The following is a 67609-nucleotide window of genomic DNA, read 5'->3' on the forward strand; positions in this document are numbered from 1 at the left end:
AATCACCCTGAATGGGTTTATTTTGCAATAATGACTGGTTTACTGTACATTATCCTGTTTATTACATGGCTACTTGCTATCATTTGACACAAAATATTGATTTAAAAATGATTTTTTTTTTTTGCTTCTGTTAAAAAAAAAAATGTCCATTTGATTCTATGGTTGGAACTGCGTCCATCGTAATGTAAACTTCTTAGGATTAGCCTAATTAGTGTTATAATTCACATTGAACATTAAAATTAATATTAGAAAAATCTTCCACGGTGTTTTCTGATGGAGTAATTTTTATTTATTTATTTATTTATTTATTTATTTTTGCCACAGGGTGTCACAAATGAGCTAACATTGTTAATTTGATTATTAAAGCAACAAAATGTACAAGTCTCCTTTCTGTGGATATGATTGGACATGGTTTTCTGGAGTCTATGATCAGAACTGTGTCTACAGCGATAGTCGTCTGTAAAATGCCATAATTGGCCAATCAGAATCGTGGAGTCAACAAACCATGTAATAATCGATTTTAGTATAAATATGGAAATGATTATAGGAAAGGCCGGCACGGTGGTGTAGTGGTTAGCGCTGTCGCCTCACAGCAAGAAGGTCCGGGTTCGAGCCCCGTGGCCGGCGAGGGCCTTTCTGTGCGGAGTTTGCATGTTCTCCCCGTGTCCGCGTGGGTTTCCTCCGGGTGCTCCAGTTTCCCCCACAGTCCAAAGACATGCAGGTTAGGTTAACTGGTGACTCTAAATTGACCGTAGGTGTGAATGTGAGTGTGAATGGTTGTCTGTGTCTATGTGTCAGCCCTGTGATGACCTGGCGACTTGTCCAGGGTGTACCCCGCCTTTCACCCGTAGTCAGCTGGGATAGGCTCCAGCTTGCCTGCAACCCTGTAGAACAGGATAAAGCGGCTAGAGATAATGAGAATGAGATTATAGGAAATTGTGCACGCTGACTGGTCGAGAAATTCGGACTATTTCTCGATAATCACCTCGAGTGACTCGGCAAAATGGCGGCCAATAGCTTTGTCACCGTAAGTAAGGAAGAATTACAAATTATGAAAGAAAATGCTGTTCCTAAAAGCACTAAAGATGCTATGAAGTTTGGTTTAAAACTATTCAAAGGTAAGGTGGAATTGTGATTTATTTTATCCATTTCAAAACAAAGTATTTTATATGACTCGGCATAGGTCAGTGACATAAGTCTGCACCGTGCCATTATTACATTTGCATGCTACTTTTGAAGTTTGAAATTAAGAATTTTTTAATATGATTTCTTAATATTTTTAAAATAATCACTTGTGTATTTATACTAAAACAATGATCTGCCTCAGGCTCAGTGAATATCGGTGAATAATAGCCTCAACTTCGTCTCGGTTATTATTCACCGATATTCACCTCGCCTTCGCCGAATAATTGTTAATTAATATTTAGTTCTGAAATTCAATTTCTTACAAACGATTGCTATGATCAGTAACAGAGTGGTGTATAAACTTCAATGTCCAGTGGTAATGTGTTACTTAACAGATGTCTGCACTTACTGTACAACTCTAAAGAAGAAGAAAAGAACCTTTATTTGTCACATGCACACTTCAAGCACAGTGAAATTCATCCTCTGCATTTAACCCATCTGAAGCAGTGAACACGCGTGCACACACCCAGAGCAGTGGGCAGCCTAGAGCGCCCGGGGAGCAGTCAGGGGTTCAGTACCTTGCTCAAGGGCACCTCAGCCCAAGTCAACCTAACTGCATGTCTTTGGATTGTGGGGGAAACTGGAGCACCCAGAGGAAACCCATGCAGACACGGGGAGAACATGCAAACTCCACACAGAAAGGCCCTCGCCAGCCACTGGGTTCGAACCCGGAACCTTCTTGCTGTGAGGCGACCGTGCTAACCACTACACCACCATGCCACCCATACAATAATAATAAAATAATAACGCCAAGTTCAATTTCTGTAGCGCCTTTCACAATCCCAAGGTTGCTTAAAGGTTGTAAAGCAATGCTAAAAATCACACTGCTCCTGTGTTATTTATTTGTGCATTTAAATCACCAACAACTCTTTGGAAAACTCCAATCTGGGAGCAGAAACCAACATCTCCGATCTCCCCAGGAGCTTCTCCTACTCCTGTGAACTCTCCTGAGTAGCCACAGTCGTGCAATCGCAGGACACGATTTTAAAGCTTAATTTCATGAACTATATCAAAAACAATAACTAACCCAGATTTCATGACTCAGTTTTAGTGACTTGAGAATCCTCTGACGTGTTGTATGTAGGACCTACTTTTAGTGTTAAAATGAGTTACTCTGAATATTAACACGTTTAATATTAAATCTGTCAGTTAGGAACAACTTTTAGCATTAAATGTCTTTGAATATGACGTTTCATTTGTGCCACATGCAGTATTAATGTAGTTTATGTGTATGTGTTTAATGGCAGAGGTGCGCGCGCGTGCGTGTGTGCACTTTAATCACATGAAGCAGATTACACAGCATGTAGATCTGCCACTCTGTTGTCGCACACAGACAGTCGAGTAATCAGATCCCAGCATAGCGTTTAATAGAGCCAAATAAAACAAAGCTGTAATCCGCAAACCCACAATCTAAGATAAAGATGTAGAACCACATAACAATCATAGAACAAAGGCTAAAAATCTGAATATCCAGTCCAAAAGGAACAATCTAAAAAAAAGGCTGTAACTTACAAACAAACAAACAAACAAACAAACAAACCAAAAAACAAGTAGGACCACAAGTTACAGTGTATAATGTATGTAAGAGCGCACAAGAAGCAAACGAATCTTGTATGCAGAAACAAGAATGTGTTGTCCGAGTGGGCAGAAGGCTAAAGAAGCCATGTGTGTCTAGTTGTTTCTGGAGGAGGGGTGATAGAGATTCGTTTTTGTCAGGGTTTAGTTAAAGGCCCAGATTGTACAGACACTTGCTCATTTCATATCTAACACATTGCAGGCAATAATTACATTCACTGTGATTTTTTGTTTTGTTTTCTCTAGTCTACTGTTCCAAGCCAAGCACGTATAGTTAGGAGTGCACTTACCCCCACACACAATCTGCTGCCATCAACATATGTATCACACAGTCCTAACCCAAAACACAGCACATATTATCACAACTTAAAATAAAAACCCTGGCCAATTTTTGGCTTGACTCAGGCAGCAGTGTCCAAGATAACAGGTTAAGAATATAGTAAATCTTTTCCAATATACGTCCTCTCTCGAATCACTTGCAAATCCTTGGTTATATTCGACAAAATATATATTAAATGCATATAAGAAATGAGCTCCATTTGAGGTTCTGATATATCGTGTCACATTAGTAAGGATCATTGCTCTGACCCTGAATCTGATAAGTTGATGAGCATGGAGATTGGGCAGTGGTATTTTTGTGTATTTGATGTACATTTCAGGAGTAAACACTAAATAATAAATATGCTATATGAGATTATTGTGATATTTAACAAATATTAAAGACAAAGTGAATATTGGTGAATCATAACGGAGACAAAGTCAAGGTTATTATTCACCGATATTCATGGAGCCTGAGGCGGATAATTGTTTTAGTATAAATACACAGGTGATTATTTAAAAAAATATATATTAAAAAATAATTTATTTCAAACTTCAAAAGCAGCATGCAAATGTAATGTGCGCAGACTTCTGTCGCTTATCTATGCCGAGTCACATAAAATACTTTTTTTTGAAATAGATAAGATGAATCACAACTCCACCTTACCTTTGAATAGTTTTAGACCAAACTTCGTAGCATCCTTAGTGCTTTTAGGAACAGCATTTTCTTTCATAATTTGTAATTCTTCCCCACTTACAGTGATGAAGTGATTGGACGCCATTTTGCCGAGTTGCTCGGATGATGATCGAAAAATAGTCCAAATTTCTCGACCAATCAGTGCGTGCGATTTCCTATAATCACCTGCATATTTATATTAAATATACACTATTAGGCAAATAGCTCATTCTAAATCAGAAGAGCTTGAGTAAAACATCACAAACTACAAGACACAAATGTTATGCTTCTTACTGTGTATTTTATATTTCCAGTTTTTATGCTCCCTTGTTTCTTGTTCAGTTTTGTCCCTGTTTGATCAAGTCCAGTATTTTGTCATTCTTTAACTTTAAGAGAATGAAAGTTTTAATAATCTGATTTTGATAAATATGATGACTTTAAAATCTTTTATTAGCAAAACACAAGTACAGGCATGGATTTTATTTAGCCAGGCAACAGTTGGATGTAAAAGCAGAAAGGACTTTATTAAAAGCACACATGCAAACAAATCCAAATCATTAGGCAAAGGCAGAATCCAAAAAAACAGGTAATGGTCAGGCAAGGCACAAACAGGATGTCTGAGGCAATATCAAAACACAAAGTCGAAAAACACAAACAAAGTCAATAATAGGTACCTTATGGGTACATGTGGCTACTGCTTATAAATAAAATTGTTTTCTGATACTTTGTCTATACAGTAAACATAGCATATATTACTGTATGAGGCAGTAGTCACAAAAATGAAGCATAATCCAAAAATGAACAATTTAAAAATCTCATCTCATTATCTCTAGCCGCTTTATCCTTCTACAGGGTTGCAGGCAAGCTGGAGCCTATCCCAGCTGACTACGGGCGAAAGGTGGGGTACACCCTGGACAAGTCGCCAGGTCATCACAGGGCTGACATATAGATACAGACAACCATTCACACTCACATTCACACCTACGGTCAATTTAGAGTCACCAGTTAACCTAACCTGCATGTCTTTGGACTGCGGGGGAAACCGGAGCACCCGGAGGAAACCCACGCAGACACGGGGAGAACATGCAAACTCCGCACAGAAAGGCCCTCGCTGGCCACGGGGCTCGAACCCGGACCTTCTTGCTGTGAGGCGACAGCGCTAACCACTACACCACCGTGTCGCCAACTAAAAAAATATTAGGATTTTTTTTTCACAAAACCTGACAGTTACGTGACTCGAGGAGTTACATATCTGCCGTGTCGCGAGCCGTAGCGGTCTCATGTACGACTGATGCATGAGTTGATGGCTGTCTTCTTACTAAAAATTGACCTACTGCACTACTGATATGACATGCAAACTCCGCACAGAAAGGCCCTCGCCGGCCATGGGGCTCGAACCCGGACCTTCTTGCTGTGAGGCAACAGCGCTAACCACTACACCACCGTGCCACCCAATTTAAAAATCACAGAAGTAAAATATACCAAGTGCCTCTACTTCATATTATTCTACTCTTACCTCTTACAGTTTTTGAAACTGAAACCTCCAAACTGAGGCTGACATGCACACGCTGTCGCCATGACCCAAACGCTTATTTCCCGGAAAAGGCTCAGCGCTAGAGCTCAGTGGTCTCAATACTCTTTTCGACAACTTCCACCGTCGCCACAGGCTTGCTCATTGGGGATAGATTAGGGACAAAATTAGCTCATGTTTTAAGTCGTTCAAATTCTGTAAAGTTGCTTTGCGACAATGTTTATTGTTAAAAGCGATATACAAATAAACTTGACTTGACTTCCTGTAACAACTTGGAAATGCGTCACATCTACATCACACATGGGACCACTAGCCGAAGAAGGCGAGGAAAGGGGGACGACCTGGAGTATATTTTAAAACAGGAACGCACTTTCCCTCGGTAATAAGCATAAACATGTCTGAAAGCGATTTCTTTAGTCTAGTCCATTTATTTCAAACGGTGAACCGAATTGTATACACTCACCAGCCATTTTAATAGGAACACCTGCATGCGCATGTGCAGTGCGCTATTGCTACTCTCATTCTTACATTCTTAGAACATGATGACATAGTGGCTACAGCCTCTATATGAGGCAGTAGCCACAACAACCAGAAACAGCAGTGGCTCAGTAAAGTCAGACACACAGAACTGAGTGTTTACTTCACAACAGGCTGCGAAAACGAAAGTCCTGATTTACGTGCAGGTGAAATCGAGAACAGGTGTGTGAAATCAGAAGTCAGGTGACTGAGAGCGGTGAGGTACGTGATAGGTGCGTGTAGTCTGTGGCAGCCATGTTTGAAAGCCGCTGTGAACTGTGGGAAGTGGCGTCTTGAGTGCTGGAAGGTACAGACGTGACAGAGTCACAGATCACTGGTGTAGAGCATTGATTTGGTACATGCTGTACTTCTCACTTTATCAAACCCCTGAGACAGTAATTTGTCATTAAAGTTTCTACTTGCTTAAATTTACTTTGTAAATGAGCTTGTAAGATGTATGGCCAAATCACTCTGTGTGTGTGTGTGTGCTTGCTTGCTTCCAGTATCTGGCTCTTTTAAATGGGATGCTTTCATACTTGGAAGGTTTAATGCCTACAGGTTGTCCTGGGCCCAATGCTTTCTAAATGAGAACACTTTGTACTATTTGGTTTTCTCTAGAACAGGATAAAGCAGCTAGAGATAATGGGATGAGATACTGCCAGCTGTCAATAAAATATCTCTTCCAGTCTTTGTGGTGCCACAGAAAACAACAGAACAGAACAACAGTGCTGAACAACAGGGAGGAAAACAACAACAACTGATGAGGACGAACAGGATTCAACCAGGATAAAATGGTGTCTGTATTTGTCTGACAATCATTCCTTGCCTGACAAGGTCTAGAAACTATCCTGGGACACTGGGATACTGGGCGTTAGGTGGGAAAACACCCTGGGATGCCACTCTGGACACCAATCCATTGCATGGCATCATGCACGCACGCACGCACACACACACACACACACACACACACACACACACACACACACACACACACACACACACACACACATATTCACACACTCATTCACACCTAGGGGCTATTTAGAGTAGACATTCCACCTACTGGCATGTGTTCGTGAGGTGGGAGAAAACCAGAGAACTGAAAAGCTACAAAGATACATGTATAGAGTATGTATAGAAACTCTAAATATGAAGTAAACCAAGCTCATGATTGAATTAAGGATCGGGGAGCTGTGAAGTGGCAACACTACCTGCTGCACACAGCGCTGCCTGCCTGTCAATCATATTGGTGTCACTCTGCCTTTTACACTAGCATTCAGGTGTTTTAGTCTACGAGCTGAGCTGTGTGTGTTTTGGAGGCAAAAATAAATTCTTATTGTGAGTCTTGAGAGCCTGAGGCTTCTCTAAATACTAATCTGGTCGAGAGAGAGACCCCTATCATGCTAGGTGATCTCACTGACCTCACTATTGTTCCAACTGTCCAATTAGCTTCTCTCTTATCATACTAGAACTTCAAGCCTTGACAAGATGTCTATTTTTTTTAAATCACTGTACTTAGACATCAAAATAGTGGTGAGATGGATGGACATTTCTGAATCATCCTCTTCCTGTGGTTACTCAGACCATCCATGTGATGATTATTGAAAAAAAAAAGGGCAGGTTGAGTGTTAGAGTGTTAGACACACACCTGGCTCTTACAGAAATAGAAGCTCGGGGCAGGCTTCAGAACATGTAATGGTTCATATCAAGATTTCAAATGCCCGGAAATTACTTTACCATCCTCCACCAGCACACATTCCTTCTCATCAGAGCAGCAATCTATCTCTTCCTCCCTCTGTGTGCATGCTGCTAACCCATGCCTGGGCAAGTGTACCAGTGTGTGTGTGTGTAGGTGTTCTTTTGGATTACCCCTGAAGAAGCAAGAGGAGAGGAAGAGAATCAGAGAGAGTAAAGGAGCCTGGCCAAGAATTTTTGTACATATACAGTATGACACACACCCAAGTGACTGAAAATAGTTCAATAAGCATGGTGTGGCTGACTCATTTTGTGTGCAGTGAATTCTCTTCACACCTCCATACTTCATCAGGTTGATAGCCATGTTTTGACACTAGTGTATGCCGCATGGTGATTCTGCTCTGCCCAGGGCTATGGTCAATAAACAGGGGTCAATGACATCACTGGTGCAATTCATCATCAGCTGAACACCACACATATTCAGGAGTACACAGTCAGCACACAGAGCTCTGATGTATTAGAGCATTGGTTCATGACATTGCCCGGGTGCAACTCACAACAACATGTTCACTCAGAAACTGACTCGACAATGCGTCTTTCCATTTTATATTAGTCATAATCTTATTCACTAGTTAGGTAAGTACCACAGCTGTTTATCTTTACATGACTAAACCTATCTTACATTAATTTATAACTTACAGTTCTAGCATTGTGGGTGGCGCAGTGGTGCATGTTGGCATTTCACAGCTCCAAGGTTCCTGGTTCAATCTGGAGCTCGGTTACTATCTATGCATTTGTGTATTTTCTCCCCATGCCTCTGGGTTTCCTCCAGGTTCTCTAGTTAAGATAAATTGCTCCTAGGCGTGCGTGTGTGTGTGTGTGTGTGTGTGTGTGTATGGCATCCTGCATTGGACTGGCATCAGATGCAGGGTGTTCATTGTTAGTGACTCTGACCAGGATAAAGCAGTTACTGAAAGTGAGACAGTTTCGTATAATTATTCTGGGTAATTTGGTGTCGTCCCCCCCAAGTTATGGCAGTGGCAAGTCTATTGTAACCCCAAACTAGTATAAATGTTAATGGTATTTGGAATTTTGGGCCTAAAATTGTCCAAATATAACCAGTGATGATTCAGAGTTCATTGCCGTCTTTCATTCCATAGTAATTGGGGGCCATAGTGGGCCATTACTCCTTTGCTGTCATGGTCTATTTAACCCAAACAGTACATATTAAAAAAAAACCAACAGTGAAGGTAGCACACATCCTGGAGGTAAATGCTGTTTATAGACTTGTGCTGTGTTTAGATAGATAGATAGATCCCTCCTCTCTCTATCATTTAGTGCTCTATTTGGGAGTCAGACATTGTATTTTGCTGTCCAATTCTCACTGGACAAATTATATTCCCTCGATAGTTCACTGTTTTATTACTTGTAGTGCACAATATATACATAGTACTGCTGATGAACACTACTTCCACAGTAAGTAAGCACCATAATGAACAGGGTTTTTTTTTCCAGTTTGTTATTTAACTTTTCTAGATGAATAAGAAAGATGCTAGTTTTGTATATTTAATGCAAGTAAATAGATTTTCTGCCTATAAAAGGGACTTATTTCCCTCTCTGACTGAGCCGTCTTATTTGATTAACTGGGCATTGTCAAATAAATAATTGTTTATGGCAAGCTTCAATAGCTGGCTAATATTGACTGTAAAATGGCTAACTAACATGGCTAGCTAAATAACATAACCAGTGTTTCTTTACTGATGTTAGCTTGTGTGTGTGTGTGTGTGTGTGTATTGCCTAGCATTGCACATAAACTAAGGATGATACATTTTTTGTGGTTTTCATGCTTGTAGAGAAAACTGGCTGATTATATAGCTAGCTAATTTGGCCAGACCTTTTATTCATAAAACTATGCCCTACATATCATTATGCAATAAAACATTACAGTGTGTGTAAGCTAATCTCAGTTATTTTTGTAACTTAAAAAAACGAAGTAGAACTACATTTATTATACATGAAAAGTCTTAACACAGCACTTGGGTATTGTTACAGGAAAACAAGTCACATATTTTAAGCATAGACACCATTTTATTTCGCAGTTCTGGCTGGGTGCAAGGTCATATAATTATCCCTTTATCTTTAGTGTCATGTATTTTTGGTAACCGTATGCTATCCAATCACATTACATCATGGAATGAACAGATATATCCAACAAAGTTGGCCAATTTCTCATGAGCTTAATAGCATTTTGTAATTTAATCAAAAGAAAAGGAAGTCAGTGAAAGCTTTTTTTTTTTCAAAAATACTTTTATTTATTTTTTGTTGATGTCAAATGCTGTCCCTAAATGTACATTTCCAAAGAAATTTCCTATGTTTTATTTTATTTTATATTATTTTATTTTGTAAAGGACCTTGAAATATATTTGCATAACCTAGATAATTCTTTGAACCCTCTGACAATTAGTACAAAACGTATAACTTGATGTAACACAGTCTTTATAGTTCTCTTATTTGTTCTTAAGTGTCCAATCCGACACTGTCAGAAATAGGGGTACATTAGGAGTCCATTTCTGTCCCCCAAGGTACAATGTACACTAATGTACCCCCAAGGGCTCATTATTAGACCTCAAGGTAACTATGTGTACCTTTTTAGGGCCAAAAAGGTACATATATATGTTCCCAAGCAGTATCTAAAGCATGCAAATAAGTACCTTAGAGGGAACTGCTCCAGTGACAAGCCATTGTACCCTGAAAGGTACAATAATGTACTTTATTTTCTGAGATTGTATTGTATGTGAAACATTGTTGTATAAAGCACTGGACATAAACCAGTTTGTGAGTGGTCAGGGTATTCTCATTTTTAACTAGTCCTGTCTTTACTGAATATTTAATCAAGACCAAACCACCTTGCGTGTAACCTTCTTACAATAGCCACACAGGTTGAAGGGTCTACAGATTTCCCCATCTCTTAGGAAAGTTATGTGCCACTGGTACGAATGAACTGAGACCAAAACATGTAGTTAGCAACTTAAGTTAGCAACCTAACAACACAGATACATGTTAATCTCTTTCTGTCTCTCTGTCCCAGGCTGAGGAAGAAGAGTGATGGAGTCTCTGTTTGGAGGGGAGCTGGGATTGCTGGGAGGAAGTGAGGGACTGAAAGAGGATGGCTGCTGGGCAGGATCGCCCTTACCTGAGGATATGTACTCTGCTTCCCACTTCGCCCTCATCAGCGCTTACCAGGACATCAAGACCCGACTGGCTGGTCTGGAGAGGGAGAACACCGACATCAAAAGGAAGCTGAAGCTTTACGAAATAAAGGTAATGTAGCCTCGGAGGAAAACCTGCCACAAGAGATGGGGCAGCTGTGATCAGTGAGCACTTTGATTGGCTGAATAAATGAACAGGCTTATTGTTACTGAGAGGTTGAGCTCTGGAAATATTAATAATCACACTTGGGACCAAGCTGAGCTTCAGAAGAGCATTGCTTAGACCGAGACGTGGTGTATAAAAGAGCTTTATTTATAACCCCGCTGGACTGTGAGCTTGGCAGCATATAAACAACTGACCTCCTCTAATAAGTGAGGGTGGACACATACAATAATAAATATGGGGTGAAAATATATTACAAAAAAAGATGTTTATGGAATACAATGAAAACAACTGCAATATATTCGGTTTTTTAAAATATATTTTTTAAAATGGGACACACCATACATACATGCAAACACAGAATTATCTTACTTTCTGTTGCAGAGCCTTCCACTAACATAATTATTAAAGCAGCTAATTAATGCTATGCCTACACCTAACTAACTGTAACCTTAACTTCAGTAGCCAAAAGGAATCCTTTTTGTTTTTCTTTAATGAAAGTTGTATTTTTTTGTGAAAAAGACAGTTTTCTTTGTGGGAACCAGCCAGATGTTCCTACAAAGTCAAAACTCTTAGATGTTCCTTTGCTTGTGGGGACATTTAGTCCCCAGCAAGATATAAAACCATGTCTATGCTCTCTCACACACTATAATTCATATGCAGTTAAAATATTTCACCAAAAACAGGATTATGGAATACACTGAAAAAACAGGGGTACATTCTCATCTCATCTCATTATCTGTAGCCGCTTTATCCTGTTCTACAGGGTCGCAGGCAAGCTGGAGCCTATCCCAGCTGACTACAGGCGAAAGGCGGGGTACACCCTGGACAAGTCACCAGGTCATCACAGGGCTGACACATAGACACAGACAACCATCCACACTCACATTCACACCTACGGTCAATTTAGAGTCACCAGTTAACCTAACCTGCATGTCTTTGGACTGTGGGGGAAACCGGAGCACCCGGAGGAAACCCACGCGGACAACATGCAAACTCCGCACAGAAAGGCCCTCGCCGGCCACGGGGCTCGAACCGAGACCTTCTTGCTGTGAGGTGACAGTGCTAACCACTACACCACCGTGCCGCCCTGGGTACATTACTTATATTAATTTTATTAACATCAACTGCAATGTTTGGTGTGACCTCATGTTGTAGTACTTGAGACCAGTTTCAAGCCCACTTTTTGAAGGTCTCGGTCTTGTCTCGGAATTGACCGCATTTTTACTCGGTCTTATCTTTATTTCAAACATAGTGGTATTGAGATTTTATTTCAAGAGCGGTCAGGACCACAACTGCATGGATATCACTAAATTTCCTATGCATTATCTGATTTATTTGTTAACATCGTTACTGTGATTGGATGTAAAACTTCCCGCTTCAAATGCGACCAATAATGTAACTCATTGCTAATTTGAAATTTTCGTTACTGTTAACAGCCGTGGCGGCACAGTGGTGTAGTGGCTAGCACTGTCACCTCACAGCAAGAAGGTCCTGGGTTTGAGCCCAGCAGCTGGCGAGGGCCTTTCTGTGTGGAGTTTGCTTGGGTTTTCTCCGGGTGCTCCGGTTTTCCCCACAGTCCAAAGACATGCAGGTTAGGTTAACTGGTGGCTCTAAATTGACTGTAGGTGTGAATGTGAGTGTGAATGGTTGTTTGTCTCTGTGTCAGCCCTGAGATAACCTGGCGACTTGTCCAGGGTGTACCCTGCCTCTCACCCATAGTCAGCTGGGATAAGCTCCAGCTTGCCTGCGACCCTGTAGAACAGGATAAGCAGCGACAGATATTGGATGGATGGATGGATGGATGGACGGACGGATGGATGGATGTTAACAGCCGTCACCCCTCCCCACCCCCTTCACACACACTGATCTGGTCTTGGTCTTGACTTGGTCTCAACCCCTCAAAGCCTTGGTCTTGTCTTGTCTCAGCACACTCTGGTCTTGTTCATGACTTGGTCTTGGTTTAGGTGATTTTGACTACAACACTAGTGTGACCATTTATTGATTAACCTCTAATTACATGAACTCAGCATTATGTTTGTGCATCATTTCAGATCATCCTCGACCCTGTTCACCCAAACGAATGTAGCCTCTTCCTTGCTGTCTGTAATTGCATCATTAATCTTCTTGGTGCTATTATAGCACGAGCCTGAGCGATATTGCTGCACTCAGCACTGCTGGATGACCATGATCCACTCTAACCTCTTCCCTGGAGCATTTAATCTGCTCTTCCTATCAGTCTGCTCTGGGCAGACTGTCGGGGTCTGCACAAGGTGCTAACAACTTCCCAGGTGCACATTCAAGACCATACGGACAAGTGCTAAAGGAACACTGTTGTTTTTGCTGTGCGGGTCAAATGAGAAAGCGCTCCATTTATAGTTCTTTGAGTCACTCCTTCATCAGCAGGTGTAAGTAGGTGTGAGAGAAGGACTTGGTGGCGAACAGCAGCTGTTTTCAGGGACATGGTATTCAGACCTCATAGTGCTCAGTTCAGAGAGAAACACTCAGAATCGAATTCACACAGTTCTTTCTTGAAAGCTCCTAATGCATTCTGTGTGATGGTGAAATGTACGGTACAAGGTGCACCGTACAAGGTGTTGTGTTTGAGATGAGGTAGAGGGTGATGTAAAAACTTAGTCATCTTCTTGCCAAGGCTCCTCTTTCAGTGATGACACACAAAGCTAATTCGTATGCGTAAAAAGAATGATTTTTTTTCTTATTTGTTGGTCTATAAATGTGGGACAACCGAGAAGCTTTTTGTCTTTCTGATTGACAGCCTGAGGTTGAAATACACAGGAATGAGGCATTTCTCAAATGCATGAATGTATTGTAGCACAGATGACATTTAGATATTTGTGGTATTTAACTCACCATTACCTATGTCATTAACTATCCAGCAAAATATCACCTGCCATTCAAAAATATGAGCTGAATATACAGTTGAAATCATTATCTGACACGGGTAATGCATTTTCCCTAATATTGTCTTGCAAATTACACAGTAAATAACACTAGAACTAGTAATAACAGTGATGTGTGACAGGCCAATTCATACACATGACACTCTCTCTCTCTAATTGCTCTGTTTGGTGTGTCCTCATATTTTGTGTCTTGTACTGATTATGTACTCTCTCTCTCTCTCTCTCTCTCTCTCTCTCTCTCTCTCAATCTTAATATGACAAATCTCTCTCACTGTTTTCAGTTTATAAAATTGGGCTTTATATAATTTCTTTTTTTTTCTTGTTAAACAAGACAGCTATGTTTGTGTTTGGCTTTTCTATCTTGTTTTTGTCTTTTTCATTTGCAAACATTTCTCTGTAGAGGAAAAATGTAATGACCAATAAGAAAAAAAAATCTAGAAAGCACATCACTATGTTTGCATCACATTTTTAAACTACATTGTTGTTGCTAAGCTAGAAGCACTTTTATAGCCGATTTTGACAATAAAAGTCACATATTTCTGGAATGTAAAACTGTCTGTAGCTTATTAGTACTAATTTATACCGTATTATTATTATTATTATTATTATTATTATTGGGTGGCACGGTGGTGTAGTGGTTAGCACTGTTGCCTCACAGCAAGAGGGTCCTGGGTTCGAGCCCCGTGGCCGGCGAGGGCCTTTCTGTGAGGAGTTTGCATGTTCTTCCCATGTCCGTGTGGGTTTCCTCCGGGTGCTCCGGTTTCCCCCACAGTCCAAAGACATGCAGGTTAGGTTAACTGGTGACTCTAAATTGAGCGTAGGTGTGAATGTGAGTGTGAATGGTTGTCTGTGTCTATGTGTCAGCCCTGTGATGACCTGGCGACTTGTCCAGGGTGTACCCCGCCTTTCACCTGTAGTCAGCTGGGATAGGCTCCAGCTTGCCTGCGACCCTGTAGAACAGGATAAGTCTCATCTCATCTCATTATCTCTAGCCGCTTTATCCTGTTCTACAGGGTCGCAGGCAAGCTGGAGCCTACGGTATCCCAGCTGACTACGGGCGAAAGGCGGGGTACACCCTGGACAAGTCGCCAGGTCATCACAGGGCTGACACATAGACACAGACAACCATTCACACTCACATTCACACCTACAGTCAATTTAGAGCCACCAGTTAACCTAACCTGCATGTCTTTGGACTGTGGGGGAAACCGGAGCACCCGGAGGAAACCCACACGGACACGGGGAGAACATGCAAACTCCACACAGAAAGGCCCTCGCTGGCCACGGGGCTTGAACCCGGACCTTCTTGCTGTGAGGCGACAGCGCTAACCACTACACCACCGTGCCGCCCGGTAAGAATGTATCTCTTTTTATTTTTCAAGAATTATTATTATAGCATTTTTCACAAATTGCAACTGTCATTTCACCAGTTTGTTTACATTCTTTATCTTTAAGCATTAAATTTTGTTGAATTTTTTTAGACTGGTTCAGAAGTTTGAAAATTACATCAAAGAAATGTCTAAGGAAGAATTAAATAAATGTCTAAAACTATTCTACACCTTGGCATGACAGCAAGATGGCGCTTTCTACAAAAAAACAACATGAAAGTCAATTCATGCAGGCATCGATAGGTTTTTAAGAAGTCCGCCTAAGTGGAAATGATTTTGTCGGACGTTTCGTTTCCAGTTTTTATTTATCAAATTTGCAAAAAATAAAAGTAAACATGCTCTGTTTCTCAAAATCCAGTGAATGTGGATATAATAACACAGTTATTCCACTCAGTCTCTTCATACATGGCTTATAGCCAACTCGGCGCTATGCACCTTGTTGGCTATCAGCTCATGTACGACTCGATTTCATGGAATAATTGTTAAATATGTAGTAGTAGCATATTAATATATTTAACTTTATCATTTGAATTGCCTTATATTTTCTCAGCACTGCCTAGTTGCCCAGAGCATGTAACCACTAACACAATCTGGGCCATTTCACACAGAGTTACCTAGCAGTGTGAGATATTTTACAGTATCACTTCACAACTTTCATCAGCGATGGTGTGTCTTCAGGTACCACCAAGGTAGTCTTTAAATTCATATGGGAACCAGCCTCGATAGTGTGTAAATTCATATGGAAAGGGACTGTACAAAGTCCAAAGCGGACTCGTTTCAGCACTAGACACATTGCAAGCCTACAGACCCCCAGGCACAGAGGCATTGTGTTTAGTAATAAGATACAATCGATTTCTGTCATCTGATCAGCCGTTGTATATCATAAAAAGAGCTGCAATATATCCTTGAGTATTCTTCCTGCTTTTATAACCCATTCGTAGCAGCTTTGGTGTGGAACGGCTAAATAAGTTACAGCAGACTTTAATAAGTTATTGCAGTATAAAACCTGCCATCTCTTCATATACTGTATCTAGTGCTGAAATTTCTGTGCTGTGCATCTTAGGGTCTTGTGAATCATCTTGCAACGCAAAAAAAATTCATCTCAAGTGTTTTGCATCCCGGGTGGTTTGTTGTTTGCTCATGTAAATCAGCATGATAATATTATTCCACCAGAGAGTGTTGTGTTCTCAGCAGCAATATCACATTTACACCCTGTTATAGGAAGCATTTGATTATGAGACCTTTATAGTATGATGTAAGAGATGCACTCTCATCTCAAATGGTGTTTTGTGTGCAGTTTCCTATGATCAATGACTTTGGCGAGGACAGGAACTCCTACTGCTCCTTCGAGCCCAAAGACACAGCCCTGCTCCAGTCTGAGAACGGCAATCTGCAGCAGAGAATCAACATCCTCACTCATGAGGTGAGAGGAGAAGTTTATGATGCAAAGAGATGATCACTGTCTTGCTGCAACACCATTTACTTCTGATGCCTCTTATTACTTGTTAGTTGCCAATTAATCATAGCTGCTAACAGTTTCCGTAAGCAACCAGTAACCTCTGGTATTTCTCTGGCGTACATTATAGTATGACTGCATCCCTCATCTCTCACCCCTCTGCCTTCCTTCCTTCAATGACCATCATCATTTATTTCAGTCTTAATCATTGCTTTTTTCTTTTCCTACAGTTTTATTTCTCTTGCTCATACCCAAGCTAGACCTGGGTCCTGTTGTAAAGCCCTTTAAAATAAATTGCCTTTATCTGGTTTAATGGAGCCTGATACAAACCACCATTATCTGTAAGAGCAGGAGATTAGTGTTGAGAGGTTTAGAATAGGATAATCACTGAAGCTGGAAACAAGAGGTTGGCTGTTTGAGGATTTTTTTTTTTAACTGTATGTTTAGTTAGAACATATTCGTGGAGAACTTCTGTACGCAGTGTCACTCAACGGAGGCATAGACCTACTAGAATTACATTTCAAAAGTTCTCACTCAGTTTGTGTGTGTTGTCCAGCTTCAAAAGAGTAAGGAGCGAGAGGAGCAGCTGGAAGATGTCATTCAGGCCTATGAGAAGATTCACATGGAGAAGACTAATCTCCAAAGAGACCTGGACAAAATGGTGAGACTGAGCACTGCTGCTCACTAAATATTCATACAAAACTGATAGCCATGCTTTCTGACTTTGGCTCCAGACGCCACCGGCAGAAATTATAAGTAGCCCTGACATTTGCTCTAATACTTTATTTAACCAGGTGTCTGCTTGATTAATCTGCACCATACACACCTCCTATGTGGGCACAGACCCAAGAGGTGCCAAAAGATTTTATTCTGAGGCTTGCACTGTATCAGGTCCTAATTCTAAATTCTGAAGATTCTTAATTGTATATGCGTGATAATACTGGCAATATTATTCATCCATCCCAAATGGCTTCTTGTTTGGCTTTGGCCAAAAGACCAGCTTTGGATATTACATGATGTAAGCGTCAGAGCATCTGTGCCTCTCGCCACACTCACTCACACACACTCAGTTAGCCATCAGCTGTTGCATTTTCACAAACTCATCTTTTGTTATTAGAGTAAAGCATTTATAATAAATCTGAAGAGCAATGGCCGTCCGTAGTCTGTTTCTGTTATTAATCTGTCTTTGTTTCATTGACTAGTTCTGTTACATGTCTCTGTATGTTATATACACCTTGTATGTCAGACATCTCTGGTGGAGAAGCACGTGGAGCGCATCCACAATCTGGAGGCTGCTCTGAGGCAGCGAGACAGCTCTCTACACAAATTCAACACACAACTGCACAGCAAAGACATGCAGTATCTGCAGCTACATGCCAGTCCTGACACACACAGTGAGTCCTTCTTAGCTCTTTGCGTGTGTGTGTGCGTATTTGAGCCCTTTTTCATGCACATCTTTATTTTCTTGCCACATACCTCATATAAGACACAAGTGAAAAAAAAATAGCATCCATACCAACCATCTTATTGCAGTGTTCCATCTGTTGTGAGACATTTACATTTACAGCATTTAGTGCTTATAACTGCAGCATACAGAATTACATTGAAGTCTCAGCTGAATGACATCCTCATGCTGTTTTTAAGACACCTTGTTAGCAGTCAATTCTAGCCAATTTTCATCATCAAAATAAAGTAGTATGGAAACATTGAGACTTTTTTTTAAACATCGCTTGATTTGATACCATACTCTTACTTCTGGAGTAGGGATGTAACAAAATATGAATATATCATTTGTATTGAACAGATAAAATATAGACAGTGAATGCAAGATGAAAATACAGATATGAATAGGAGGTGCCTTTTTTTTTTTTTGCCAAAAAGGTTTACAGGGCATCTGGCTGAGATTAGAGGTATACATCAGGACTGGGATCCTGCAGACAACATACTGTACATGAACAGGTGGCCCATAGCAACTTTCTGTTCTGGGTCACATGGTTTAATTTAGGCTAGTAGATTGTTTATATTTTGGAAAATAGAACCAACTACAGTACCAAAGAAAAATCTGGACACACTTTCCAATTCCACATTTTTTTCTTTATTTTTATTAATTAAAAGGCATGTCATGTCTCAAAGTAATGATGAATGTCATTTTTCTTTACTTAGTTGAGCGGTTCTTGACATAATATGGATTACTACAGTTGTTGAATCGGGCTATTTACTGTATTTTTATTATTTACTCTTTACTGTTTGATATCAAACACATTAAGAAGGCAAGAAATTGCACTAATTAACTTTTGACGAGGAACACCTGTTAATTTAAAAACATTCCAGGTGACTACCTCATGAAGCAGATAATGCCAAGTGTGCAAAGTGTCATCAAGGTAAACGCTGGATACTTTGAAGAATCTAAAATATGAAACATAGTTTGTTTTTTTAAACACTTTTTTTTACCACATATTTAACAGTTATTCCACGAAATTGAGTCATACATGAGCTGATAGCCGACGAGGCATGTACCACCGAGTTGGCTATAAGCCATGTATGATGAGATTGAGTGGAATAACTGTTTTATTCTATCCACATAAACTGGATTTTGAGAAACAGAGCATTTTTATTTTTAGTGAATTTGATAAATAAAAACTTTATACAAAACGTCCGACAAAATCATTTCCGCTTAGAATGTAAACAAACCGGTGAAATGATAGTAACAATTTGTGAAAAATGCTATAATAATTATTGAAAAATAAAAAAAAGATATGTTCTTACCATCAAATAATTTCATTCCATATTTTGATGCATTTTTGTATTTTTGGGGGTTTTGTTTTCGAGTAGAGTTTTTATTTCGTCCTTGGTTGGTACACCAACGCGCTCCGCCATTTTGTTTTTCTCTACTCACAGTATATGAGCTGATAGCCTAGTAGTGATTGCTCATATCCAGTGAATGTGGAAAGAATAATTCCATATATGTTCCACATGTTATTTCATAGTTTTGATGTCTTCAGTATTGCTCTACAATGTAGAAAATAGTCAGAATAAAAGGATGTTAAAGGATATCACAAGCAGGTACAAACAAAAATAATAATCCTGCAAGTGTGATTAAAATCGCTGTGCACACCAAGTGATAAGGGGTTGAGGAACATTCAGAACCAGAATTCACAGACCACGCTGACAGAGGTGACATTTCTACGTAAAGGTAAATAAAGAGTCATAGAGTGCATATGTCATTTTAAAATGAATAAATAACCTTTCTGGTTGAAGACACTTCAGGTTACAGATATGACTATTTCGAGCACTAATCAGATGCAGATAAACATACAGTTGCAGATAGTAGCATTGCATTACACCTTCATTCTGGAGCTCCGAGAAAGAATAAATGTAGTTACTTCCAACCTCATCTTTAACTTCGCTCATCTACCCACTCACACTGCTCACATTTTATGTTACCAACAAACCACAAGAGATAGAAGAACTTCACAGATCAGCACAACTGCAGTGGTCAAAAACCTGGCCCTGTCCCTTAGCCTGTAGGAGGGAAACTTCTCTCAAAAGCTGATTCATGCAGTGCAGTAGAGAAATGCAAGCTGTATTTCAGCATCCACTTCAACTAATTTATACAACACAAGGAAAAACTGTTCTGCAAGAGATGAGAAATTAGTTCTTGGCTGCAAGCATATGAACTGACATCCAGAGTGTAGAGAAAAACTGTGGAAATGTAGGTGTGCATGTGGGTGTGTGGTAGTTCATGCTCGCTTATTGCTGAACCATCACAATAGGTGCTTGCTCAAGGACTGTTTCTTTCTGAGCGGCTGAATCACAGCGCCCACGCTGAGGGAGAAGTGAGGGATGTGCCTGAGTCTCCCATCCTCCATCATCATCACCACACCGTCATGCCTGGCATGATGAAATGAGGAGGCCCTGCTGGCCCGCTGCCCCCTGCGTGGCACATGCATTCAGCACTGCGGTAGCTAAAGCATGTGATCATGAAAGATGTTAAACATGATTGCATTTATTAAAGTCACTAATAGCTTTTGGTTATCATATGCTTTTTATAGCAGGTATCAGCATGTCCAGTGGTTTTCCAGCTGTTTGTTGGCTTGCTCAAACACGCTGATAATGTAGGCTATGACCTAAAAAAAAAGAATTAACGCCAAACATGAGATTATTAGCTGTCACAGAGCAGGATATTGTCCATCAAGTGAATATGAAATGGAATTAAAATATTCAGGTTTAATCTTGGGTATGCTTTGCTTCAACAGCAAAATCATCAAGTAAAAAAAATTACTGAACTAGTCAGAAAGTACTTTAACTTTTTAAATTAATTTTTAATATTGATAATTCAGGTGGCACGGTGGTGTAGTGGTTAGTGCTGTCGCCTCACAGCAAGACGGTCCGGGTTCGAGCCCCATGGCTGGCGAGGGCCTTTCTGTGCGGAGTTTGCATGTTCTCCCCGTGTCCGCGTGGGTTTCCTCTGGGTGCTTCGGTTTCCCCCACAGTCCAAAGACATGCAGGTTAGGTTAACTGGTGACCCTAAATTGACCGTAGGTGTGTGAGTGTAAATGGTTGTCTATGTGTCAGCCCTGTGATGACCTGGCAACTTGTCCAGGGTGTACCCCGCCTTTTGCCCGTAGTCAGCTGGGATAGGCTCCAGCTTGTCTGCGACCCTGTAGAACAGGATAAAGCAGCTAGAGATAATGAGATTAGATATTTATAATTCATTGAAAAATGGTACATCATATTTTTTATTCATTCTGTTAGGGGTGGTGGAGGTGTGGTGAGATAAGGATCCACAAGCAGAACACAGACAGTAATCCAACAAATAAAGGTGATTTAATCCAGGAAAAAGGGCGTGGCAAAAAGGTAAACAAATGGCAAAATAGTCCAGGTAAAAAGAGACAAAACAAAACAGACAAAAACACTAGAGCAAAAAACCATAAACACAAAAACCCCAAAGGACTAGAGACCAGAGGTTTAAGCTGTGACACATGGAAAGTGGGGTGAATACGTCGCATGGTAAGTGGTAATGCCAGTCTGACGGAACATGGATTAATTACCTTGCTGATGAGGAAAGGTCCTAGGTATCTGGGGGCTAGCTAACGGGACACGGTTCTGAGTGGCAGATGGTGCGTGGAGAGCATGACTCGCTGCCCCACCCGGTAGGTGGGTGCCTTAGAGCGGCGTTTGTCGGCCTGCCTTTTGGATGCTAGGGTGGAGCGAATGAGTCTTCTCCGGGCCAATGCCCACGTCCTCCTGCAGTGGCGTATGAAGGTCTGGGCTGAGGGTACGGTGACCTCCTCCTCTTGGTTGGGAAAGAGTGGTGGTTGGTAACCTAGGGAGCACTGGAAAGGCAAGAGACCTGTGGCAGATGACGGGAGAGTGTTGTGAGCGTACTCGACCCAAGGTAAGTACTTACGGGTACTCCAAGAACCGGCATCCCTGGACACCATGCACCTGAGTGCCACCTCCAAATCTTAGTTCGCCCATTCCGCCTGGCTGTTGGTTTGAGAGTGGAACCCTGAGGAGAGACTACAGGAGGCCCCAATGAGTTTGCAGAAGGCCCTCCAGAACTGCGCAGTGAACTGAGGACCCCAGTCGGAGACGATGTCAGTGGGGAGTCCGTGTAGGCCAGACCTGGGCATTTTCCGGCCCGTAAGTAACGTAAGGTTAATTAGAAATTACAAAATAAATGTATTTTCTAATTTTACCTCATGCATGGACTGAATGTGCATTGCTTTTATTTTGAAGTTGTGTTCAACAAAAACGCAATGCGTGCAACATGAACATGACATGAAATCCCACGAAACCTAATCCCGCGATAACTACTTCCGTAATTTGTCCAGACCAACCAGAAACTTGTACGTCATCCTTCAAACGGTCCAGCCAATCACATAGTGTGACATCACCAGCAGGCGCCGGAGCCCGAGACAATCTGTAGATCTGATACCTACACCGAATGGACTGATGATCATCTGTCAGCTGTGCTTCGCATCTCCACCTCAGACATTCAACCTGACTTTGATGCACTCGTTAAAGACCAACAGAGACTAGATTTCTCTCACTGAACAAATAAAAAACACCAAATGAGGTGATTAGACTACAAATGTGGGCATCATTATTATAATATGATGTATCTTGTTTGATATTTGGAGTAGAAAGACAATATTGTGATGTCTTTATTGTGTTTTGGGGTGAATGTGACTGGAAAAAAAAAAAAGGTACAAACGTTCACATTTTGTTAACCATTGTTTTGGGAAATTTGATTGAATAAATGACATTTTTTGTAAGGCAACCTCGTTTTTTCCATACTCTTACCAGTCTTAGCAGCTTGTAAAAACAATGATATTTATTGCTTTATATAAAGAAATACAATTAATATTATGCAGGATTTAGTTCAGCCTTATGGTCTGGCCCTCCACAAAATTCTGTTTCTCATGTGGCCCTATGGAAAAAATTGCCCACCCCTGGTGTAGGTGGAAAATGTGAAGGATGAGTAATTAGGCGGTTTCTTCAGCTGTGGGAAGCTTGGGCAGAGGGATGAAATGGACGGTCTTAGAAAAACAGTTAATAACAGTGAGGATACATGTGTTGCCTCCTGAGTTGGGGAGTCCTGTGATGAAGTCCAGGGTGATGTGAGACCAAGGTCGATGCAGAATTGGGAGGGGTCTTAGCAAGCCGGCAGGGGGTTGATTGGCTGTCTTGTTCTTGGCACGTGTCACAGGCTGCCATGAACTCCTGGACATCTTCCTTGATGGATGGCCACCAGAAGTACTGTTGGATGAGCGCCAGGGTTCGAGCAGCTCCCGGGTGACAAGCCAACTTGGAGCCATGACCCCACTGCAGCACCTGGGTTCACACAGAACAGGGAACAAACAGATGGATAGGTGGTATGTTGCTTGAGTTACCTTCTCCAGGGTCCTGCTCCAGGGTCTTCTGCACTAACGTCTCCACCTCAAGTAGGGGCAGTCCCCACCAGACAGCATGGAGGGAGGATGGTTTCAGGTGTACTAGACTCCTCCTGGTGGGCAGAGAATATCCTGGACAGGGTATTGGGTTTGCCGTTCTTGGAGCCTGGGCAGTAGGAGAGCGTGAATCGGAACCGGGAGAAGAAGAGAGACCATCGGGCTTGCCGTGAATTAAGGTGTTTGGTGGACTTGAGGTATTCTAGATTTTTGTGGTTGGTCTAGACAAGGAAGGGGAGATCAGATCCCTCAAGTCAGTGCCTCCACTCCTCCAAGGCTAGCTTGACGGCCAACAACTCTGTCGCCGATGTCGTAATTACATTCAGCAGGGGACAGCTGGCGAGAGAAGGAGCAGGGGTGGACCTTATTTCTGGCCCTCTGGGAGAGAATGGCTCCGACCCCAGACTCTGAAGCATCGACCTCCACAATGAACTGTTTGGTCAGATCGGGTATGGTGAGAATGAGGGCTGTGGTGAACTTGTGCTTGAGCATGGAGAAGCCTTTCTCTGCTTCCTCCCCCCACTTGAACGAGGTCTTAATCGAGGTCAAGGCAGTGAAAGGTCTGGCCACCGTGCTGAAGTTACAGGTGAAGCACCTATAGAAATTGCCGAATCCCAGGAAACACTGGAGCTCTCGTCGCGAGGATAAGGTGGGCCGGTCAGTGACTGCCTCAAGCTTGAGGGGGTCCATCTGGATCCTAGCTGGGGAGATGATGGACCCCAGAAATGAGACAGAGCTCTGGTGGAATTCACTCTTTTCCACCTTGACAAACAGCTTGTTTTCTAGCAGGTGCTGGAGGACCTGCTGGACGTGGCCCTGATGTTCCTCCAGGGAGCAAGAGAAGATCAGGATGTCATCCAGGCACACGAAAATGAAGAAAGTCCCTTAGGACGTCGTTGATGAGTGCCTGGAAGACTGCAGGCGCGTTGGTCAGGCTGAAAGGGACCACGGGGTACTCGTAGTGGCCAGTGGTGGTGTTAAAGGCCGTCTTCCACTCATCCCCCTCCCTGATCCTGACAAGATGGTAGGCATTGTGCAAGTCCGACTTGGTGAATATCTTGGCTCCCTGGAGTAGTTCAAAGGCCATAGTCATGAGTGGTAGGGGTTAGCGGTTTTTGACCGTGATGGTGTTGAGGCCTCGATAGTCAATGCAGGGGTGGAGCGACTTGTCCTTTTCCATGAAGAATCCCACCCCTGCTGGGGAGGAGGAAGGGCAGATGATCCCAGCTGCCAGAGACTCGGAAATGTACTTCTCCATGGCTTGCCTTTCAACGGGAGAAAGTGAGTAGAGTTGCCCTTTGGGTGGCGCCAGGGGTGTAGATAGGATTTTAGAACTGGGGGGGGACCAAGCTGTCAGCATTTCAACTGTACCTCAATTAGGCTAGTACTTAATTACTTTAACTGGTGCTCGATTAGTTATTTTGTGTCATTTGGGCCAGTGGTTTGCAATAAAAAAAATAAAAATTAGATACTTATTTGAAACTATGGTGCAACAATGACTGTCAAAGGCTTACCTGATCAACACTACCCATACATGATAGATATTTCATTTGTCTAGTGTGCCAATCAATTACCACCCAAAACCTCATGCCTTCTGCAAAATATGTTTTATTTAAACATTTCACCATACTATTCTTTGAGAAAACAGAAAAAGCCCTATGAACAAAAAATAAAATTGAAATTTTGTTTCCCACTTAGCGTGCCTTGCAAACACTTTAAAAGCACTTTTACATAAAATAAAATAGTAGCCTAAAAAAGTAGTCTGCATGACAGTTTTAAATTAATTCCCTCCAGTGCAAACTTTACAACAAATTTACTGTCCAGAAACAGATTAGCTTATGTAAAGGACCCAAAAACCTCTCTCCTTCTTTCATTTCCCTGAACATACTGCTGGGCAATTTCTTGTCTGTTCAAATTGTCCAGACTCTCCTGGTGAGTATGGCACACCGCAACTCCATTCAGTCTTTTTTGGCTCATGGTTGACCGCAACCATGTTTTCAATCTCCGTAACCCACTAAAACTGAGTTCTGCCTCAGTTCTGCGCCCTAACTTTACTGCCTGCCTGTTGTGTGTGGGAGCAGCAGCCCTGGACGTCTCTTCACATTCTTTGCCTCACTTTCCAGCAACGTTGACTAACGAAATGGCGCATCACTTGCTGGAATTATGACAGGAAGAGCTAAATTAATCTGCGTGAAACCTGCCTTAACACATTGATGTTGACAACTAATTTTAACATTAGCATAATATGGATACACATACACTAAAGATCATTTTATATTACCATAGCCTGTTAGCTGCTCCCCATTACAAATGAACATGACTGACACATTATGGAAACTGTATACGGTCAACAGACAACATGTAAGGGATTGGATAGCCTACTTACATGATTTGGTTTTTGAAAAAACGCTGTAATAGCTTTGTTTTTTCGTTGGCTTCATAGTTCACACACAGTTGTTAGGCTACTACTGAGAATGGGCATAATCATTAAAGTCAGTCAGATAGATTAGTGGTCACTATGGTTACTGCTATCACTGTCACAGGCGCCAATGAGGCAGCTCCTTCAGGACCCCTGAACCAGAGACGGTTGATGCCTAACTAATTTGACATACTATGTCAGAGTAAGAGCTCGACTCTGGTCTGCATATAAGGGGATCCCCTTGCAAAAATACAACACGCAATGTAACGAACCTTTGCACCTCTTGCTCCGCTTTTACCCTCTCTGCCCTGAACAACAACACAAGACGTGGTTTAAGGTTTTTTTTGCCCTGTAAAAGTGGGGGGACAGATTGATGTCACCATGACTCTGGGGGGGGTGCACATCCTCCCCCCCCTAAGGGTCCCAACTGCGCCCCTGGGTGGCGCCATCCCAGGCAGGAGGTCAATTCCACAGTCATAGGGTCTGTGAGGAAGGAGGGACACTGCTTGGGTCTTGCTGAAAACAAGTCTTAAGTCCAGGTATTCTGGAGGCACATAAGAGAGGTCGGGAAACTTGCTGGCTGAAGACTGCGGTGGTTTGGCAGGAGGCAGAGCAGAGTTCAGGCAGGAAGCTAGGCAGGAGTGGCTCCAGCCTAGGATGGTATTATCGGCCCAGTTTAGGTGGGGATTGTGCTGCGTTAACCAGGGTAATCCTAGGATGATGGGTACGTGGGGGTTGTTCATGACGTGGAGTTGGATGGTTTCAGAGTGGTTGCCGGAAATCCTCAGGGTGAGCAGGGCGGTAAGGTGGGTGATGGTGGTCAAGCCGGTGCCACTGAGTGTCAGGACTGGGAGAGAGACGTCGAGGGCGAGTAGCGGAATTCCCAGACGCTTGGCAGTGGTGGAGCAGACAAGGTTCCTGTCTGCCCCTGAGTCAATGAGGACCTGGAGATGGTGATGCTGGTTGTCGTGGATGACGATGACAGGGAGTAATGGTTGATCAGCGGGGGGCTGGTTCCGAGTGTTGCCCACCAGGGCCCCTCGATTCACTGGTGGTCTCATTCCCTTTAGCAGGCAGGCTTGGCAGATGTGTCCTCGCCAACCACAGTAGAAACAGGCCCCTGTGCTCCGCCGGCGCTGTCATTCCTCCGCTGTCATTCCTCCGCTGACACCCGTACCCGGTCTACCTGCATGGGTTCGACGGACGAGGCGGGAGGTGGAAAGGAGGTGAAGCTGGGGTGGGTCTTCTCTCTCCTCCATTGCTGGAACCGGGCATCGATATGGTTGGCGAGGTCCATGAGACTGGAAAGGGCAGACGGCAGTTCCCGTGATACCAGTTCATCCTTAATGGCGTCGGACAAGCCATGCAGGAACGCCTCAACCTGGGCACTCTCGTTCCAACCGCACGATGCCGCCAACATCCGGAACTCAATGGCGTAGTCCGAGGTAGACCGGGACCCCTGCCGCAGCTCCATGAGTTCCCTAGCTGCCTCCCGGCTGGACAGAGAATGATCGAAAGTTCACCCCATCTCCTCGGAGAAATCTTTGAAACTGGAGCAACAGGGAGCATCGGCATCCCAGACTGCTGTTCCCCACTCCCTGGCCTTGCCGGTGAGGAGCGTGATATATGCCACCCGGGAGCATTCTGTGGGGAAGGTCAGAGGTTGCAGCTCCATGATCACTCAGTGCGTTTACATGCACAGAGAAAATCGAATTTCTGCCGTTGCTCGACTTAAATCGAAGTTCTAAATGCCATGGAAACACCTTAGCTAGGCTGAAATCGAACTGAACTTGATTTCTCGTAATCGAGCTACACGACCTAGATTATGCGATTTTAGCTGAGCTACTTAGTGCATGTATACCCTATCGAGCTACGTAGTCGAGCTACTTACTTCAGCACTGCCCCTTCCGGAAGTGACGAGTGACGAGACCACAAGCGGGAAACACAACAGCCTCGGTCGGCATGACAACGGCATGAATCTTTTTTTTGTGGCATTGTTTGCACTGTTAAAATTTAGCTCACTTACTATATCACCAAATACATCTGTACAGCTGTTGCATAGCTGTGAATTGTGTAAACAAACAAGTCATTGTATTTGTGTGTGTGTGTGTGTGTGTGTGTGTGTGTGTGTGTGTCCAACATCTGAAGAATGCCAATAAAAACAAAACAATTGAACTTTGTGTGTTTATTAAGACGTTAAATTGTAAGCAAAAAATGGACTTTAGAAAAATATACAATTGTGCAAAATAAGTTGTCTTACAAAACAGTGGTCTGCGCAGGACAGTTTGTAGCCATACAGTCTGTTAGAGCAAGCCTAACAGCTTGAGCACGGAACTTGTGAACACGGAACTGCCAGTGTTGCCAGATTGGGCAGTTTTAAGTGCATTTTGGCGGATTTGAACATGTTTTGGGCTGGAAAACGTCAGCAATATCTGGCAACACTGCATAACTTTGTTTATACTCTTGAATAGCTCTTCTTCATGACAACCGGAAGTGTACCACACGATGGGGCGTGTAGCGCCACCTGTGGCTCGGGTGCACAATGTACCTCACACAATAGCTCGATTTCCTTGTGTGCATGTAGGATTGGATTTCTCTAGCACCCCTGCTGGGACCCTTAGCTCGATTACCGACAGTAGCTCGATTTGGATGTGCATGTAAACGCACTGAATGAGCATTGAGAGAGAAACAATCTGCAAGTACCTGGTTCTCCATTGTAGGGCTGAGGCACTGGGAGTCTCAGCTCGTGGGGAAAACCAGTGGCAGGAGCTGAAGTAGGAGACGGGTGGGCAGGGGTAGGCACTGTTTGATAGCACTGCATCTGTGTGGTGAGAAGGTTGAGCGAGTTGGACAGGGTGGTGAGGTTTGGGTGATCTGCTGGAGGTCTTGTTGATGGGTCCCGAGGAGAGTCCTTTGCTGCTGGATGGCCGTTCTCAGATGGGTGAGTTCCGCTGGATCCATGTTGGCCAGAATCTACTGTTAGGGGTGGTGGAGGTGTGGTGAGATAAGGATCCACAAGCAGAACACAGACAGTAATCCAATAAATAAGGTGATTTAATCCAGGGAAAAGGGCATGGCAAAAAGGTAAACAAATGGGACAAAAACAAATGGCAAAAATAGTCCAGGGAAAAAAACACAAAAACACGGGACAGGCAAGGACAAAAAATGCTAGAGCAAAAAAAACATGAACTAGAAAAAACCCTTAGTGCAAAAATCATGAACTAGAAAAATAGCTTGAGCAAAAAACCATGAACCGCAATAGAGGCACAGAAACAGCTAGAATAGCAAAACGAGACATTCTGGCAAAGATAGAGTCTGAGAACGGTGTATTTATAGGCAGCAGTGAAAACCAGGAAGTGAATACAGGTGAGATGGAATTCCAGTCCCGGATCCAGATCGGTGCTGGCGTGAGAGATCCGTAATCTCTGGAGTGGATGTCCGGGGCCGAGCATGACACATTTATAGTTATTTTTAATGCCATGGCATGTCCACAAAACAAGTTAGCCCCTGTTATCACTTACATTTTATCAGCTATAAACAGTCATCCCTTCACAAGCCTCTCTTCTTTCTATATTAATATATTTCTATATTAATAATGCAAAAAAAAAGCAAAGGAAAAAAATTCCATTTCTCTCTTGGCATATTACTACATGGCCACTCTGACGGCTTTTCCTTCCAGCCATCAAAGTTTCTAGGGAAGTTCCAATTGTGATTTCCTGTTGCCTTCTACCGGATTATTATAGAGGTTTTCTCCTTTCACACCTATGGACAATTTAGAGTAGCCAGTTAACCTAACTGCATGTCTTTGGGGGAAACCAGAGCACCCAGAGGAAACCCACGTATCCCAGCTGACTATGGGCGAGAGGCAGGGTACACCCTGGACAAGTTGCCAGGTCATCACAGGGCTGACACAGAGACAAACAACCATTCACACTCACACCTACGGTCAATTTAGAGTCACCAATTAGCCTAACCTGCATGTCTTTGGACTGTGGGGGAAACCGGAGCACCCAGAGGAAACCCACGTGGAGAACATGCAAACTCCACACAGAAAGGCCCCTGCCGGCCACTGGGCTCGAACCTAGAACCTTCTTGCTGTGAGGTGACAGTGCTAACCACTGCGCTAATGCACTACCTTATTCTTCTTCAGACATCCAAAATAACTCACTTTGTGTGTATGTTTTTTTTTCCATACCAGGGCTAGACTGCCCAGCTTTGACTCTCCAGAGCTCCCGCAGTCTGGATACTCTCTCTGACCTGAAACTGCAGCAGCTGGAGGCGGAGCTAGAAGGGGCCCGGCATGAGGCCCAAGGGGCATGTCAGAGGGAGGAGGAGCTAAAGGCTGAATGTGAGAGACTGCAAGAAGAGCTAAGAGAGCTTCAGAACAACCAAAGACAACAGGTTAGTACACTGCAGGTAAAGTTTAGAGAAGTTTATGAATTTTATATGACAAAGTAAACCAGAAAACATTTTTGAATAGTTATAAAAAATTGTGAAATTCCAGCATCTGTTCATAAATAAAAGTCAGGAGGCAAAACTGTTATTATTATTGATATAAAATATTATATGGAATCCCAATCTTCACACATTGAGGGCATTTTTGCTGGTCATTTTATCTCAAGCTTCCCTTCATCCATTTGCATTCAGGTGTTGTAGCTTAGGCAATGATTATACATCGTATTTGAGGACATGGCTTTGGAGGGAAAGGGAAAAATTAGAATATAATTGTCTATACTGTACTGGAGATTTATGTTCCTGTTATTTTATGCACAGTGCTGGATATTTGCCCAATATATTTGCTGTTATCACTTCACTGGTTCTGTAATTTATTATAGATCATTTAAGTGCTCATAATATTATACCTCTTCTGCTGATCAAGCCTCAAACTGCTCCATTTTGCTTTAGTACAAGTTCTGCTTTTGGTGTCCCCGCCACACATGCTACTACAACTGCATAGATGAGATCTTGAATAGTTGGGACATCAGCTCCTCCATTAGCCTGTAGTGAGCTACATTTCCCTAAAACCCACTCTGTACTTCACAGTGTAAATACACTTCCATGCATTATTTCAGAATAATGCTCTCTTAACACCCTTAATTTCTGCCAAAATCACTGAGTATACCTTCAAGATAAGCACTAGGCTAGTAGCACTTATTCCATGTAAAGCATGAGAACTTGCAGATTATTACATATTCTCTTTGTTAAAGAACAACATGGCTTTAATACTGAAAATTTAGAGCATTATTGACATACATTTACCATGTTGATGCTTTCTTCACAACCTTCAAACAGCATGTTACCAGGATACTTTCACATTTGCCATAAAAGAATTGTTTTTAGCAATTATCAAATTTGTGACGAGTCATGGAATCCACGGACACATGTCGGCCGAAACGAATCCGAGAAAATCGCAAAAGAAGCATTAAATTTCGAAAAAAAAAATGCTTCTTTTGCGATTTTCTCGGATTCGTTTCGGCCGACATGTGTCCGTGGATTCCATGACTCGTCACATTTTTGTTCTTATTTCCAGTGTCCAACAGCTCATTAATTTTCAAATCCCTCTAAAATATTTCTCCTGTTCTTCCTCAATTTAGTTTCTTCCCCCCTCCTGTTTAAGTCTTTGGAGTGTGTACTTCACTAGAGAAACTTAGCAATATCACCTTAACTGTCTTCTTATTCACATTTTTTTTCATACAAACACAAAAAATGTAGAACACATGATTATTGAAAATAAATAGTTAATCACAAAGTGCAACTTGTTACATTACTGAGACACTGCAAAGCTCAGAGTCCTCTCTTCTGAAGACTTTCTCCATGCTTACAGTAACATCATTACAATAATTCTGTAAAAATACAATACTGTACTGTTTACTACAGTAGTATCAGTTCAGTTATTGACGTTACAGAACCTTATTATAAGAATCTTTGAAGCAGTAAAGATTGGTGAAGCCATGGCTGAATGGTTAGAGAAGCAGCTTTGGGCTCAAAAGGTCACTGGCTCAATTCCCTGGACCAGCAGGAATGGCTGAAGTACCCTTGAGCAAGGCATCTCACCCCCAACTGCTCCCCAGGCTGCTTTGGGTATGTTGTACATCACTCTGGACAAGAGTGTCTGCTAAATACCTGTGATGTGTTGTAATCAATCACGTTTTACAGTGCCATGCTGGCTAGTCACATTTAGCATGAGCATATGACATAACTGATGTAAGACACAAAGTTTAAACTGGTTAACATTCGCCTATACACAGTAACTTTTCAGTAATATTCACAATATTGTAAAATAATTTTGTAAATATTTTATAAAATGTATAATGTTACTGTAGTTCATACACTGCAATCCCGCTATAATGAACTCCTCGAGGGATGTCCAAATAGTTTGTTATACTGAAAAGATCATTATACTTAAATGGACCCACTTGTCACACCTTTCACTCACTCTTAAGTAAAACAAGACCAACTGTGTTTAATTTATTTTTACGCTTTATTCACATACACATTTACGAAGTAAAGGAAATAAGTCACTCTTCAGTAAAGGAAATAAGTTACACTCACCATTGTTTGCTTGCTGCATCTTTTTTCTTTTCAGCCCATAATGTTGATTGCAGCTATGGACAAAGTCTCGGAGCTCTTTTTCTTTAATAATTTAGTTTTTCAGGATATCATATTCTTCAGACAAATTTATTGCTTTCTCACTGTGCTTTACACGGTCCAGGATATGAAGTTTGTCGTCAGTTGAGAATCTTATGTTTACGAGTGTCATGCAAGCAGGTGGATGACGGATGTAATTTCAGGAAGAGTGTTTATTTAAAAACGGGCAAGCAAACAGTTCAAAAATGTAAGACAAAGGCATAGCTGTGGAACAGACAATCGTCAAGTGAGGCACAAACAGAATATCTTTGGGCGGCACGGTGGTGTAGTGGTTAGCACTGTCGCCTCACAGCAAGACGGTTCCGGGTTCGAACCTCACGGCCGACAGGGGCCTTTCTGTGTGGAGTTTGCATGTTCTCCCCGTGTCCGCGTGGGTTTCCTCCGGGTGCTCCGGTTTCCCCCACAGTTTAAAGACATGCAGATTCGGTACAATGGGGCCACTGTAATTGGCGCAAGCTGTTGTGGTTTCCCATGCCATGATATATATAGATCTTCCTATGGCAAAAGCTAAATAAATAAATTAAATTATATCAGAGGTCATCACAAAGGCAAAATACAAAAGCGAGTAAAAACCAGTAAAGCAATACAGAGCACAAAGGCTTGGTAACATGAACCGCTAGGTACAACATGTATACTTTGCAAAGTCAGTGTGTTTAGAGAGTCCTTTTAAGCATGTGCTGTGATTGCACTCTAATCTGGAACATGTGCATAGTAATTAATCCTAATGGTGCACCACACTCAGAGTGCCAACATGCATGGTCATGACAACAATGCTTACAGAGTAAAGACTCGAGTAAAACTGCTTTTAGTTTGTAAAAAAAAAAAAAAGTCCTTTTAAGGGATTTTTTTGAAGTCAATTATTATAGTTCTCGATAATCATTAGTGGCGGCACAGTGGTGTAGTGGTAAGCGCTGTCACCTCACAGCAAGAAGGTCTGGGTTCAAGCCCCATGGCCGGCGAGGGCCTTTCTGTGCAGAGTTTGCATGTTCTCCCCGTGTTTGCGTGGGTTTCCTCTGGGTGCTCCAGTTTCCCCCACAGTCCAAAGACATGCTTGTTAGGTTAACTGGTGAGTGTGAATGGTTGTCTGTGTCAGCCCTGTGATGACCTGGTGACTTGTCCAGGGTGTACCCCGCCTTTCGCCCGTAGTCAGCTGGGATAGGCTCCAGCTTGCCTGCGACCCTGTAGAACAGGATAAAGCTGCTAGAGATAATGAGATGAGATAATTATTAGTGATTGATACCAAAGCAAGGCTAGTTAAGCCTTTGTTTTATGGCATTAACATGTGTTGTTAAGTTGACTGCGGACTTGATTACTTATTGTTTGTCTCTGGTGGGAATAGGAGCGCATGGCTCAGTGATTTGTTTTTTGAAGACCCTGACTCATTGTCACTAGAAGCAGGGGACACAAACTTAGTTCGTTATATGCGAAAGTTCATAGTAAAAGAGTTTGTTGTAGCGCAGTTGCAGTGTACCAGAATAAAAACCTCAGTCTTGTGGTATAAAATTGTTTGTATCACAGCGGTGGCTTCTGACAAATGTTCGACCTTTTTAAACTCCTATCAAGTTTTCACTGGAGTGGCTTAAAATGTTCATATCCTTCCTCATGTTTTACATGCACGCTAAAACCAGACAAGACTTCTGCTTTTCTGCTTTCCTTCTGCTTTCAGACTTGTTTCCTCTTGATGCGTATCAGTAGTTAAAAGGCTCCTCTTCAAAACAGTTTATACTACAGTGCTGCTGATTTCTTGAATCTCACTGGACACAAGATGTTGATTAATTTTCTATAACAGCACAACTTTAACAGCACACACTCAACGTAATCTAAGACTAATAACAAATGTATTAAAAGTGTTGCTGTGATTCTTTATATGGTGACGCTTTCTCAAAGAAGATGTTTATTTAACATTTACGAAAGGAGTCTCCAGGGTGGCGGCACGGTGGTGTAGTGGTTAGCGCTGTCGCCTCACAGCAAGAAGGTCTGGGTTCGAGCCCCGGGGCCGGCGAGGGCCTTTCTGTGTGGAGTTTGCATGTTCTCCCCGTGTCCGCGTGGGTTTCCTCCGGGTGCTCCGGTTTCCCCCACAGTCCAAAGACATGCAGGTTAGGTTAACTGGTGACTCTAAATTGACCGTGAGTGTGAATGGTTGTCTGTGTCTATGTGTCAGCCCTGTGATGACCTGGCGACTTGTCCAGGGTGTACCCCGCCTTTCGCCCGTAGTCAGCTGGGATAGGCTCCAGCTTGCCTGCGACCCTGTAGAAGGATAAAGCGGCTAGAGATAATGAGATGAATGAGATGAGTCTCCAGGGTAGGCACTTTGTAACAGCCAGCAACCACTTCACAATGGGAGACTACTTAGGACAGAGGAGTTTGCACTTTTGGGATTCTTGCAAGCGTGACAAGATGTCTTTTTGTCTTATTAAATTCAGAGAGAGAAAGAAGAGAAGCCGGTGTGAGAATGAGTTTATTTTAATGAGCTTATTTTTAGAACTCTAAGTGATAACAGGAACTAACTTTTTTTATTTACATCCCACAACATTATAGGGAACTATAAACAGTTAAAAGACACGATGATTTATAAAGTAAAATTTGTTAGCATCAAGAAAACACTTCTGAACTTGTTCTTACAGGAAAATAATCAACTAGGCTGCAACCAACCACTCCATTGGTGATTATTTTCCTATAACAGCATGTCCTTTCATGATTTATTTCTTAGTTAAGACACACACACACACACACACACACACACACACACAAACTTTCAACACGGAGCACTAAACTGTGTTTGTGGAGAGGTTTTACTTCTTACCTCTTACTGAATATATTTACTGCATTCCATTTGTTTCATCCAAACTGGATCTTTACTCCTGCATTACATTATGCATTTCCATGTACAGTGGTGCTTGAAAGTTTGTGAACCCTTTAGAATTTTCTATATTTCTGCATAAATATGACCTAAAACATCATCAGATTTTCACACAAGTCCTAAAAGTAGATAAAGAGAACCCAGTTAAACAAATGAGAAAAAAATTATACTTGGCCATTTATTTATTGAGGAAAATGATCCAATATTACATATCTGTGAGTGGCAAAAGTATGTGAACCTTTGCTTTCAGTATCTGGTGTGACCCCCTTGTGCAGCAATAACTGCAACTAAATGTTTCCGATAACTGTTGATCACTCCTGCACACCGGCTTGGAGGAATTTTAGCCCATTCCTCTGTACAGAACAGCTTCAACTCTGCGATGTTGGTGGGTTTCCTCACATGAACTGCTCGCTTCAGGTCCTTCCACAACATTTTGATTGGATTAAGGTCAGGACTTTGACTTGGCCATTCAAAACATTAACTTTATTCTTCTTTAACCATTATTTGGTAGAACGACTTGTGTGCTTAGGGTTGTTGTCTTGCTGCATGACCCACCTTCTCTTGAGATTCAGTTCATGGACAGATATCCTGACATTTTCCTTTAGAATTTGCTGGTATAATTCAGAATTCATTGTTCCATCAATAATGGCAAACCATCCTGGCCCAGATGCAGCAAAACAGTCCCAAACCATGATACTACCACCACCATGTTTCACAGATGGGATAAGGTTCTTATGCTGGAAAGCAGTGTTTTCCTTTCTCCAAACATAATGCTTCTCATTTAAACTAAAAAGTTCTATTTTGGTCTCATCCGTCCACAAAACATTTTTCCAATAGCCTTCTGCCTTGTCCACGTGATCTTTAGCACACTGCATATGAGCAGCAATGTTCTTTTTGGAGAGCAGTGGCTTTCTCCTTGCAACCCTGCCATGCAAACCATTGTGGTTCAGTGTTCTCCTAATGGTGGACTCATGAACATTAACATTAGCTAATATGAGAGAGGTCTTCAGTTGCTTAGAAGTTACCTTGGGGTCCTTTGTGACCTTGCCAACTATTACATGCCTTGCTCTCGGAGTGATCTTTGTTGGTCGACCACTCCTGGGGAGGGTAACAATGGTCTTGAATTTCCTCCATTTGTACACAATCTGTCTGACTGTGGATTGGTGGAGTCCAAACTCTTTAGAGATGGTTTTGTAACCTTTTCCAGCCTGATGAGCATCAACAACACTTTTTCTGAGGTCCTCAGAAATCTCCTTTGTTTGTGCCATGATTCACTTCTACAGTCATGTGTTGTGAAGATCAGATTTTGATAGATCCCTGTTCTTTAAATAAAACAGGGTGCCCACTCACACCTGATTGTCATCCCATTGATTGAAAACACCTGACTCTAATTTCACCTTCAAATTAACTGCTAATCCTAGAGTTTCACATACTTTTGCCACTCACAGATATGTAATATTGGATCATTTTCCTCAATAAATAAATGACCAAGTATAATATTTCTGTCTCATTTGTTTAACTGGGTTCTCTTTATCTACTTTTAGGACTTGTGTGAAAATCTGATGATGTTTTAGGTCATATTTATGCAGAAATGTAGAAAATTCTAAAGGGTTCACAAACTTTCAAGCACCACTGTACATGTGTTGCACATGAGGCTGTGATATGTGTTTCTTGTGTTTGTATGTGCTGCAGGATGTGAGCTCCACTTGTGCCCAGTGTGACATGGAATGGATAAAGAAGGTGGGAGATGAACAGTAAGTGGTTACGTACAGACTCCTGATTTCAAAGCATTTACTGTAATATAAACTGCATTTAATGAGCTTTACCACATTCCTCCCCAGAGTTTGGCCTTCAGTGTTGATTTGAAGGTTTATTAGCTGTTCACAGCATTCAGAGTCATGCACAGCATTCACAGTTAGTCACAGTCTCTACGTCACACAGTGAACGTTACTTTGAGCAGTAGAGGGCACTATGGGTCCTGAACAAAGATAGGACTTTTTAAACCAGCAAGCCAAGGTTTTATTGCAGTGGCTTAAAACATTCATATCCTTCCTGAAGATTTACATACACACTGAAACCCCCCCACAAATCTTTAGTTCCTCCGTCAGAGTTGTTTTCTGAGCTCCTCCACTCTCCGTTGTCCTCTACCTAACAGCCTGGCATTTGCTGGGTGATGGAGAAAATATGAGAAAATTGAAACTACACACTACAGAGGTGTGTGTTTAGAAACCCACTCCTTTTCCACCTCACTCACCTCAAAATTTTGCAGTGGCTTCCCCTTTCTCTTCGTCTTCTCTGTCTGAATCGCAAACCTAGTTCTTGTAAGTGCTAGCATTTAATGTAAATGGCCAAAGCTGTTTGCAATATTTTTTTTTCTAATTTTCCTTGAAATATTTTTTCTGTGGTTTGTGTTTGGTGATTTTCTAAAGTTTTTAAAGAAATTCTTCACTGAAATGGCCATTTTCCTGTAAACCTACTTAATTCTGGTGAACCTTTATAAGACCCTGAAAGAGATTAACAGATAAATCACAGCCAGAGACTCCTAATCTAACTAACTATGCAGCACTATTTTTATCACTATTTTTTCAGAAGGAAAAAGAAATGTAAATGAGAAAAAATTAGCTAAACAATTTGCCCATCAACTTTTTAATATCTCATCCCAAATGTACTAAAGCTATAGAAGTTATGCTTTTAGTGTATTATAGTTTTATTTAGTTGTAGATGAGCTTAAAATTTTGGAGTGTCTCTTATTTACTCCAAAAATGTATCCTATAATAAAACAGTTCTAACATCTTTGAATCTTGAACTGGAAAAACAACAACAACAAAAAACCCCTACGAAAAAAGATTATAAGAAATTTTTCTTTTTTTGATGTAACATATATAACAGATAACATATTTTGTGTACTTCCTGACCATGCATTGTGACCATATTTTTTTTTTCCGAGAGGAAGCTGTTTGTGTTTGTATGAAGGAGGGATTTGTGTGTTTGTTATAATAAAAATAACATGTTATCCAGCAGCAGATATATAAATGGCATTGCAGCAAGTTATAAAGTTTCACATGATAATGAATTATATACAGTAACGTTATACACAGCCAGTGCTTTCCTCATATAAACTGTGCCAGCAGCACATGCTAAGTAAGAAATATTCAGTAGTTACTGACAGATTGGAAACACATTAGGTTCTTACTACCTCTGCCAACTTTGTTGGAGGAGATTATGTTTTCGCCTACGTTTGTTTTTGTTACTTGCGAAAATCGGAGATTTTTGCAAGTATGTTGATCTGTCCGTTTGTCTGTTTGTTTGTTGGTGCTCTAGCGTCATCATTTTTTGACCAATCTTTACCAAAATGCACAGGACAACTCACTAGGGTCACACAAAGACATCATTAGTTTTTGGTGAGTCAAGGTCAAAGGTCAAGGTCACCAAGGTCAAGTCGTATAAAAACACCTAATCGGCCATAACTTCCATTTCTTTGTGATTGACCAATCTTCACCAAAATGCACAGACAACTCACTAGGGTCACATAAAGACATCATTAGTTTTTGGTGGGTCAAGGTCAAAGGTCAAGGTCATCAAGGTCAAATCTTGTAAAAACACCTAATCGGCCATAACTTCCGTTTCTTTGTGATTTTCGCAAGTATCGTGCTCTGCACGGCTTTTCATTTTTTGTTTGTTTGTTTGTCTTTTCCCAACATAATTCAAAAAATAGTGCACAGATTTTGATAAAATTTTGAGGAAAGGTGACCCATAGTCCAAGGATCAATTGATTAGATTTTGATGCAAATCTGGTTATGTATCTAAACAAAGTAAACACCTGGATATTCTAATATGTGGCTTGGCGGAGATATAGACTCAACCGAGTGCCCTTCTAGTTTTAATATTTTATTCACACAGAGTTTGGTTATTATTTTCTATCATCCAAATGTCCTGTTCCGTTTGTATTTGTTCTTTCTCCAATATGAGATAATAGCAGCTCGGCTGTCACAAGTGCTTGGTTTTAGTGTGTGAAGAGATTGGAGACGGTGGAGTGTGGGCTGTGCTAACTGAGATTATTGGAACAATTTGATAGTCATGTTTTATTCAGTAATGCAGGATATGTACCCTCTGAGGCAACATCTGTCAGTGTCAAGTAAACAAAATTTCAAACTTTTAGATTCAGAGCAAAGGTCATATACAGCTCATACGGCCCTCTCGAATCAGCTTCCCACACACATACATTCTTAGACTCATCCATATCGTTTCAAAGGTTCCACAACGCATAAACATGCATGCCCACACAACCCAGGACACACGCACGCACACGCACACACACACACACACACACACACGCGCGCGCGCACGCACACACACAGACGCACGCACACACACACACACACGCACGCACACGCACACACGCGCACGCACACACACAGACGCACGCACACACACACACACACACACGAAGTGTCACATTTCTGTAAAGATCCACTCTATGGATCATCTATAGATGATGCACATGTACTAATGTCTGTACTCACTAGTATTAGGCTGACAGACAATGTTATTGTGATCACACTAGCTTCCTCTGCAGTGCACTATTTTACACATTTATCAGAAGGAGTTCACACTTTCAAAGACTTCCAGGTGCTCTAAGCTAGAGGTGAAGCAAACGTGAGATATTTACAAGACTGTCAGTAAACGCTTACGCATGTGTGTGTGTGTGTGTGTGTGTGTGTGTGTGTGTGTGTGTGTGTGTAAGTGTGAAAAGTCACACTTTGTCTAAAACATTAAGCAATGAGCCTTGCAGATTTTTTGAGTGTCTCACTATAGACAGTATGATGACAGAATGAGTTTCTGGTCAGACACCTGTAGCGACAGGAGAGACTCAGAGCGTTCCTGTTTAGTGTGAGTGTGTAGAGCAGCACGTGGGTTGCCAACATGGCCAGGGCAGCAGTGCTGCGACATGACGAGCACTATGGTAAGAGTAAAGCTCTAATGCTACAGCTTACAGAACACCAGCAGAGACGCTTGCATGTTGCATCTTTTTGCTTGTAGGACTTGTACCAGAAGCCAGAATTAATTAATGTAATCTTCACGAATTGTAATGCTACTCTTTGTAAGACACTAAACTCTATAAACCAGATGTCGTATTGTAATAGCTGTAGCTTGATTCTGTGCTGTCCTGTGCTTCCTCCTGACATTTAGCTTTAGCCATGAACGTGTGTGACACATCTGCATGAGTAGAGTGGGACTTCCTCATTAAATATAAAATGCCTGTTTGCTGGTAATTGCATTCACTGGCTTTCTCATTGGCGTCGCCTTTTTAAGTAATTTATTTTCATGCCTTTATTATAATATACAGTGGTGCTTGAAAGTTTGTGAACCCTTTAGAATTTTCTATATTTCTGCATAGATATGACCTAAAACATCATCAGATTTTCACACAAGTTCTAAAAGTAGATAAAGAGAACCCAGTTAAACAAATGAGACAAAAATATTATACTTGGTTATTTATTTTTTGAGGAAAATGATCCAATATTACATATCTGTGAGTGGCAAAAGTATGTGAACCTCTAGGATTAGCAGTTAATTTGAAGGTGAAATTAGAGTCAGGTGTTTTCAATCAATGGGATGACAATCAGGTGTGAATGGGCACCCTGTTTTATTTAAAGAACAGGGATCTATCAAAGTCTGATCTTCACAACACATGTTTGTGGAAGTGTATCGTGGCACGAACAAAGGAGATTTCTGAGGACCTCAGAAAAAACGTTGTTGATGCTCATCAGGCTGGAAAAGGTTACAAAACCATCTCTAAAGAGTTTGGACTCCACCAATCCACAGTCAGACAGATTGTGTACAATTGGAGAAAATTCAAGACCATTGTTACCCTCCCCAGGAGTGGTCAACCAACAAAGATAACTCCAAGAGCAAGGCATGTAATAGTCGGCGAGGTCACAAAGGACCCCAGAGCAACTTCTAAGCAACTGAAGGCCTCTCTCACATTGGCTAATGTTAATGTTCATGAGTCCACCATCAGGAGAACACTGAACAACAATGATGTGCATGGCAGGGTTGCAAGGAGAAAGCCACTGATCTCCAAAAAGAACATTGCTGCTCGTCTGCAGTTTGCTAAAGATCACGTGGACAAGGCAGAAGGCTATTGGAAAAATATTTTGTGGACGGATGAGACCAAAATAGAACTTTTTGGTTTAAATGAGAAGCATTATGTTTGGAGAAAGGAAAACACTGCATTCCAGCATAAGAACCTTATCCCATCTGTGAAACATGGTGGTGGTAGTATCATGGTTTTGGCCTGTTTTGCTGCATCTGGGCCAGGACGGCTTGCCATCATTGATGGAAGAATGAATTCTGAATTATTACCAGCAAATTCTAAAGGAAAATGTTGGGACATCTGTCCATGAACTGAATCTCAAGAGAAGGTGGGTCATGCAGCAAGACAATGACTCTAAGCACACAAGTTGTTCTACCAAAGAATGGTTTAAAAAGAAAAATAAATTTAATGTTTTGGAGTGACCAAGTCAAAGTCCTGACCTTAATCCAATCGAAATGTTGTGGAAGGACCTGAAGCGAGCGGTTCATATGAGGAAAACCACCAACATCCCAGAGTTGAAGCTGTTCTGTACGGTGGAATGGGCTAAAATTCCTCCAAGCTGGTGTGCAGGACTGATCAACAGTTACCGGAAACGTTTAGTTGCAGTTCTTGCTGCACAAGTGGATCACACCAGATACTGAAAGCAAAGGTTCACATACTTTTGCCACTCACAGATATGTAATATTGGATCATTTTCCTCAATAAATAAATGACCAAGTATAATATTTTTGTCTCATTTGTTTAACTGAGTTCTCTTGATCTACTTTTAGGACTTGTGTGAAAATCTGATGATGTTTTAGGTCATATCTATGCAGAAATATAGAAAATTCTAAAGGGTTCACAAACTTTCAAGCACCACTGTATATTGGACATTACAAAGAAACAACTTTTTATAGTTACTTTATATTCTACAGTCAATAAGCGCAGAATAAAACAAAAAATGCATATGGTGCTTAATTCTCTTTTGTGTCAAAGCTGTCATCCCTTTTTACATTTTTTTGCTTTTTTTTTTGGTATTGCATCTAACTTTCAACTGAGAGCTTTACAGGGAGTGAGAAGAGAACCCTCCCAGTAAATATGTGCAGTGCTTAGTTAGTTAGAGAGTATTGCACACATTAATTGAGTTGAATGTTCCAGTGCCATAATGAATAGTTTCTCAACTACTTTAATTAACCTCCTGTGAAAATACAAGGTTGGAAAGGGGGGGAAAAGTGCATGCTGTTTTGCTTGCTTGCACTTGCTTACATGCCAAGTCAGTCTAAATTCTCCCCATAGCCTCTTATCTGACACCATCAGAGGAGCTATGAGTAGAGATCTGCCATTTTATTGCAAAGCCTGGGTGACTTGTGCAAAATTGGTTTGTAAGTGATCAGATAAAGGTGATCTGATGACAGATGGAATTTCAGTGTGCTACAGTCTTTCATACTTATCTCCCTTCTCTTATTTTTATTTTTTTAAATGACATGTCATCTCAAGCCTAATCTGCAGTGCATCTTTAGGTTAGAGTAGAAATAAGATAGTGATTAATTTCAGTGCACACTGTACCAAGCGGTTAACTGGTAACAAATATCTAGTGGTTTTGTTTGTCTTTTTTTTATTTATTTCCCTCCACCAAGGTTAAAGGTGGCAAGGTTAAAACAATGTGTGAAAATAAAACTGACTTAAATTGCTAAAGTTTAAGATGTTACAGAAACAAATTTGATTAAGGCATCAGATTCTAATAAAAATAGCACAAATGGAAAAGTCAACTGTAATCTGAATAACGTTGTAGCATGTAGTTTGTTCTGCTGCTGTATTGATAATGACAGAGCAAACTGACTTGGTTGCCATGGTGACGTAGTCGTTTGGCGTGATCGGATTTGAAAAAGCGTGTGCGTGTGTGTGTGTGTGGGTGTGTGCGCACGCTAGCACAAGTTCTATTGCTATTCTTACTAGATTTCTGTAATTAAGCACACTACTATGTATGAAACAAACGAATGTGATTTTTCTCTGTATATAACATTTCAACACTTTATCACACTGACATTAAAATATAATGAGTTTAAGGCTATGATGGTGAACTCCCAGTTACTCTGTGGAATGCACTATGCGTTACACTGCAAAAAATGATATCTTAGCGAGTGAAAATATCTTGAAAATAGTTGAAACGATCTAGCATTTCCGATTAGAAGAATACAAGACACCAATTCTGAGAGTATTAAAACTAGTTCTGCAGTAGATTGCAACCAACTTATTCTAAGATGTCTAATCAAGTAAAAATATCTGTCCATGCAGCAAAATAATTTCACTAGTATTATGTAATTTTCTCCTCAAATCCAGTTTTCTTTTTTTTTTTTTTGCAGTGTAATATGATGTCTAGCAGTCACAAAGACACAAAGATCAAACATTTACATCCCCCATTTCTGTCTTTCAGAGTGAATCTGGCTCTGGCCTACACTGAGCTGACTGAAGAGCTGAGCAGGCTGCAGGCACTGAGCACCAAACAGACGGAGATCCTGCGGAAAGCCTCACAGGAAGACACTAGCCCAGGTACCAAACACTCAAGACTCATTAGTATTCTAGCCTTAATGTACACTGTCACGGAGTGAGACTGTGAAAGAATAGATGATACTCATTGTGACTCACTGGAATGGCTCATGGCATGGTATTTCCATCATCGGTTTGCTCATAATGAGCCTCTCTAACAGAGAATTATGTACATAGCTCAAGATAGAAATCTACATCTAGAGTTCTGTAAAGGTGCTTTGTGACAATGTCTATTGTTAACACTACCATACCAATAAAATTGAATTGAATTGAATTAAACAAACCCTGATGCACCCGTGACTGCAAAATATAAGAGCATTCTATTATATCTGGTTTGAGACTGTATATTTCTATAAACTGTGTAATGTTTGCTGTAAGACCCTCCTGTTGAAAGCATAAATAACTATCTCCTTATCTGTTCAAATTCTGCACCCAACCGCACAACCAAAAATACTGCTTCCCCTTTGATAAAGGAAACCAGACTAAAAGCAGAAGCGGAGATAGAGAAAAACTGCTACTGATTTAAAGTTGGTGGTGATGCTCTCTCTCTCTCTCTCTCTCTCTCTCTCTCATGTGCTCTTGCTTTCTGTCTCTCTCTCTCTCGCGCTCTCTCTCTCTCTCTCTCTCTCTCTCTCAATAGCTGATGGCTATCTCTCCTTGGCAGGAAGCCCCACATATTTGGTAGTGTCAGATTCAATTGTCACTTTTCAGTCACATCAAAATGAATAGGTTGTTCTACCTATTGCAGTCAAATGTGTAAAGGTTATTTAGAAACAAAGAAATGGTTGACTGAGATGAAGCTCACCCACACATGATTTGGAAAAATGATGAAGGCTATAAAAAGGCACAGGAGAAAGGGGAAGTCATTAAAGACATCAGTGTATCTTTAGAGTGCTCTGTGTGTCCTATGAGTCATTCTAATTATACGGTACACATTTGCAAATGTGCAGGTTTTTATTAAGTTCCAGTCCTGAAATTTGACGCATTAACTGGTTTGGGTAGTAAGACAATGAGTATATTAAGTGCATTTGATCTAAATTACTATGGAGTAGGAATACAACTAGATTATTTGTACTGAACAGATATTGCCTTCTAAATGAATACAAATAAGTCCGTATTCAGAAGGTTTTTTTGCCAGGAAGTTTCACAGGGCAGTTGAGACTGCAGTCCCACAGGATGCAACAAAAAAACATTGCATGAGTGGGAGACTTTTGCTTTCCTTCTTTATACTCACTAAGACCATGAGTATGAAGGTCTTGGGACAAAGACAATGTTTATTTACCAGTTGGAGGCGCACAATTCTTTTTTTTTTTTTTGTCTATCATCAGTGTTTTGCTCCTGGAGCCCAGTCAAAACACTGCCTTACTTAGCTCCAAAATAAAACCATATTTGTGCCCAAACTGGCTTAAAATTCACAAAGGAAATATGCTTTTATTTGTTGAGTTGCCACTTCATAGCTCATACAGACAACACATTGTGTACAGGGCAGCGTAACCCTGCTGGTGTCTTCAAAAATCTCATTCATTCATCTCATTATCTCTAGCCACTTTATCCTTCTACAGGGTCGCAGGCAAGCTGGAGCCTATCCCAGCTGACTACGGGCGAAAGGCGGGGTACACCCTGGACAAGTCGCCAGGTCATCACAGGGCTGACACATAGACACAGACAACCATTCACACCTACGGTCAATTTAGAGTCACCAGTTAACCTAACCTGCATGTCTTTGGACTGTGGGGGGAACCGGAGCACCCGGAGGAAACCCACACGGACACGGGGAGAACATGCAAACTCCACACAGAAAGGCCCTCGCCGGCCCCGGGGCTCGAACCCAGGACCTTCTTGCTGTGAGGCGACAGCGCTAACCACTACACCACCGTGCCGCCCGTCTTCAAAAATCATTTCATGAATTTGAAAAATATTAAGTTGTGCATTCATTATGCGTGTTTCTTTGGCATTTTTAAAATAATGTTTTCAATTGTTATTAAAGAATATCTTCCTGAAAAATCACACAGGCATTATACTGAAATGCAGCGCTGCATGCCAACTTTGTATTAGATTCTGATAACATGTCCGGTGAACTTTTTTGATATTATTTTTTAAAAAAAGCCTAAAATGAACTCTGGTATAATATTTTCTTGATTTGGGAAAGGCATTGTTGCTAGCTTAATCAGTTGCATTGCTGTTTGTTATTATAATTTGTGAATGAATAATGACTACGCTGCCGCCTTGTGTTTTGTTTGGGGCTTTTTTGTTTTGTTTTTTGTTTTTTTCAGTGTTTCCGGGGCATACTGCTGGGATTTACATAAAATATTTTGATACATTTGCAGATAGTGGTATTGTGTACACCTCTAATATGAGATGCCATAAGATGAAATGTCTAAGAGCTGTCATGACAGAGATAAGAGCTGTACTGAAATGTATAACTTTTCCATTGTATTTCTTATCTTTAGTTCAACGCCATTCTCCTGTGCCTCACCAGAGGCACTCACCTGTTCCACAAAGACACTCCCCCATCCAGCAACGCCATTCCCCCATCCAACAGCGTCATTCCCCAATTCAACAGCACCATTCGCCTATTCAGCAGCGTCGCTCTCCGGTGCTGCAGCGTCTCTCCCCAGACATGCACCGCCGCTCACCCCTGGCTGAACTTAACGATGGCCCGGCTTCCTACACCTGCAGACCCCCTACTCAGCACCTAAGAGCCAGTTTCCAAGGGCGCCGCAGCTATTCAGAAGTTGCAGACCCTTCAGCCTATCAGCGTCCACCACGGTTTACCCTTGATCCTGTCTCCACCTTGCCTAAGCCACGTCCTTACGTTGAGAGCTACCACAAACAACAGCAACAACAGCAGCAGCAGCATGGCCACATCCTGGCCCAAAGACGAGGCTCCCAGCCTGGGATTCAGACCATCGGCGGAGAAGGAAGTATGGCTGAATCACCGAGACATACCAGAGAGCTCTCTTTCCAGCATGCAGAATTGTCACATCTGCATTATGAGCCTCAGCCTGCTGCAGCAACACTACATACCTCTCCTCAGCCACCACACTCTTCAGAGGATGAGGAAGAGTGGACCTGCCCTCACCCCATCAGTCCACCGCGGACACTGGGGACTTCTGGCCCCGCATCCAGCATGAGAGGCCCTGCTTCCTGTTCAGCCTTCCCCATCCCAACTCGCCCCAATACCTTAAGCTGCCACTCACCTGGATACCTGCATGCAGAACATGCCCAGTCCTGGCCTTCCATTAATGTAAGTAGACAACCAAGCTCTGTTTGATACCCTAAAAAAAAATTCTGGTTAGGTATTTAGCCTTTGGAATTGGTAGAACCAGGCACCATTAATGGGCCCTTGAGAATTGCCTGTAACCCTCAATGACTCTGTACAAAGACCAAAAATCACTGGGGGCATTAGTACTGTATATGCCTGATAGTAGTCTATTTACAGTTTAACAGTTAGTCACGGCTTATGATGGGACAGTTACAGTGGTGCTTGAAAGTTTGTGAACCCTTTAGAATTTTCTATATTTCTGCATAAATATAACCTAAAACATCATCAGATTTTCACACAAGTCCTAAAAGTAGATAAAGAGAACCCAGTTAAACAAATGAGACAAAAATATTACACTTGGTCATTTATTTATTGAGGAAAATGATCCAATATTACATATCTGTGGGTGGCAAAAGTATGTGAACCTCTAGGATTAGCAGTTAATTTGAAGGTGAAATTAGAGTCAGGTGTTTTCAATCAGTGGGATGACAATCAGGTGTGAGTGGGCACCCTGTTTTATTTAAAGAACAGGGATCTATCAAAGTCTGATCTTCACAATACATGTTTGTGGAAGCGTATCATTGCACGAAGAAAGGAGATTTCTGAGGACCTCAGAAAAAGTGTTGTTGATGCTCATCAGGCCGGAAAAGGTTACAAAACCATCTCTAAAGAATTTGGACTCCACCAATCCACAGTCAGACAGATTGTGTACAAATGGAGGAAATTCAAGACCATTGTTACCCTCCCCAGGAGTAGTCGACCAACAAAGATCACTCCGAGAGCAAGGCATGTAATAGTCGGTGAGGTCACAAAGGACCCCAGGGTAACTTCTAAGCAACTGAAGGCCTCTCTCACATTGGCTAATGTTAATATTCATGAGTCCACCATCAGGAGAACACTGAACAACAATGGTGTGCATGGCATGGTTGCAAGGAGAAAGCCACTGCTCTCCAAGAAGAACACTGCTGCTCGTCTGCAGTTTGCTAAAGATCATGTGGACAAGCCAGAAGGCTATTGGAAAAATGTTTTGTGGATGGATGAGACCAAAATAGAACTTTTTGGTTTAAATGAGAAGTGTTATGTTTGGAGAAAGGAAAACACTGCATCCCAGAATTATAACCTTATCCCATCTGTGAAACATGGTGGTGGTAGTATCATGGTTTGGGCCTGTTTTGCTGCACTGGGCCAGGACGGCTTGCCATCGTTGAGGAAACGATGAATTCTGAACCAGTGAATTCTAAAGGAAAATGTCAGGACATCTGTCCATGAACTGAATCTCAAGAGAAGGTGGGTCATGCAGCAAGACAACGACTCTAAGCACACAAGTCGTTCTACCAAAGAATGGTTAAAGAAGAATAAAGTTAATGTTTTGGAATGGCCAAGTCAAAGTCCTTACCTTAATCCAATCGAAATGTTGTGGAAGGACCTGAAGCAAGCAGTTCATGTGAGGAAACTCCCCAACATCCCAGAACTGAAGCTGTTCTGTACAGAGGAATGAGCTAAAATTCCTCCAAGCCGGTGTGCAGGACTGATTTAACAGTTATCGGAAATGTTTAGTTTCAGTTCTTGCTGCACAAGGGGGTCACACCAGATACTGAAAGCAAAGGTTCACATACTTTTGCCACTCACAGATGTGTAATATTGGATCATTTTCCTCAATAAATAAATTAACAAGTATAATATTTTTTGCCTCATTTGTTTAACTGGGTTCTCTTTATCTACTTTTAGGACTTGTGTGAAAATCTGATGATCTTTTAGGTCATATTTATGCAGAAATATAGAAAATTCTAAAGGGTTCACAAACTTTCAAGCACCACTGTACTTCCTTTTTGAATTTTTCAAAATAATGATTAAAATCCATTTCCAATCCTCTCTGTCTGAACTCCCCCTAAATTATGCAACCCAAATTCCGAAAAAAGTTGGGACACTGTGTTGGGACACACAAAGTTGGGACACAAACATATAAAAACAGAATGTGATGATTTGCAAATCATGGAAACCCTATATTTCATTGAAAATAGTACAAAGACAACATATCAAATGTTGAAACTGAGAAATTTTGTTTTATGAAAAATAGATGCTCATTTTGAAATTGATGTCAGCAACACGTTTCAGAAAAGTTGTGACGGGGCAACAAAATACTGAAAAAGTTGTGTAATACTAAAAAAAAACTAATTTGGTTAATTTGTAACAGGTCAGTAACATGATTGAGTATAAAAAGAGCATCCCAGAGAGGCGGAATCACTCAGAAGTAAAGATGGGGAGGGGTTCACAGCTCTGTGAAAGACTGCATGGGCAAACAGTGGAACAATTTAAGAATAATGTTCTCATACATGTCAACCTTTAGTTACCCATGCCCTTACAAAATCTGTACTTTTCCCTTACAAACACCCATGAGCCCTTATACATGAGAAAAAAAATCCAATATCCAAAGCAGATTGTTTTATTCCACATTATACACTCCTATTGTAATAGGCATATTTATCACACTGCATCAAGTTAAAGGGATCAAATAAGCATGCACTGAATAAAAATAAATTTTAGATCCCAGAGAAAACAACTGAATTAAAAAGGACTATATGTACAATCAAGTAAACAGTTATCTACTAAAGAGAATGACTGAACTATAAACTTAATTATTTAATATACATTGTATTAGTAATACCAGAATTATTGATGTAAATTTTGCAAATAAAATGTATTAATATTAAATCAATATTAAGTCAACTAAAGATGACTGAACCACATCAAGTATATTATCTAAACAAGGATAAGTGAAAATATTAATAAGTAATGAAGTTAAATTGAAAATCTTCCCAGTAATTTATAACAAGAATTTGAATCTTATTCCTTTTCGGAGCGTTCTTTGTTGTACAAAGATGTTGCAGATTTGGCACTAGCTATAAAATCACTGCTTGGGCAGCAGTTGTAGCTCCTCATCACAGTTCATTTTAATTTGCAGATATGCAGTTAATGTGTCAAAGATTCAAAGATTCTTTATTGTCAATTTACTATATATCCAGGACATATAGGAGAATCGAAATGCCGTTTCTCTCTCACCTTACTTGTAAAAAACAGATAAAGGTTACACAAAAAAAAATTAAGAAAAACAATAAATATAAATATAGATAAAAAAATTAAGAAAAACAATATATATATATATATATATATATATATATATATATATATATATATATATATATAAATATAGATAATATGGCTAAAAATACACTCTAAAATCAAACAGTGTACAAAATAGCAGTAGTGCAATACAGTACAATAACGGAAAAGGTGCTAGAAGAGCAGCTTATGAAGTGTATATGACATTAGTGCAAATGATAGCAATAGCAACAGATACAGCAGTAATGCTAATGTTTGTGGTGTGATGTGCAAACGGATGAGTAATGCTAATGTTTGTGGTGTGATGTGCAAACGGATGAGGTAGTTTTCTTGCGTGAATGAATGTGTTACAGACCAGGGATGGGGGTAGGTTGTGGATAGAGTTCAGCAACCTGACAGCCTGGTGGATGAAGCTGTTTAGCAGTCTTGTGGAGCGGGCCCGGAGGCTCCGATACCTTTTCCCTGAGGGCAGGAGGCTGAAGAGTGAGTGTGAAGGGTGGAAGGTGTCACCAGCAATGCTGATGGCTCTGTGGGTGAGACGGGAGTGATAGATGTCCGTAAGGGAGGGCTGAGGGGTACAGATGATCTTGCTGGCCGTGTTCACTATGCATTTCAGAGTCTTCCGGCAGGAGGCACTGCAACCTCCGTACCATGCAGTGATGCAGCCAGTGAGGACACTTTCAATGGTGCCCCTGTAGAAAGAGCACATGATGGGGGGTGGGACTCGTGCACTCCTCAGTTTGCGGAGGAAGTAGAGGCGAGTTTCAAATCAAATCAAATCAAGTTTATTTGTATAGCGCTTTTAACAATAAACATTGTCGCAAAGCAGCTTTACAGAATTTGAACGACTTAAAACATGAGCTAATTTTATCCCTAATCTATCCCCAATGAGCAAGCCTGTGGCGACGGTGGCAAGGAAAAACTCCCTCAGACGACATGAGGAAGAAACCTCGAGAGGAACCAGACTCAAAAGGGAACCCATCCTCATTTGGGCAACAACAGACAGCCTGACTGAGTTTGAGCCTTCTTGGCCAGTGATGCAATGTTGTTGGACCAGGAGAGGTCCTCAGTGATGTGCACCCCTAGGAATTTGGTGCTGCTCACCCTCTCCACTGCAGCACCATCAATGGTCGGGGGGGATGCTGTGAGTGACCTCTCCTGAAGTCGTCTTCAGCCATATTTTTTCTGTACTCCGTATGAATTTTCCTAACCAATGAAAAAGCCCTCTCACTATCTGCATTGCTATGTGGGAGGCACAGCAAAGCAGTAAGAAGTTGTTTCAGCACTGGAAACCTGGCAACACCCAGAGCAGTTTTTACATCGAAGACCTTTCCCCAATATACATCTATTGGTACTTTTTTGCCATCATTTGCCCTGCATGGCACAACATCATCTGGCATAAGCTGAAAGTCCTCCCACTTTTCCTTCAACTGCTCCAGGTCCAGGTAAAAGCCAAAAGAGGAAGTATAATTGACAACACCACTATAGTCCAGGTCATCCTTTTTAGATGGATCTAACACTGCAAGATTGACCAACACGTCACTGAAAAAATGGAAATTTATCCATCATCTTCCTGACAGAAGCCTCATAAATCCTCTGACAGAGGAGAAGAAGACCTGGACAGTTTTTGCGTCCAGGTCTTCCTCTAGCTCCACCAGGCGAGATCTGACTGCAGGCCCCACTGCCAGCTTGTCATTGGACTGCTGCAGCTCCTGGTTGCCCACATCAAATTCCCTAAGGTTCCTGCAGGACTTGACATGCTTCAGCTCCAAGAACTTCACAGCAAACTTCCGTAGAAGTCTGTCCATCTCGGGGAGGAGACTGCCAACCATGCAATCCTCCCCTTGAAAAAGGATGTTAAACTGATTGAGCACTGGCATAGTGTACTGCAGGAACAACAGTATCAGCTCAGTCAGGGGTTCCTGTAGCCTGTCATTTATCGACTTGACTTTGCTCGGTTTCTCAATATCTTTATGACTGGCAAAGTAGCTTCGCAAGGCCGGCAGTTGGCTCAGCAGGCAGTTGCAGACTTTCTCTAGGGACAGCCAACGGGTAGGACAGTGCTTCAAGATCTGCTGCTCCTCTATCTAGAATTTAATGTAGAACAATTAATTGAGAAAAAGCTGGAAGACTACCAGAAGAAAATCTCAAATATTCCTTATGTTTTAGTAATACGATAGGTCTGTTAGCTAACCTCTGTAAACTGCTGAAATTCTTTGAAGTCCTGAATGCATTTTGAGCTGTGGTAGAAAAAGTAGAACACATCCACCAGAAGGTCATCTACTTTAAATGGCAGCGCCTTCACACCGGCCTTCACACAAAGATTTGCCAAATGACAAATGCAACCAATGCTGAAACAGAAACAACAGTAGAATAAGTACAGTACTGGAGTACTATTCTGATAAAATTTTGGTGCATGTTATTATATATACATATATTATATATATAAAATGTATCAACTTATGACACATGAAACATACCTAAAAAATCTTGGGACTTTTTGCTTGGAGCCTGGTCAAAACAGAATCTTTCCTGCCAATCATGGTGTTGCAATTGTCACTTGCAAACCCAACCATGTTGGCCCAGGGGATGTAATTTTCACTGAAAATATGCATTAGTGCTCATTTTGTAATTATAAAAGTTACAAAGGTATTTATAATATTATACATATTACTACACACTTCCAATCGAGATTGTTAAACAGGTATACAGATTTAGCAAACTGGCACACCGTTTTACAATTTAAAGAATAAATTCTTACCTCATGAAGCTGTCAACAGCTTCAAATATCGTTGAAGCTTTACCAGAAGCAAGTTCTGGTAAATCCAGCATTCTGGTTTTTACACAGACATCTTCAAAAATGCGTGCCAGAATGACCAAGTGCTTGGTGCTGTTTCTGTCCTTGCTCTCATCTATCATAAGGCTAAACGGCTGCTGGCGCATTTTTTTGACGACAAGATTTGTATAAGCAGGGGCTAAACTTCCTTTGACAACCATGGTTGTCTTCGTTTGTTTGCATGCAAAATCCTGGGTGAACAACAAATGAATAAAAGGTTAGGTCTACGTACATAACTGGCAAGTACAGATTATTTTCCTGGTCAATAAAAGAAAATCAGAGCACGACAAACATGTAGATGGTGTTAAATTGCTTTCATTCCCTACTACACATTTAAGAGACAGGTTACCAATGGTCATTACCACCATTATTCTTCATTCAATACTTTTCCAGTTTACTGATGACTGATGGTAGTAACAAGTGTTGGTCATCTGTGTCTACATATCCTCCTGGGAACAAAGAAAAAATGTGTCTCTCAATTTCTCTTTTGTTGTGATTTCCTTACTAGGTAGGGTTAAAAAAAAAACAACTTACAATTTAGATTTTTTTTTTTAAAAAAGGATGCACTCTTTACAAGACACCAGGATTCAAGTGAATAGCTTGAAAGAGTAAGAGGGTGTGCACGTAAAACAAATGTCAACTACAGAGGACACAAGTGTATGGGTTGGTTCTCAGGAGGATAAAATGTCTATCAGCAATTAAAATGTTTAGGGAAGCGAAATCGCCGGGTAACTACAGTTGCCATTGTATAAACGGTGCCTCCCAGTATCACCTCCCTAAATTATCATGATAATGGAGGAAGCTTTCCTACATGCAAACAGTAAAACTTAAAAAAAAAAAAAACCACACACAAATGCTTACCTGTGCAGTCTTTGAATCAGGAAACATTTTTTCATTAGCTCTGAAAAATGGTCCACAAATCGAATATAGTTCCGTTTCATTGGGCATGCGTGTTAGGACTGCTCAACCACAAATCAATGACCAAGAAAACCACATGCAACTAGAAAACCATAAATCAAAAATAGTTCCATTTCATTGGGCATGCGTGTTTGAAAAAATAAATGGAGGATGCTAAGAAAATTTTCTCGGAGTAACGGAAAAAATCTCGGATGATGCAAAATGTAATTTTCCCGTATGAAAATCAGTGTACGCCGTATTAGCCAAAAAAATTGCATTTTCCCGTACAAAATATGGGGAAACCGTATAAGTTGACATGTAGGCGTTCCTCAATGTAAAATTGCAAAGAATTTGGGGATCACATCATCTATGGTACATGATTTCATTAAAAGATTCAGAGAATCTGGAGAAAGCTCTGTATGCAAGAGACAAGGCTGAAAACTGACATTGGATGCCTGTGGTCTTCAGGCCCTCAGGAGACACTGCATTAAAAGCAGACACATGTCTGTAGTGGAAATCACTGTATGGGCTCAGGAACACTTCAGTAAACCATCGTCTGTGAAAACAGTTCATTACTGCATCCACAAATGCAAGTTAAAACTAGATATAAACAATATCCAGAAACGCTGCCAGCTTATCTGGGCCTGAGCTCTTTTACGATGGACTGAGGCAAAGTGGAAAATTGTCCCAAGGTCTGACGAATCTGACGAAAATTGTTTTTAGAAATCATGGACACCACGTCCTCCAGGCTAAAGAGGAGAGGGACCATCCGGATTGTTATTAGTGCACAGTTCAAAAGCCAGCATCTGTGATGGTATGAGGGTGCATTAGTGCACATGACATGGGTAGCTTGTACATCTGGGAAGGCATCATTAATGCTGAATGACACGTTTCAGAGCAATATGCTGCCATCCAGACAAAATATTTTTCAGGGAAGGCCTTCCTTCTTTCAGCAAGACAATGCCAAACCACTTTCTGCACATATTAAAACTGCCTGGCTCCATAGTAAAAGAGTCCGGGTGCTAAACTGGTGTGCCTGCAGTCCAGCCTTGTCTCCCATTTAAAACATTTGCCACATTATGAAGTGCAAATATGCCAAAGGAGACCCCGAACTGTTGCGCAACTGAAACTGTATATCAGGCAAAAATGGGACAACATTTCTCTTTCAAAACTACAGCAACTGGTCTCCTTAGTTCCCAAATGTTTCCAGAGTGTTGTTAAAAGTAGAGGTGATGCAACACAGTGCTAAACATGCCCCTGTCCCAACTGTTTTGAAATGTGTTGCTGGCATCAAATTCAAAATGAGCATATATTTTTCAAAAAATAATAACATTTCTCCATTTCAACATTTGATAAATTGTCTTTGTACTATTTTCAAAGAAATGTAGGGTTATCATGATTTGCAAATGATCACATTCTGTTTTTATTTACAGTTTACACAGCATCCCAACTTTTTTGGAATCGGGGTTGTACCACAGCAACCTCTGTTTCTCTGCACAGGAGATCCATCTGCACTGAAAATCCCTTGGCTGTATAATCTGCTACTGTTGTAAACACGTTACAGTGCTACCCCCACTGCCACTAGCATCTTTGCAACTTTTTGACAAACATCTACATGATGTGCACATCTGTGAATCACTAACCCTTTTGCACTATGTTACTGGAATGGCATGTGACCAGGTGATGGGTGTTGTAGGGGTGCACTCACTACACCACCACTCGCAGACAAGGCACACATCTTACCGTACATGATGTCTCACCTGGGGAGATCCCTGCAAAAGCACAGCTGATCCTCAAATCTGTATTTCTGCTGTCACATGAAACTAAACACAAGAACTGTCTATCATGTGACTTTTTCACTATTTTTGTATTTTGTATAAGAGAAAATGTACAGGAAATATTGTCTGGGAGACAGGCACCAGCATATAGCTAATGAAACACCATTATCTTTATACTGTGCGTTGGCAGGAATCATGTTGCATTTGTTTTTATTTTTTCTGTTCCTAAGAGCCATTAGTATATGGAATGCCAGATAATTTCTCATCGAATCTTATATATTGTTCTTTTTCTTTGTGTGTGTGTGTGTGTGTGTGTGTGTGTGTGTGTGTATACACACACACACACACACACACACACACACACACACACACACACACACACAACACATTTATTTATTTATTTATTTATTTATTTATTGCCCTTACCCTCCCGCACAAATTGATGGACGAAAAAATAGGTTCATAGAGCCCAGGGGGTATCACCCTGTGATTAATTACCAAGTAAATCAAACCAAACCCATTTGGCTTTTGTTATATACAGTACAGTGTACAGTATCTTGCAAAAGTATTCATCCCCCTTGGTGTTTGTCCTGTTTTGTTGCATTACAAAATGGGATTAAAATTGATTTTTGGAGGGTTAGCACCATTTGATTTACACATGCCTACCACTTTAAAGGTGAAAATTGTTATTTTATTGTGACACAAACAATAATTAAGATGAACAAAAAAACAGAAATCTGGAGTGTGCATAGGTATTCACCCCCTTTCATATGAAACCCCTAAATAAGAGCTGGTCCAACCAATTCACTTCATAAGTCACATAATTAGTTGATTAAGATCTACCTGTGTGCAATCAAAGTGTCACATGGTCTGTCACATGATGTCTGTATAAATCAACCTGCTCTGGAAGGACCCTGACTCTGCAACACTACTGAGCGAGCAACATGAAAATCAAGGAGCACTCCAAACAGGTCAGAGACAAAAGTTGTGAAGAAGTATAGATCAGAGTTGGGTTATAAAAATATCCCAAACTTTGAATATCCCATTAAATCCATTATAGCAAAATGGAAAGAATATGGCACCACTACAAACCTGACAAGAGAAGGCCGCCCACCAAAACTCACAGACCGGGCAGGGAGGACATTAATCAGAGATGCAACAAAGACACCAAAGATGACACTGACGGAGCTGCAAAGATCCACAACAGAGATGGGAGTATCTGCCCATAGGACCACTTTAAGCCGTACACTCCACAGAGCAGGGCTTTATGGAAGAGTGGCCAGGAAAAAAGTCATTGCTTAAAAAAAAACATTTGGAGTTTGCCCAACAGCATGTGGCAGACTTCCCAAGCACATGGAAGAAGATTCTCTGGTCATATGAGACTAAAATTTATCTTTCTGGCCATCATGGGAAATGCCATGTGTGGTGCAAACCCAACACCCTGAGAACACCATTCCTACAGTGAAGCATGGTGGTGGCAGCATCATGCTGTGGGGATATTTTTCATCTGCAGGGACAGAAAAGCTGGTCAGGACTGAAGGAAACATGGATGGCACTAAATACAGGACGATTCTGGAGGAAAGCCTGTTTGAGTCAGCCAGAGGTTTGAGACTGGGACAAAGGTTCACGTTCCAGCAGGACAATGACCCTAAACATGCTGCTACAGCTACACTGGAGTGATTTAAAGGGAAACATTTAAATGTATTGGAATGGCCTAATCAAAGCCCAGACCTCAATCCGATTATGAATCTGTGGCATAACTTGAATATTGCTGTACACCAAAGCAGTCCATCTAACTTGAAGGAGTTGGAGCAGCTTTGCCTTGAAGAATGGGCAAAAATCCCAGTGGCTAGATGCGTTAAGCTAATACAGACATACCCCCAAGAGATTTGCAGCTGTAATTGCAGCAAAAGGTGGCTCTACAAAGTGTTGACTTTGGGGGGTGAATACTACACTCTAGATTTCTGGGGGGGTTTTCCATCTTAATCATTGTTTGTGTCACAATAAAACAACAATTTTCACCTTTAAAGTGGTAGGCATGTTGTGTAAATCAAATGGTGCTCACCCCCAAAAATCCATATTAATTCCAGCTTGTAATGTGACAAAACAAGACAAACACCAAGGGGGATGAATACTTTTGCAAGACACTGTACAGTATACGGATGTGCATATAGACTTAATACCATGAAACTATGATGTTTTTTGACTAGGTTATCCTAACTGTGAAAAAAATTCCAACTGTAGCACCCCTGCATGAATAAATAAAAAATTTAAACATGTTAAAAATGTATTTTTAGAAAGTTGAAATGAGGATCATCTGTGTACAGTATATTATGATAATGTGTGCATTGCATTAATAATAAAATGTGTATCTGTGCTCTGTCTATAGCTGTGGATAGAGACAGAGGAGGAGAGTGATGTGAGGAGCTGCCCGCTGTGCCAACTCATCTTTCCTGTTGGTTACCCTGATGATGCCCTGATCAAGCACATTGACTCACACTTGGAGAACAGCAAGATCTGACCCAACAATCTACACACTCTCCCTTAAACCCACTTTAACACCCAACAACTGTTCCAACAGCTTTAGCTGGACGATTTAAAATGAAGGGGAGAGTAAGCCAACTGAGATAAGATCCTCATAACCTGAGGATTAACACAGATTTACAGTATGGTAAAGTCTAAGGTTATAAATAGAAATGGCACTAAGAGATAAAAGTTTCACAACACCTTCCAAACACAGTGTTGGCTTAATTTAATTCTTTCAACTGTTGTCTTTTTTGATATCAAGCTAAATCTCAGAGTTGTTACAGGCTGACTCTCCTTAGCAGACAATAAAACAGTCATATACAGATACACCGCAATAACCACAGTGTTCGTCTGGCTCTGGGTGGGCTTATTAAAAAAAAACAAACAAACAAAAAAACCTATATATTATTTCCGTACTGGAGAATGCTGTGCAGGCTGTTTTCTTTTATTTTAAACGATAGCTTCCACGATCCTTCATTGCTTATTCCAGGCCTGTCCACAAAGGTGCATCCAAAAGCCACACAGTTAGTTAAACTTCATAATGAGTGATTGAAGACTGTGTAAATTTTGAGAAGATGGTGTCCTGCAGGGCAGGACATCATGACCATTGTAAAAGTGTCAATATAGTACCCTGGGTGATGACTACCTTTGTAAGTGGATCTAAATTTCAGCATTTATACGAACCCTTAATATCCGATTTATCTTCACAAATGTTACTAACCCTAAGGCAGTATAGATGTTATTTATTTTTAATATTACCAAATGCCTTTCTTAATTATATCTTAGATTGCTAGACTGTCCCTTTAACAAAACTATACATAGAGATGTATGTAGTTCATAATATAATACACATAACTTGTCAACTTGGAACTGCATCTATTATTTGTCTTCCTGTATACAAAGTTCTTGAATGAAGAAAATTAAAGAGCATTACCAGAACAAACATCAGATGCTGATACCTAACTAATGACCAATGAATATCATACTGGATCATATTAATCAGACTTGTGAGTAAGAATGGTCTGAAGGCTTTGAGTTCCTAGACTAACAAGACTAAATATGATATTGCATTTTTTAAAAATATAGCATAAATATGATTTTCACTGTTATTTCAAATATTACACAAACATAACCTTTTTCCGAAACAGTCAGCACTCTGACACTGACTCATTTTCCAGTGAACTAAACAGTGGAGAATATGGCTGCATCTAAGATCTACTTGACAAAATAAGGATCCTTTTTATGACCAAATTGCAGAGCTGTTGTATCAAAATGCTTTACTTTTTGTACTATAAATGTACTTGATCTGTATTTAAAACTATTTACGTGTATGAAATTGTAAAATCTACTATGTATATAGATAGGCATTTTGAAAGCTCAGAGGAGAGAAAATAGCTTGCTGAAAAGCAAAAGGAAAGTTTGTTAACTAAGAATTACATGCATTGTTTTAATTCAACCCTGGAGGCAAAGACTAGAATACAGTACGTTATGTTAATTAGCTACATTTCTGGCTACTCGCTCTAGTGTGTCCTGTACTGTGAACTCTTTTTGCAATTTCTATTATCATTGTGAATAGCCAGGACACTCAATATCCCAGTGACCCAATTATTGAGCTACTAAAGAGAGAAAGTAGAACAGCATGATCACACTAGTAAAGCCTAAATTACATACCCAAATATAGCTATGAGCAGACACTGGCTGTCACATAGCACGGGAAGACCACCGAGTCTAAATGCACTGGCCAAATCATAAATAAAAAAGACAATTTAGTAACTTGATTGCTGAGAAATGCACTTTATATCATGTCATATAAAGAGGACCATTTAATGTGGCCATATGAGAGACCAAGAAAGTAGATAAACAGTACACTATGATCATCACAGAGACAGATTGGGAAAAACCAGGTTTATATCTTGACTGAAAGTAATGATCAAGTACCAATCAAGCATACCATTACCATTACTGGTTAAAGTGCAAAATGTAATGTGTTCATCTAGGATGTGGTGACCGTTGCATGCACAGGGTGTCTGCTACAAATCACATAACAGCACATACAACATGCACACATTTTAAGTCAGTCTAGCAGCTTTATTCAGAGTCCTACAATGTAGAAACGAAGCAAACCTTAAGCCATTATTCACAAGAGTTCACTCAGGAGTTATTTAAAGAGCTATTGCTGATGTTTCTCTTCCTTAGACCTGACGTCTCAGAAAAAAAAATGCAAGCCCTCTCTGGAACTTCTTCTCTTCTAGCCCTGTCATTTGGTGTGCGACTACTTTGTGATATTCTTAAATAACTCAGGGGATAAGACTTTGTGAATATGGCTCCTGTTACCGTGCACTCCAAAATATTATTCACAGGAACAGAGTGATCACTCACCAAATCTGTGAGAGCAGAGAGAGCACTGAAGAGTTAGGTGATTATAAACATATTTTTGTGAAAGCAAAGAGTGACCTCAAAAATTCTATAAAAAATAAATATTCAAAATAAATGCATAATGTGTCATATTTTATTGTTTCTGTAAATAAAATGGTAAATAAAATGGAACATGCACTCATTTTGCTTTTGCTTGTCTTTTTGGCTCAGCATAATTGAGCCATCTATCTATATACAGTATTTACTAGACATATATGGTATATGTGTTGGAAAAAGACAAGGCAACATTCTTCCAATCTTCAACTGACCAGGGGTAGGTTTCACAAAAGCCTCTTAATGCTAAGAGCATCCATTGTGCTGCTCGCTCTACCATTTAACGATGATCTTTGTGCTACAATCAATGCTTTTGGGAAACTCAGGCCAGTTTTGGAAAGCTTATGCCCACTGTAGCCTCAGATTCCTGTTCTTGGCTGACAGGAGTGGTACCCAATGTAGTCTTCTGCTGTAGTAGCCCATCCAATTTGATGTCTTGTGCATTTTGAGATGCTTTTCTGCTCACCATGGCTTAAAGAGTGGTTATTTGAGTTACTATAAACTTCCTGTCAGTTCAAACTAGTCTGGCCATTCTCTGCCCTCTCCCGTCAGCAAGCTAGTTTCCACCCACAGAACTGCCACTCACTCACTTTTGCAAACAAAACTCTAGAGATTGTTGTGCAGGTGGAAAATCCCGAGATCAGCAGTGTTTGAAATACTCAAACCAGTCCATTTGACACCAACACCCATGCAAAAATCACAGAGATCACATTTTGACTCATGCTGATGTTTGATTTGAACATTAACTGAAGCTCTTGTCCTATGTCTGTATGGCTGGATGATCATTCATACAATAGTTGCATGAATGAGCAAGTGTACAGATGTTCCTCATAAAATGATTGGAGTGCAATATATGAAGTAACATAGTGTATGTTAATGGATGTCGTAAAAGGTTTCTAGAGAAAAGTCCTTCATCAGAGCTGTGCCAACAAAGTGCTTCTAAGCCTTCTACACTTCCATCAGAAAATTGTAAACACATTCTCCATTACTGTCTGGTTTGTTTCAGTCACTTTTCAGGAGAAGACCAAACTATGATTTGCAGGCCATACACTGCTCACCCACTTTTTTTTCAACCATTCCCTTCAGGGATAAGATACTGGACAGTAAATAAAAATATCCAGACATAGAGACAGTTTCTTCCCATAAGCTGTAGCTCTTCTTAATAATGAGCTAGACAAACTTCATTAACACAAACCCCTGCACTGCTGAAATACTGCACTGTATCCTCACAGCAAGCACAAATCATAGTATTCAGTATTCATAATTTTGCACATGACGACATGCTTTATTAATGTGACTGTTAATGTTTATTTTCAAATCTGAGTTGTTGCCTTATGTTTTCACCTTTCGTTCATGTAATAATACTACTCATTTCCAGAAAAGTTGGGATATTTTCCAAAATGCAATAAAAACAAAAATCTGTGATTTGTTAATTCACATGAACCTTTATTTAACTGACAAAAGTACAAAGAAAAGATTTTAGTTTTACTAAACATAATTATATATAATTTGATGCCTGCAACACACTCAAAAAAAGTTGGGACAGAGACATTATTACCATTGTGTTACATCATCTTTCCTTTTAATAACACTTTTTAATCTTATGGGAACTGAGGATACTAACTGTGGCATTTTTCCAACTGGAATTTTTGTCCATTCTTGCTTGATACAAGACTTAAGCTGCTCAGCAGTCCATGGTCGCTGTTGTCTGATTCTTCTCTTCATGATGCACCATACATTCTCAGTAGGAGACAGATCTGGACTAGCAGCAAGCCAGTCAAGCACACACACTCTTTCGACGAAGCCATGCTGTTGCAGCCCATGCAGAATGAGGCTTGGCATTGTCCTGCTGAAATAAACATGGGCTTCCTGGGAAGAGATGTCGCCTTGATGGCAACATACAGTTGTGGTCAGAAGTTTACATACAGTGACATGAATGTCATCTTGGATATGAATGTCATGGCAATATTCGGGCTTTCAGTAATTTCTTTGAACTGTTCTTTTTCTGTGGCAGAATGATTGTACAGCATACATATTTAATTTAAAAAAAAAACTCAAATTTGGTTCACAAGTTTTAATTTTCTTTGGGTTTTCTGAAATCAACACAAGGTCAAAATTATACATACAGGGTCAAAAATTTACATATGCTCACTTAGATTATTAATTCAGAGGTGCTGAAACTTCAAAAATGTCTCTTATCTTGCCAAGGCCGAGGTCTCTTAAGTTCCTGTTAGTGATCGTGATTGACTACAGCTGGTAGCTTCTCTGTGCCTTCATAAAAAAGGTTTATTTACAGCACTCATTGGATTGACCAACACACAGTAAAATGGGAAAGTCCAAGGAGCTCAGTGCAGATCTGAGAAAGAGGATGGCAGATATACACAACTCCGGAATGTCTCTTGGAGACATTTCTAAACAACTGCAAATTCCAAGATCAGTTAAAACAATTGTATCCAAGTTATTGTGAGGTGTAGTCACTTTGCCAAGCCACTTTGCTTCAAGAAAACCCAAACTGTCACCCTCAGCTGAAAGGAAATTGGTTTGGATGGTCAGGAACAACCTGGGAACCACCATGGCACAGCCCTGCCATGAACTGGAAGCTGATGGATCACTGTCTACAGTCCAGATCACCATGGACTAAGAGGCTGCTATCCAAGAAATAACCCCCTGCTCCAAAATTGACACCTTCAAGCTTAACTAAAGGTTGAAACTGACCACACGGACAAAGAAAAAAGCCTTCTGGAGGATAGCTGTGTGGTCAGATGAGACAAAGATTGAGTTGTTTGGCCACAATGATCACCATGTACAGAGGGACACTGTACTAGTTGGTGGTGGTGGTAGGCTCATCATGCTCTGGGGCTGTTTTGCTGCCAGTGGAACTGGTTCATTGCACAAAATGGATGGAATAATGAAGGAAGAGGACTACTTCAGAATTCTTTAGCATAAACCATCAGAAACTTCAACACAACTTGGGAGTTAGAACAGGACAATGAACCCAAGCACACATCAGAGCTGGTTGTGGAGGATAAACCCGGCTAACGTTAAACTTAAAACAAGCCCTGACTTCAACCCTATTGAAAATGTATGGACCGTGCTTATAAGTTGAGTCCATGCCAAGAAAAGAAAAATAAAAAATTTAATTTAACTCTACCAATTCTACCATGAAGAGTCATGAAATATCCAACCAGAATTCTGCCAGAAGCTTGTTCATGGTAAACAAAAATGTTTGGTCAAGTTGAATCTTGTGAAGAGATATTTTACCCAAATATTAGGTGTGCTGGATGTATATTTTTGACACTGTATGTTTAATTTTGACCCTGTGTTGATTTCAGAAAACCCAAAGAAAATTAACACTTGTGCACCAAATTCTAGTGGTTTTTTTTATTATTATTATTAAAGATGTATGCTGTACTTTCTGCCACAGAAAAAGAACAGTTCAAAGAAATTACTGAAAGCCCAAATATTGCCATGACATTCATATCCAAGATGACATTCAGTTCACTGTATGTAAACTTCTGACCACAACTGTATGTCTCTCTAAAATCCCAATATATGCTTCTGTATCAATGGTACCTTCACGCACATGCAACTCACCCGTGCCGTGGGCACTGATGCCCCCAATACTATCACTGATGCTGGCTTTTGCACCTTTTTCTGTTAACAAACTGGATGGTCATGTTCACCTTTGGCACTGAGAACTCGAAGTCTGGTTTTCCCCAAAACAAGCTGAAATGTGGACTCATCTGATCACAGCATGTTTCCACTGTCTTTTGGTCCATCCGAGATGAGTTCAAGCTCAGAGAAATTGGTGGCGTTTCTGCATAGAATTGATGAATGGCTTCCTCCTTGCGTAATACAGTTTCAGGTTGCATTTCTGGATGCAGTGGCAGACTGTGTTAAGTGACAACAGTTTTCCGAAGTACTCCTGAGCCAATAGTTCTATATTTGCCATGTTAGCACGACAGTTTCTCAGGCAGTGCCGCCCGAGGGCTAGAAGATCATGCACATTCAGCAGTGGTTTCTGACCTTGCCCCTTACGCACTTAGACATCTCTGAATTCCCTGAATCTTTTCAGAATATTATGTATTGTAGAGGGGCGGCACGGTGGTGTAGTGGTTAGCGCTGTCGCCTCACAGCAAGAAGGTCCGGGTTCGAGCCCCGTGGCCGGCAAGGGCCTTTCTGTGCGGAGTTTGCATGTTCTCCCCGTGTCCGTGTGGGTTTCCTCCGGGTGCTCCAGTTTCCCCCACAGTCCAAAGACATGCAGGTTAGGTTAACTGGTGACTCTAAATTGACCGTAGATGTGAGTGTGAATGGTTGTCTGTGTCTATGTGTCAGCCCTGTGATGACCTGGCGACTTGTCCAGGGTGTACCCCGCCTTTCGCCCGTAGCCAGCTGGGATAGGCTCCAGCTTGCCTGCGACCCTGTAGAACAGGATAAAGCAGCTAGAGATAATGAGATGAGATGAGATGTATTGTAGATTTGTATTGATGTGTATTGTATTGATGTGCTCGTTCCTTATCCTGTCCAACCAACAAGGTGGGACAGGATAAGGAATGAGCACATCAGAGGGACAGCACATGTGGAGAGCTTGGGAATTAAGCTAAGAGAGATGAGACTGAGATGGTATGGGCACATCCTGAGAAGAGATGCAGAGCAAGTTGGAAGGAGAATGTTGAGGATGGAGCTGCCAGACACACGACAACGAGGAAGGCCAAAGAGGAGATACATGGATGTGGTGAGAGAGGACATGAAAGTGGCAGGTGTGGTAGAGAAGGATGCGGAGGACAGGGAGCAATGGAGATGAAAGATCCACTGTGACGACCCCTAATTAGGAGGAGCCAAAAGAAGAAGATGTATTGTAGATTTTGACAGACCTAAGTTCTCTGCAATCCTGTGTTGAGAAATGTTCTTTTTGAACTGAGTAACAATTCTCTCACGTATTTTGGCACAAAGGAGTGAGCCATAACTCATCCTTGCTAGCAAAGACTGAGCCTTTGGTGCATGCTCCTTTTATACCCAATCATGATACCCTCACCTGTTACCAGTTAACCTACTTATTGTGGAATTTTCCAAAATGGTGTTACTTGAATATTCTGCAATCTTTTCAGTCTTGTTTTGTCTCTGTCCCAACTTTTTTTTTTTGAGTGTGTTCCTGGCATCAAATTATAGCTTCATTTATTTTTTACAAAATACAATAAAGTTGGTCAGTAAAACTCTTGAAAATCTTTTCTTTGTCCAACCCCGATTCCAAAAAAGTTGGGACAAAGTACAAATTGTAAATAAAAACGGAATGCAATGATGTGGAAGCTTCAAAATTCCATATTTTATTCAGAATAGAGCATAGATGACATATCAAATGTTTAAACTGAGAAAATTTATCATTTAAAGAGAAAAATTAGGTGATTTTATATTTCATGAAAACAACACATCTCAAAAAAGTTGGGACAAGGCCATGTTTACCACTGTGAGACATCCCCTTTTCTCTTTACAACAGTCTGTAAACGTCTGGGGACTGAGGAGACAAGTTGCTCAAGTTTAGGGATAGGAATGTTAACCCATTCTTGTCTAATGTAGGATTCTAGTTACTCAACTGTCTTAGGTCTTTTTTGTTGTATCTTCCGTTTTATGATGCGCCAAATGTTTTCTATGGGTGAAAGATCTGGACTGCAGGCTGGCCAGTTCAGTACCCGGACCCTTCTTCTACGCAGCCATGATGCTGTAATTGATGCAGTATGTGGTTTGTCATTGTCATGTTGGAAAATGCAAGGTCTTCCCTGAAAGAGACGTCGTCTGGATGGGAGCATATGTTGCTCTAGAACCTGGATATACCTTTCAGCATTGATGGTGTCTTTCCAGATGTGTAAGCTGCCCATGCCACACGCACTAATGCAACCCCATACCATCAGAGATGCAGGCTTCTGAACTGAGCGCTGATAACAACTTGGGTCATCCTTCTCCTCTTTAGTCCGAATGACGCGGTGTCCCTGATTTCCATAAAGAACTTCAAATTTTGATTCGTCTGACCACAGAACAATTTTCCACTTTGCCACAATCCATTTTAAATGAGCCTTGGCCCAGAGAAGACGTCTGCGCTTCTGGATCATGTTTAGATACGGCTTCTTCTTTGAACTATAGAGTTTTAGCTGGCAACGGCAGATGTCACGGTGAATTGTGTTCACAGATAATGTTCTCTGGAAATATTCCTGAGCCCATTTTGTGATTTCCAATACAGAAGCATGCCTGTATGTGATGCAGTGCTGTCTGAGGGCCCGAAGATCACGGGCACCCAGTATGGTTTTCCGGCCTTGACCCTTACGCACAGAGATTCTTCCAGATTCTCTGAATCTTTTGATGATATTATGCACTGTAGATGATGATATGTTCAAACTCTTTGCAATTTTACACTGTCGAATTCCTTTCTGATATTGCTCCACCATTTGTCGGCGCAGAATTAGGGGGATTGGTGATCCTCTTCCCATCTTTACTTCTGAGAGCCGCTGCCACTCCAAGATGCTCTTTTTATACCCAGTCATGTTAATGACCTATTGCCAGTTGACCTAATGAGTTGCAATTTGGTCC

General features: G+C 41.0%; 1 protein-coding gene across 1 annotated transcript; it reads left to right on the plus strand.

Moving 5' to 3' along the window:
- The first annotated feature begins 10601 nt into the window (after nucleotides 1–10601).
- On the plus strand, nucleotides 10602–59879 carry tbkbp1 (TBK1 binding protein 1). Its single transcript, XM_060939894.1, has 9 exons — nucleotides 10602–10817; nucleotides 16475–16600; nucleotides 17190–17294; nucleotides 17880–18027; nucleotides 30207–30409; nucleotides 37209–37270; nucleotides 44027–44142; nucleotides 46590–47386; nucleotides 58425–59879. Exons 1-9 carry the CDS (start codon nucleotides 10602–10604, stop codon nucleotides 58554–58556), a joined length of 1905 nt encoding a protein of 634 aa, XP_060795877.1. The 3' UTR covers nucleotides 58557–59879.
- The last annotated feature ends 7730 nt before the right edge of the window (nucleotides 59880–67609 follow it).

This window comes from Neoarius graeffei, chromosome 14 (assembly GCF_027579695.1).
Source record: "Neoarius graeffei isolate fNeoGra1 chromosome 14, fNeoGra1.pri, whole genome shotgun sequence".
Lineage (NCBI taxonomy): Eukaryota > Metazoa > Chordata > Actinopteri > Siluriformes > Ariidae > Neoarius > Neoarius graeffei.

Coding starts and splice junctions, on each gene's coding strand:
- tbkbp1 (XM_060939894.1), top strand. CDS start 10,602: ATGGAGTCTCTGTTTGGAGGGGAGCTGGGATTGCTGGGAGGAAGTGAG. Junction 10,818..16,474: donor TGAAGCTTTACGAAATAAAG/GTAATGTAGCCT, acceptor TTTTGTGTGCAG/TTTCCTATGATCAATGACTT. Junction 17,295..17,879: donor AAAGAGACCTGGACAAAATG/GTGAGACTGAGC, acceptor CTTGTATGTCAG/ACATCTCTGGTGGAGAAGCA.